Below are 55,933 nucleotides of genomic sequence, written 5' to 3'. Positions count from 1 at the left end.
CAGATAATGTTCGCTTTCCAGGCCCCCTCGCCTGATCGCCATCTGACGGTGCGCAAGCTGCCGCACATGCGGACAGCTGCAGAGCTGCACGGTGCGCATAGCTGCTGAGGCCAAGAGCAGAAGACATTCGCTTGCAACGCCGGGAAAGGCATAGGTAAACTTTGGCGGTCCTGTCAGTCCTACTGCGCGCCGAGAGATGGCGATCAGACGAGGGGGCCTGGAAAGCGAACACTTATCTGGACGCTCCGCTGGCGTGGGTGTCATCACCTCTTATCTTTATCTTACACCGTGATCCAGACCTACCTTATACCCCCGATATTTGGCGACACCCCCCTAACATTCTCCTGTGCACCCCCTGCAGGGGCCCCTTGCTATTTCAGCTCTAGACACATGCAGGTACACACTGTAAATTTAGTCAGTGATGCACGGTACACTGTAAATGTACACTGTACACACTGATACACTGTAAATTTAGCCAGTGAAGCTAGGGGATATGTTTATTTAAAAAAACAGGGAAGGTTAGTCTGCCGTATGCCGACTTGCTATTCCCTCAAGAAATAAAGAAAAGAAAGAAGAAAGAAAACACACACACAAAAGGGGCCTTAGAGGCTGGTCGAGAGCCCAGAGAGGACATGCCCTGTCGATTGTTTTGAATACTGGACATCGTTTTACATTATAAGTTGTCGCCTCAATGTTCAATCATTTTGAAGTTTACTATTCAATGTCCTTCAGAGTCTTATGTGTGGACTTCACAACGTTCCACCTGCGTTGAGTAATTGTAGAGCATGCTGGCCGGCGGGTAAGCTGCTGCAGGGTGCAGTTACATGCAACAAAGTTACTTCCCAAGATAGGGTATCCAGAATGAGGATAACGGCATTTATAATGAGGGTAAAGTGGATCACCAAAGTCACAAGCCCTCCGTATCGCACATACGTATGTCACAACACTCACTGTAAAGGCTAGGCACATTACCCATTCAGAACGAGGATACATAAACTCACCGATAACATAGTCGTACCGGGGTAGGATAATGCCTCTGTCGTAGTAGGAATCGGGCGGCGGATTTGTGAAAGTCACCGAAGCTATAAGAAACGCCAACAAGAAAAACCCGGACTTTGGAACGTAGGGAAACTCAATGTCCATCTTCTCCTCTGAAACACAAAGAAGGCGATTAACTACATTGCAACCACACTGCGCAGATTATTTTAATTTGCACTTTGCATGAGGGGCACATTAAAACTCTGCATGACACTTTGTTCCGTCAAAACAGTGATTCGCCACACAACAGAGGCCTGAGGCAACCGTCATCCTAAATTCCGTCGCCTAACTTGTTTAGAACGGGAGGTTATACGCCTTTTTCAGACAATAAATGTGCATTGGAAAGCGTCCAAGAGAGGCGGACGAACTGGACTTAATCGCTTGGACGCGTTACGAATTAACGAGGGGCGGAGCACTCGTCGAGAAGGGCACGTGATAAAACACGTGCACTCTTCGCGCGATACGTGACGGTCATGGTACACGTCACGCGTAATATGTCACGTGCCCATCTTTTTGAATTTCCCGCCACTTTTTAGCTCGTAAGGACCGCGACGACGAAGCGAAAAGGACGATGTCATTCGTCCATGGACGTCATGGCATGATGCATCATACATGATGCGTCATGCCATGGATTATGGCGTGCCCTTTCACTAGCAGCAGCACCACCACCACCACCTATGGCATGGATTCGTCAAGGCATGGACGATATCATTTGGCGGCCTGATCAAATCGAGGTCCCAAGATTACCTATGTTGTCCAAGGAAACCAACTAGGAGTGTGTTGTATGGTGTCTATGGTAAACCGGTGAGATGCCGTACGGGAAGAGATAATTGTACGTAACCAGCTACAAGTAACTCGTTACCCAGTAACCAGTTGCTTCTTTTGGTAACGAAGTAACGACTTAGTTACTTTGCCAAAAATTTTAATTAATAACGTATTTAGTTACAAAAATCGGTAACCGTTACCTATGTTACTCGTTACTTTTCTTCGAATGCGCTCGGCTTCAACACTGACGGCATTGTCGATTAGTATGTTTAAATTCCGTAGGCTTCCATCACGTGGTGACCTGATCTGGATGTTCAGCTCCTGGGAGCCTCTGGTCGCTAATCACTCTGTTGTTGGGTCCTAAGGTGACCGGCATGACAAATACAGCAATACTATTCGGTCGTGTCATTGACCATATGAAGCGTTCTTGGAAAAGACGCTAGGACATTTTAATTTATTTATTCCTGTTATCTCACAGCTTGCTACCCATTGATAAACTAGAGTCACTAAACTCGACTAAACTCGGATCCTGAGATCATATTGTCATCAAAGACCTTGTGGAGCCATTGCCGTTGTGAGGTGGTAGTCAGAAGAGTTTGGATGATATTACGGCTTAAAAGTCATGATAACCGCTGGTGCAGCGTTTAGCTCGCGTAGGCGTACAGCCGATGTCGTGTATCCTCCTAGCAGTGGTGCAAAATAAATGAATAAAAGCAGCTGTTGACTTGAATTCACAGAAAAAAAAGGGGAAAGCAGTCTCGTTATTAATCACGTGCATCCAGTCCATGCATAAAAAAATATGGCTGTATTTGACGCAGCCGTACTTTTCCACAGCAATGGTTCATTCTTGCCACGGAGGCCCTCCCAGAGAAATCAACCAAAACAACCTATGCTCATCTCGAGCACCAGCTATTCTTCAGAGCGAATTCCATGTAGATAGTCGGACCAAATAAAGCACGCACCAATTTCAATTTTGACGTTTATCCTGGCTCTGTAATACCATGGTAACGTAAGCGTAACGCGAGAGTAACTCGTTACTGTCGGGCAACGGGAACGCGTTCCTTTTGATGCTTCCGTAACAGGTAATAGTTCTTTTTTCGCGGTAATGCGCGAGTAACGGTATTTAGTTCCTTTTTTTCGGCGACGCGTACAAGTCTGGGAGAGATTATTACGAGCCTTATTTGTTACAATTTTGAAACTATGCAACAGCTGACATACTAGACTACGGACTGGTTCTGGAATTTTCCCCACGTAATCACTAACCTCCTTATCTTTCGCTATGCTTGCCAATTCTTGCCTGTTGTCCCGTTTCGTCCACGTGTTCGTGAACCTTCCATTTTTCTGTAACCGGTCTGTAGCCTAGATCACTACGTTCACATAATCCCCTCCACACTCTAACAAAGCAGCCATTCACTCCGGCCGTAAAACCCCGTACGGAACCTTTCTTCCCTCCGGGCTGTTGACCCACAATTCGCATGAACCTTTAAACACGTCACACCTAACCCTTTAAATACCATGCCAATGATGAGGACGGTGCCCAGAAGAAGAACAGTCTCTGTTCGAAATATCGGCGGCTTCTGTCCTGAGGCAACTCCTTCCTCCATACTAGACTACGGGTATTTCAGCTCAAAAGCGTTATCATTTTGACTTGAAAAATTTGGCAACGATGTGTTTTTGCTTGGGCTGTGGTGGGCGACATCTTTTTTGTGTGTGTGTCTTTTTGTACGTGTGTGTGTGTGTTCAGGGACGCTGCCGCGTGGACTTCCTATCAATTTGGTGGTTTATCATCGTGTCAGACAGAACTTTGACAGAAACTTAGTGTGTGATTTTTCCGTGACATGAACGAATGGTAGGAACTAGCTGAACGCTGAAGTTTTGAAGTAGCACTGAGGTAAGCACCGCGTTTTTTTTTTGTTTTTTTTCGCTTCTCGATGCAGGAGAACCTGCTAATTGAGAGTACGCAGCTGTATTGTTGTGTTCCTTTGTGTCCTCGTCTGCTGCGCTGGCCTTCTGAAGGCCGAGAAACAGTTCTTCGACGTAATCTCATGTACTTCAGACACCCGGGAATATTGTCACACATCCGCTAATATTTGCATGATTTCAACAAGTTGAGTTACGGTAGATAAACCGAAGACGAAGACAGTGCTGCGTTTGCAAGGGGAGTCATGTTCCTCAAGAAGTTAACGTGATTACGGACATAACCCAAGCAGCACACAATATTGGGCCCATATTGGCTGGTCATTGTGGCGATACGGGTCCAATAAGGGACCCGTTTCGCCAAAATTTTCCCCATATTGGCTGAAAATGGGCAATATCGGCCCCATATTGCCCAGTTTAAACCAATATTGGGAAAATCCTGGCAATATGGGCCCCATATTGCCCACTTTGAAACAATATTGGGAAAATCCTGGCGATATGGGCCCCATATTGCCCGCGTACACGTGCGTTTTTTTGTTTTGTTTTGTTTTTTGTAATTATGTGCAACGTGGATCAATTAGATCCGCAGAAATAAAAACGCAAAAAAAGAATTATCAATGGTGAATAATATACAGGATAATGCTTTATTATTACACGGACTCCCCATTGGTGTTACCACAGAAATATTGGCAATATTGGCGCAAAATGGGCTTGCCAATATGGGCAGCCCATATTGGTCCAACATTGGCGGCCCATATTGGGCCAATCTTGGCAATCTTTGCAACCCATATGGGTCCAATATTGGACCAATATTGGCGTGCTGCTTGGGAATACTGTAAACTTTTTCCCGAAGGACAGTAAGAAAATAGGCATAGAATTGTTGGGTGTCGTCACATAGAGCCTGATTTACGGATAGAGATTAGTGGAAGCTCGTCTCCACGCGCAAGGTGTGGCTCCCGGTTGGAGAAATGGTTGTTGTGCTAACACCAATATACTTCGAGCACCATTTCACAAAGCCTCGTAGAAATAATGAAGGAATGCATCAACGTTTGCAAAATTTCAGTTATACATAATAATTGTAAATATAAACGAAACTAAAAGTAAAAGTAAATGTATTGTCATAAATGTAAATTAGAGGAAAGCACAAATCTTACTATATAGCATACAAAGTTAAATGTGTACTTAATGCTGCCTCGATTGGATCCTCAATCCTACGTGTTGCCGCTCTTCTGCACTTCAGTCCAGTAGATGGAATGCGATGTTCGACATTCGCGTGGGTGCCGCGAAATTTTAGCCTCATTTCACATCTGTTGCTCATCACAGGTTAACGCACTCAGGTTACATGGGGCAGGCAGATGGACACTGTAACAGCAGTGGACGTGATGGTATATCTATTGGTGTCAAGTGAGCTCCACATCTGTTGATCCCCGACGTTATCTTCACCCCTGTCGAAGTAACATACAAACTCACACTTTATTGTTCAATACCTTCACGTTGGAAACCCATACGACACCTGAATATTGATGCGAATTGCACGAAAGTGTCAGAACGGCTGTTGCGCCGAAATCTCGCAACCTATCGGTAAGCATATTTTAGAATATCGAATAAAGGAACTGAGATTGAACTGCTCGTTCTCCAGAATTCCAGGCAAAACGTACAGCAAGCTCACCCTCTTTATCACCCATTGTTCATGATCACCGCTATAGTACAAACCATAGTTCATAGACCATCAGCCATAGTCCTAAGGCTCGTGCAACAAGCTTGTGCTGCAATCCAGTTGCATTCATACGCTTGTGGCATGTTGCCTGTGTCACGGGAAATTTGTACATCCAAGTGTTCTGGGTGAATATTGAGATATTCGGGGTGGAAACGTCAGATCCAATAGTAATTGAAAAACGGCAATGAAGCATCCTAAAATTTAATACAAGGTTTCGCGTTGTGGACCATGCTTGATTAGGTAAAAACAGTAAGTGTCACACTTGCTGTTTTTACCTAATGAAGCGTGGTCGCCACGCGAAAGCTTGTAATAAATTTAGCTACATTGGCATTTTTCAGTTGCCTTGTCTTCAACATGTTAAAAAGGCTTGATCTGCTGTACTGAAGCGTTGGTGTGAAGCCCACCTTCACAATATGCGCCGTGTATTCTAGCCAGTTAACCACAAATATCCCAGCGATATCCCAAAAATATCCCGGTGTGGATGTTCGGATATCCCAGGGACCTGCCCAGAGAGCTCGCAGACGTTTTTTGTACATCCATAGGACTAGCAAAAGACTATGATTCGGGAACGTCCCATAAATATCGCGACGGGATATTTGGACGTTCAGGGGATATCCCCCGATTGCATGCTTCTTGTTAATATTTTTTGAAATATTGATACCGGCTTATGCTGAAATTCACCCAAAATGCAACAAGATGTGCTGTAACATTTCTTTTATTGTACCACACACATACTTTTTTGCAGTATATCGCTTAACATTTTATAACATAGTTATGGGTACACAAACTCAAAACTTGTCACGCTCAGCTTCTCACTTCTCCGTTCGGATCGTGAATGACCCTGTTCCAGATTCACTTCCCGTTCCCGTCCACTTTTATTGCAATAAAACGTAACTATAGCAAAACTGATAAGACATTAGTGCTTCACATCAGCATTTTGAAAATATAAAAGCAGGATTGCAGGAACGTTCGTTAGGCCTAAAGTTTCGGATTACAAGCATGCCACACAAATTCCTGGCTTGTTTTACACTCAACCGCAAGAAGAACATTTACATTGTTTACTGCGGGATTCAATCTTGTTTGGCACAAACGGAGACGGATTCTTCGCAAAGCACAACCACGAGCACGATGCACATCGTAGCAACGTACATCCCGCTCCAAAGCGGGGGAGTGTATTGTGGTGGATGAGATTGCGGGTCGCGGCCGTGGTTCGTAACGGACGGTAGCTTGCGCCCCCTTGCATAATAAAGTGTTAGGTAAGGGGTGGACACCGATATTTTTTGTGTGTACTCGTATGTAAACCTCCCAACACATTTTGCGATCACGGCGAATGTGCACAGGTCCCCCGAACTCGGCCCAGGAAGCATACTACCCCGTTATCCCCCACTCCTTCCCGTTGTCCTCTCTCCATCTTTCCACGCCTGTACGCCTCTGATAGCCACACTTGCTTCGCGGCGCTAACACGGAGTTAACACAACACAGGTTTAAAAAAAACACACTTTGGGGATGGGGACTTGTCAAACTGTTCCTCAGTTTTTTTTTTTCATCTCCACATCGTAAAGATGAAATGAATTGCATTGCATTGAATTGAACTGAATTGAAGGTTATAAAACAGGTGTAATCTACTGTGTTTCCACATCCAAATCAAGTGGTTTGTTCGCTAGACGCATTCCGCGCATAGTGGTACACATTCAAATATGAAGCCTGCGTAGCCAATACAAGACTCAGTGTGCGTGAAGACGTTTTTAGGACATTTGTGATACTCGGGCATAATCTGCTGCTGAATGGGAACATGAGCGACACGAAAGCAAAACACTCCTCGATATGCTCACCACAAACATTTTAATATCATAAAGTAATAAATACATATATTTTCGCTTTCTTAAAATTTACGTTACCACGGTATGTTACGCATTTACCAGTAGGTGCAGTCGATCCTAATAGGAACCCGTTGCTTTCTTTTTTTGTAATCCACAATATCGTACTGGGGGTTCCTTCATAGACCTTAATGTTTTTACCAATGAATATGTGTGGACCCGTGCTTGAACGTGGCGCATATGTAACAGCAGATACCGCGCAATGAATAAATAAATATATAAAAACATTCAACACCTGCGAGCGTGCGTGATGTAAGCAGATGAGTCGAATCGCGAGAGAAACGCAATTAGAGTCAGCCGCAAAACAGCTGTTCACAGCAATGCAGGTCACAACCCGCAACTGCCACTGGCGCTGAGTCCCTCTCTCCGCACCTTCCAGCTTCCCACCAGCGCCGGCAAGCAACTATTTGACGTACGCAGTAGTAGACTGACGCACGAAGAAAAGCACAGACTATGGCTTCTAAATTTTGAAAACCAGGAAGACTCGCGCGCCATCTATGGATAACGCAAGGAACTAGTCAGTTTTTCAAGCATGCAGTAAGCATTTCATTGCGAAGGTTCGCGGTTTGTGTATTCCAGAACAAGAACGCAAACCATACATTCGTTTAAATGACTTGGATGGATTCGCGCAATCCGCTTCCACGAGCAGGCGCACAACCCTCGCATCACTTGTTTGTTCAAATTGAGTATGAATACTATTACTTAAAATGCAGAAAATTACTACAGATTCGTCTCACGGAAACGGGAATTTCTACGGGAGCTTCTGGGTGACAAAATATCTCGCTTTTCTTTCTCGCCTTCCGCTTACCTTGGCGCAGAGTACCACTTTTTCAGAGGCTTCCTCAAGTACGAATACAGCGCTGGCGCAAAGGTTAGTGGGAAGGTGAAAAGCAAGGAAGAGGGCAATATGGGAACAAAAAGGTAAACGTTAAGTAAATGGGTGTTTTAGGAAAACGTAGAAGTTTCACGACAACGTATCCGGAAATATGATAAGCCAATCGCCCGACTGCTTTGGAGCGGCTGACACCACGTGGCTGATATCTGATTGACTGACATCAGATACGGAGTCTGCATCGGAGCGCCGATTTCCTAAAACTCCTTAATGTTTCAAACCCTCCGAGTACTTCAGGCGGGTTTCTATGGAGGTTACGTTCAAAAACCGGTTAAGCGGGTGTATCTGTCTGTCAGAAGTGGGAAGGGTTGAATGAACCGCTATTGACATTAAGGTCATAGTGCATTGAAGGGGCACTAAAATTTAAAAAACAAGCTTGCTTCACATTACCTTACACGCTATGTTGATTTCATACTTGTTATCATAATTCAAAACTTTGATTCCGTTACGAAGCGACAGTCAAAATTATACCGGACTCTTTTTTGCTTCGGCGCTAAGCAGTGAACTATGCTTCAGCTCGTGCATCAGTGTTTTCAATCCATGCTGCGCGTGTCATAGAACTCTCATAATAACTAGAAACCAAGCCAGCGAAGAGGACCATCTCAACATGTGAGCCGGCCATCGACAACTATAAGATGGTCACGCATGCATATTGATTATGCCGGGCGAATCGAGGGAATGATGCTACTCATCGCAGTGGACAGCTTCTCACGTTGGATTGAAGCAATTCCGGTTAAGAATGCTTCGTCTGAGCAAACGGTGAAGGAACTTCGAAGTGTATTCGCACGCTTTGGAATTCCATACTGCGTAGTGTCAGACAATGGCACGCCATTCACAGGAAAAGCATTCCAGGATTTTGTGAAAGCTAATGGGATACGACATATTCGTACAGCCCCATACTACCCGCAGTCAAACGGACTAGCAGAAAGGGCGGTACGCACGGTGAAGGATGCGTTGAAGAAAATGAAGACTGGGGATTTGCGCACAAATGTGGACAGCTGGTTGCATTCTTACAGTCGATCACCAAACACTGTGTCCGGTAAATCGCCCTCGCAAATGCTACTTGGGTACAACATCAGGTCAAGATTGGACCTCATCAGCGTCCAAGAACTGCACAAAGAAGCTATCTCAAAACCTGACCGGGCACGACCAAGCCCAGAAAAAGAATAAAGTTCGGAAACAGGTGTACTTCGGCCAGGGACGCACGTGTTCGCTCGAAATTACGGGCGAAGACAAAAATGGATTCCGGGAGTGGTACAGAACCAAAAAGGATCCCACATGGCTGTGGTGAAAACGGCGGTCGGAGACATGACGCGTCACGCCGACCAACTGCGCCGACGACCTGCGTCGCGGATCGCCACAGAGGATGACACCTGGATGTCTGATGTGGAAGTTCACAACCCAAGCCTCCTGACTCCGGTTCGTCTACCTAGAAGATCAGGACGATGCAGGAGGTCACCACTACGCTACGGACAACCGGTGACATACTAAAGGGGGAGGAGTGCTGTGTGCCAGGCATGCGGTTTAAAAGACGATAGTCTCGGCACCCACGCCAATGGTGCATTCCACACGGAGAGGCCCACATTCGGGGCGCCCATAACATCGGGTCAGAGTGCACCTCCGCTGTAGGGATGGACTCTCACCTCGCAAGTCAGTCGGTTTCCTTCGAGCATCGGAGCCACTCGCTCGTACTCGACATGTAGCCTTATTGATCAGTATTAAATGTGTTATGTTGCTGTAACCCACTCGGATACACTTCATCATCCTTCTCAAAGGCGACGTTGCAGCGCAGACAACTGGCAAGAAAGCACGGAAGAATGCACTGCGGAAGAATACGCGATGCCATGTCACTCCTCACCGGTGGAGCGCGGAGCAACATAATACGCTCCAACGAAGGCACACATGTTCGGCCGGCACGCGCATTATTCAGCAAGCACACGAGTACACGGCTCAGGAGGCACACATATTATTCAGCGGGCACGAAGCCGTTTCATACCGACGTGACGGCTTTGTACCAGCTGAAATTTGCGATGGGGATCGCTGTGCTTGCTATTTCATAACTGTTGCGGCTGTTTCCAGACGGTTACGGCTGTGTACCGGCTGTACTTTCTGAGGGAACTTTTTTAGCCAGCACGTTTCCGTCACAGGATTTAGAGTGTAACATACACACGAGTGGTGTGTTTGTCCTGTCCCTCTAATGGTTACCCAAGCTCAGATTTTCCACATCAGGAAGAATGGTCGTTGTAGGGTAAAACCCTTTAATTTCGCGGCGCTCAATTCTCACGAACCGTAACAGGGTATTGTCGCCGCGATACATTCGCGGCGACTAAATGTTACGAGCTCCTCCAGCTTCTCCTTCTCTGTTTCGAACTATTCGCGTGTCCTCTCGAATTTATGAATGACTTATTATGACTCATTATTGAATCCCTCGTGCGTGTTCTCTATCCATCTTGTCTTGTAGCGAGACTCAGTCATGTTGCCTCTGTCATGTCAAAATAATGGACACGGCACGTTCGACAGTTTGCTGTAGGCGGTTTCTCGTACTGCGTACCCTAGGATCCCTCGCGCTACACCATATCCATGTGAGCAAGCGGCACTGTGTAACACTCATAGCTCTCATCGTTTGTGTGTGGATGCCTGTGTCCCAAAGTCAGCGTCGCGGGACCTTGGATACAGACTGCACTCCTTGCATTTTGCATTTATCGTGCTACAGTACGTGTCGTCTGTCGAGGTGGACGCAAGCGCAAAAGGTTAGACAAAAAAAGGGAGAAGATAACGTTGGGGATGGAGGTGACATGTGCGAAACTTTTCCTTGACACCAAATTGCCAACCGCGTTACTACTACGCTAACAGTTCTTCCACGTGTACGACCTATATGCCGCCTGAGTCTGTCAACCTGGTAACGAACACCAGATGTGAAATCGCGCATGCATTCTAACAAAATACGCTCTGTCTGTTCACAGTTCAGGACAGCGGCACATATCACGCATGGGACTCAGGACTGAATAATCTCGAAGGCAGACAACACGAACGTAAGTGGCATCATTAACGGCGTCTATCACTGAATTGACATGCATCAGGTGGTTGCCATCAGTCGACTACAGAAGTTCACGTTTCACACAATGCACGCATCCATCGCGAAGTACACTCTTCGCTTGGTAACGTCAATATCAACGGAAAAAAGGTTTGCAAAACATCGTCTTTAAGTAGAATTAAGTGTCCAGTGTAGCCTTTTGTTCCTTCTGCTTGAATTCTATAGGGTGTCACCTCCGAAGATATCCCCATGGGATAACAATTCGTAGTCACATTTCGGACTGTAGCTGCCGTGGCTTAGTGGCCACGATGATGGCATTCCACGCAAAGACTGAGGGGTGGTCCGAGTTCATATCCTTGTGCCAGCTGTGCTCTCTGGATTTTCTGTGAATTTTCCCCAGATGCTTCAAAACAAATGTCATCACAGTACCTGCGAAGTTGGCCCAGCACGCTACCACTCGAGCAACATGCCACCACGCCGCTATAGGCAGATCGCTCGGAAATAGCACACTGCCACATTTCGTGGCTTGCTTCTATGCTTCCAGTTCGTACTTGTGGCTAATTTTCGAATATTCGGTGTGAATATGAAGGCAAATTGGTGGATGTCTGTGAAGATTACAGTAATAAGAAAGTTCACTTATAAATATATGTATACGTCAGCATTTTGTAAGTCAAGTGCATATTCATTATCAGAAACGCAAACAGAAACACAAGTGTCCATCCCGTTGGTATTCTGCTACCTCTGCACTGTTAGAACACGGGAAAACGCTCTTTGGCGTGAAAATGTTCTTTTGGCTGTGGAAATGTTCGTTTTTGGCGTGAAATGGGTTTGGTTGATTGGTGAAGATGAATGTTTTGATTCTCGCGCTGGGTAGCGCTGACGTAAACCACGCGCTTGTGGACTGCGGCTGACGATGCGACTACTACATTCGATTTGGTAGCGAGGTGAAAATTTACAATGCAACGAATTTCACGACGCGATAACTCGGTGCGTTATGAACGGATAGCAACCCATGGGATAAATCAGGATAGCTTACGCGTCTAAGATTCTAGCTAACAAGGTGATTTCCGCGGTCGAAGCAATCATAGCAGAAGCATATACGCGGCATGATGCACACTACTGCATTTTTAGGAAACAGTGCTGACTTCAACGCAATCAATTAGAACCTACAAAACTTGCCCGGCTAAAGAAGCTACTTGACTCTCATATGTTGAAACCTGGGACTAAGAGTACAATGCGATGTTCCCGTGCTACGACAATAGCCCCCCTCGTGTGGCTGAATGTTTGTTGTATTTTGTAACTGGTTTCATTGCCAAAAAGTTTAAGGGTATTTTGGGGTGTACAGCTTCTGCGAGCAAAGATGTTCTCACTGTGCGTTCTAACTCAAGCGCAATAGCAGAATTAAGAATTAAGAAACGCACAGGGCAGGGGTTGGTTGACACACCCACAGGGAAGCATCCCTTGTCATCATAACTTCTCCATTTATGGTTGTTGTTGGCACACCCAAACATGAGATTGTACAATATTTTCCTAGGATAGCACCGAGTCTTTCAGTATTTACGAGGAGACAATAAGACAGGTTATTTGCAACTGTCCGTCTCCTGCAATCCGTCTCCGAGACGAGAGAGCTGCTCCTGCGGCCTGTTGGCCTGTTCATTGCCTTCAACTCCGCAATGGGTTGGAACCCATTGGGCAACCAACCTGTGCCCTGCTTCGTAGACAAGTTTGTAAGCCATTAACACATCCATAACCGGATGAGCCTCGGATGCCAGAATTTTCAATTGCTTGCAGCGCAGATGTGTCGGTGAATACGACCCAGTCCCGTGGGGACCAGGACCAGAGACCGTTCGGCGGTGTGACGTTCTTAGATATCAAGCCAGTGAGAGCCTTTCCTGTCCTCTGCACTACGCGATGGAAACCACTTTCACGACGGTATCGAATTTTCCTGAGAAGTGGGTGTCGGGGAATGTGCCCACGCAAACGTAGGAAGTGTCGAGCCGTTTCACGCTCACGAAGGGCGTCCCCCGGGAGTTCACCAGCTTCAGCTAGGACTTGCCGTATTTCAGCCATTCTTGGAACTCAAAGGCAGCGACGAAGGCTTCGGACAAACAGGATCCGAGGGGTATTTAAGGACGTCGTAGAAACCCTGTGCAAGATTGGAAAGCTGTAAAGCACAGTCGCCCTCACCAAAGCCAAGTGAACGGCTAGAAGGGAGGATGGATCACAGCCCCAGCCTGGTCCTAAGCGAGAAAGATGTTGAATTGCAGCATCGCACCACTTTGGTTTCAAGGTGCCTAAGGTGGCGAGCCCAGCGCAGGTTCGTGTCCAGGAGAACACCAAGGAAGCGATGGGAACATACAGGCTCGAGCTTCTTTGCCCCAACCCAAAGAGGAAAATTTCTCGTAGCCTTGTGAGTGAAAGGGAGCACGATGCAATTTTCGGGCGAAAGGTCTATTTCAAGTCGCGTGAGGTACAGCTGGACATTATTTAAGGCTACACTCTGAGACAAAAAGGTAGAATTTTCTATCAATTTTGGTAGAGCGATTTTGCAACCACATTTCTACTGAAACCAATTTTAACTTTTTGGGTAAAACTGCAGAGTAGAAACAAACTACAGAGTAGGAAATGTCGTTCAATCAGCTTTGGTAGGAAATTCAAGTTTTCTTTTTTTTCTTCTTTTTCCTAAAGCATACGTTTGAGGGCGGAGCAAGGGAAAGGGACGCCAGCGCTTATACTCGAGGAGGAAAAGGCGCACGTGGATTGGCCCAAAATGGTAGCCGAAAATGCTGTCGTTCTACCGGCTTGGGTAGGAATTTTTTTCTTTTTCTTTTTTTTTCTTACAGAGTAGATGTAAACGTCGCTGAATGGCTGCTCGTGACTTGCATACTGTCCAAATCGCAACGTCATCGGTATGTACTGAGAATGCTACGTTGCGAGAAACTATCTATTTTAGTCCTGCCATTACCACATTAAATAGTGACTGAGAATGCTTCCTTGTGGTACGCCTTGATGAACAGAGTGCTTGGGGCTTTGGCCGTGGGATGTGCGGACAGCCACAGTTCTGTCCGTAAGGAAATCGTGTAGCCAGCTGGGCGACCAGATACTCCAAAAAACCGCAACCCGTGGAGCACACTGATGTGCGAGACGGTATCATACGCGCGCTCAATGTCCAGGGAGACCGATACAACGATTCGCCGATGAGCACAAGCATGTTGCACTGTAGAGACTAGGTCTAGAATTGGATCCATGGACCTTCGGTGGCGACAAAATCCAGCCATTTCTTGAGGGAACGCACGTTTTTCGAGCCACCAGTCGAGGCGATGCAAAGTCATTCTCTATATCAGTTTTCCCATACAGGCTCACAGGGCGAAAGGAAAATAGGGCATTTGGGTTTACCTGGTTTTAGGATGGGAACAACTAATGCCTTCTTCCAGGTAGATGGTACGGATCCTTGTTGCCAAGACGTATAAACGTATTATAGACGCATGAAGGAGAGCTTGGAGTGACCGCTTGTCAAGGTTTCGCAGTGCGGCATAGGTGATTTTGCGGATAGGTGATCTGGTTCCGGGAAGGATCGCACATTCACAAGTTTCAACGCAGTCTTCAGCTCAATTAGAGCAATGTCGCGGTCCATAACCTTCGGTGGACGTGCCCAGTCTTGGTGAATTTCAGTCAAGCTCTGGAGAAAATTGCTGCGTGCTGTAGTCGTCGAGGCAGCCGCCGGTGTCGTTGGGACGACGGAGAAATTTGTCCCTAGCGTGATTTGGTTTACACCTTTAACGACAGGCAATGCCGCGGAGGAGTCTGATGGTCGACGACCTCTTCAAATGAAAACACTAGTCACTGCGCCTTGTCTTCATGACTATGGATTTGTAGCCAAGAAGACGCACTATATTTCAATCGGAATGTTTGTTCACTTAGCAGCATCACTTGCCTGTCTCTGGAACATTCGTGTGCCGAAATCGAAGCTGGCGGAGCTTAGGTTCCAACTGCATAAGACGTTTGTAAGGCGAGCAGACGTGTCGCCTCACCTGTAGAGTGTTCAGTTCATCACCTGTCCCTTCCACGACGTCCAATGAACAACGACGCTTCCTGCTCGGGCGCCTTGCCGGCGCCGTAACGGTGACGCCAAACAAATAGCAAAAAAGAAAGAAAAAGACGGCGAGACGACATGCCGTCAGCGGCTCGCAGCCGAGAGAGGAGTCATTTCTGCCGCGAGATTCAATGCTCTCGCGCGCGCCAGGATTGCGCGCTACGCTCAAACTTTTTGTGTGAATATGCATCGCAGCGCTCGGAATCGTAATTTCTACTTCTCCTGTCATATTTTATTCCTATCATTTCCACGCTCCTTTAAAGGTGAACACGCGGGGCTATGTTATGTCACTTTTTTTTCTTTCTGGGAAACGTACTGCCGCACATGAAAACATTTTCTGCAGTTCGGTAAAATGACACACACACACACTTTCATCAGACGTGTTAATCTGAACATTCTGTTTGAACGGCCCTTTGCACTCCCTTAACAATCAAAATAGCGTCGTTCGGACCGGCTGTCAGTAGAGGGTCCGAAATGTCCCTCAACCAACTAGTGCAAACGATACAGTCTGCGCGATTAGATTGCGCGGTCGCGGTGATTAATTTGCGGTCCTCATTGTTCCAGGGGACAAGATGGACGTCCAGTTGCCCTACACCCCAAAATCTACGACCTTCCAGTTGATGGTTTTATTAGCTACGGCGACTTTCACGAATCCACCGCCCGACACGTATTACGACAGGGGCATTATTCTACCCCGGTACGACTACATTATCGGTGAGTTTACACGTTCTCGCCAGAACGAATATGGGGAGCAGACGTCGCATTCCGCATAGGCTATACAAGTAAGTGCGCATTAAAGGAGCTATGGACTCTTCCAAGCTGGCAGGCCGACTGTGTCGGCTCCAAACGGACATGGCTATGGCACCTTTTTGTATACGTGAACTCGATATGTCCGTATCTTCACCACATATAGCACGTTCCTACACCGTTGAAATAGATGGTGGTAGTGGTGGTGGGGGATGGTGAAAGGGCTTGCCGATGTCGGTCTCTGCAGAGGTGGGCAACATCACGACTGACGCCCTGGGGGAATGTGCGTCCTGTGCCGACTTCTAAGGGAACTGTGCTGACATATGTCTGAAAACGTCTGAGGAGAACCCAGGAAAAACCCCAGACAGCACAGCCGGCACTGGGATTCGAACCCGGGTACCTCCCACAGAACTTCACCACATAGCACTCTCCTAGCCAACCACCATACCGAATGATATGATTCTGTGCATGATTCGTTCAAAACTGAGGGAGGAGCCCATCTGGGACAAGCATAATGTCCCAGATAGGTGCCTCCTCCCAGTTTCAGACAGAGAATGATATCATTCGGAATGACGATTGGCTGGGAGCGTGCTATGTGGTGAAGTACTGTCTTAACAGTGATAGCCAACCATCATCTCGAATGACAACGTCCTCGACCACGATTTTTTGATGACGAGAGGCGGAGCCTATTATGTACCGCTACAAAATAGGCTCCGCCTCCAGTTTTCAAAAAATCAGGGACGAGAACGGTTTCGTTCGGGACGGTAGTTAGCAGCAGGTAGTCTGCTAGGCGGTGAAGTTCACTTTTAAGAGTGTTGAGCAGAATGTCAGGTGTGCCTCCGCGTTGTCGGCTGATTGGGTGCTACAATTCTTCAAATGACGTTACAATGGATATAGGTATCTGGATGGCGGTACGTCTACCCGCCATCATCTGCAAAACAGTGCGCTTTGGTATTAACGCTGCACATTTCATGAAGAAGTATTGAACAATCAATTGTAAATAGATCTACAAGGCGTAGAAGGTGCATTACACCTATTACACGCGTAACTAAATACCTGCAGATGAGAATTCGTAACTCTTTTACGCCCCTCATGCCTTAAAGCGCTTGCGACAGATCATCTAATTATCTCAAATAAACGTAAAGGACGGCTGTTTCCACCGATCTCGACCTGCATTGAAAGTTTCGCTGCGAAGAGCGCAATACAAGAGGAGAAAACGGGCACCCCGAATACCGAACACCGAAACTGATGCGGCCCTGACATCACAGGCTTCGCCCCCAGTGAGGCAGCGCGTGAGAAGTCATGTGCTTACGTCTGCCAACGGCAACTCTGAGGTCTCTGACGTCTGCGCTTTCTCGGGAGTGTGTTCGACGGCTTGTATCTCGCCAAGTACGACACGCGGAAAAATAATTCTTTTTCCTCAGTATTCTGGGGTGCAATATGCAATACGTCCATGATGTTGACGAGCACAACAATAAAATCCAATTCACTTTGCGGGCACATACAACAGTAATCATACCGAAACTACCGCTGTGTGTCGCTAAGAGCGCAGTTGTCCACCCCTCTGAGGTAGTGAACTGGCCTGATTTCGCCAGCTTCCGCTTGCCGCTATAGGGTGTCGTACCGAGGAGAAAATACACCGCTCGCGTGTTCCGTAAACTTTTGTCATGACCTGTACCAACTCGGTAGCTCCACCCACAGGAAACATTATGACTATCAGAGGATGCGGGTTCGAATCCAACTGATGGAGCTTTTTTCCAACTGCCATCATTCAAACCTAAGCCAGTTTATTTCTGCAAAAGATCGTCATTATCTTCAAAAAATGCCTAAAAAAATTATTTCTCAGCTACACCTGGAGGATTTGAACCCATGCCACGTACTACGGCCCGAACAAAATCACATCAAGCCCTCGGGAGTCGTCTGGCCTGCGCTCCTCTCGCTGATTGGCCGGTGTACGAACAACTTCTGAAGCTTTCGCTCTAGGAGTGATTCTCAGTAACTCGAGTTGGTGGAGTTTGTTGGTGTTGGCCGACTGTCACAATCACCAATATTACTCATAGTTGCCGTGTGTGAACGCAGCCTTAGAGTATAGCGCATGCTGTTATAATTGGTTGTTTGTCGCTGTTCCCGGTGAATGGAATACAACTTAACCTACGTACAATAAATATATAGATCAAAAATTAATGTGGCCTTCTGCATTATTGAAAACCGGTCTTGGGAACAAACAGCTGGTTACAGTAGATATTAATCAATTTAAACTCATGCAATCTCCATTTTCGTTCAGCAATCACTCTAGTGGATTTGGTCAGCTCGCATTATCTCTCCTTGTATCATTTGTATCGCCTGTAAACTTCGTGAGTTGTGTTATGGAGATCAGGGTATCGAGTTCCCTGGGTTCCCGCGTATGTGTCTAGGCGGGGGGAGTGTAGGTTGTGGTTTCCTGTTTGAGGAGATCAGGGGCAGGTCCAGTGTTTGAATAGCTGAAATGGCCGTGTGTTGTGTTGAATTTCTCACAATTGAATTGAATTTCGTTTTTTAGAGGGCGCTGTCCTACTAGCTCAGTGAAGCTTCGCGTTGCGCTGTCATGCTCAGCTTGACCTAGTAATGGGAGAAAAGCATGGAAGTGAATCGTCTCACACATCCCTGATCAATTATTTCCCTTGTAATGTCGTTGTACACTGAGTACATCCTTTACAGTGGGAGGAGGAACTGCAGGATGTGTCCTGGCCAACAAATTATCAGAAGATCCCAACATCACAGTACTCGTAATCGAAGCTGGAAAGGCTGAAGACGCCACAACAGAGATTCCCCTGTACACCTTTTTGCATTTCAATGAGCATTTCGACTGGAAGTACAGGACAGTGCCACAGAAAAAAAGCTGTCTTTCAATCGAAGGCAAGGTGAGTGCTGATCGTGTTCCGAATCCTGAATGCTTCAGAATGATTGTAGCTTTTACGGTACTGTGCCAAATAAACTGCGGGAAGCCTTGCCAAGGTATGGCTCCTGACGCATTGGCGAAAAAAATGGCATCATTTCGTCCGTTTCTTGTATTGCATTACCCAGAATAGCGTCTGCCCGTCAGCATTATCCGTGGAACTTCTTAATATTATTTCTATCCCGGTTATCTGGATCGTTAACAAATATGCGAAAGAGGAAATCCTTAGCCAAAAAAGCCAATAAGATAAAATCTGAGTGTGCCTTTCTGCTTCTCAGCTGCGAGCGATACATAGCAAGCCGTGAATGCGCCGAGCCCGAATATAGGCGCCGCCCTGGCGACAAGTGGCGAAAACTAGGTTTGGGGATCGGTGATATCTCTCGAGGCTGCGCTGTATGCTGCATTATGTTACAATGATTTCCATCATCATCTATTTATAGCAAGGAGACGTCGCATCATCGCCTGCGGCCGAATGTGGCACAAACTCCACTCTTCCTGTTTTAGACGAACCAATTGTCTTCCCCTCTGTACCCCACGTGTCACGTAGAATCGGTCGTGTAACACATCCTCCCTCGACTACCAGCGATACGCCGCTTCAGTCTCCGGCGGCGCCTCGCTCATCTGGGCTAACCAGAGCTTTCCCCCTCGGTACTACGAGGGTTCTTCAAGGCTGACCGATATTTTTGCTCGAGAAAGAAAAAAATCAATGCGTAAATGTAATTGAATAAACCTTTCGGAGCACGAAATGCAATCCTTCCCGGTCAGCGAGACCTGCAGAAGCGCCAGGTATCATGGCAGTGAGCAGTGCGTCTGTAACAGCGATGCACAATCAAAGTTCTTGTGCAGGAGAACGTCAAACCAGCTGAGGTTCGGCAAGGATTACAGGTACAGTATGGAGGACAAGCAGTGTCGAGGGGAAAAATGTACGAACCGTGCAGATAGTTTGGTGAAGGACAGGCTATGGCGACAAATGAACCGCATGGACACGTTGGTCCGACTGCAGTCACGGTAGTGAACATTGGAGGCTGCATCGCAGGCGTTGAGCAAGCCATCGTCAAAACACGCCGAGTGACAGCTCAGTCACATTGCAGCACAGCGTAATACTAGTGTCGGCAGTGTGGAGACGACGGTTCACGAGCAGTTACGGTTTCGCTGAGTCTGTGCAAGAAGGGATCCCCGTCATGTATTCACTTGTGACTAGAAGGGAGCGCACATGGGAGTGTCTGCACTGCTGCTGAATCAGTTTCAACCCAAAGAGGACGTGCTTTTGCAATTTATCATCGCATGTGATGGAACCTGGACGCATCGTTTTACCTCGAGACAAAAAGAAGCAGCATGAAATGCCGACACAAGGCTTCCCCACCGCCAAAAAAGAAAAAAAAAGCAAGATGCAGCCCTCTGCAGGGAAGTCCATGGGAACTGCGTTCTGAGACATGTGAGGCATCGTCCACATGGACTTCTTCGAGCAAGGAAGCACGAGTAATGCGCAGGACTACTTCAGGTTGATAAAGGGTGCAGTAGGAAACGCAATTCATAAGGAAAGGCATGGGATGTTGCATGGAATTGTCATGTTTCTTCGCGAGAATGAACGGCCTCACACTGCGAATTTGACGTTAGAAACCCTAGCCGAAATGCGCCAGGATGTCTTGTTCCATGACCCTTACAGACCAGATTTAGCTCCAAGCCATTACAGTTTGTTTTGGTACCTTAAAGAGAACCTTCGAGGAAAGACGCTTCACACAGATGAAGCCCTACAGAAAGATTTATCATGCCGTAGCTAAGACAGCAACCCACGTCTACGTACGACACAGGCATCAAAAGAGCTGCCACATCTATGGTAGTGGTGTCTAGATGAGCACCGAGAATACTTTGAAAAACTGACGTAATTGAGTGCTTCCCGAATTTTCAATTGTATTTAAAGAAATAGAAGTGCCGGTCTACCTTGAACGACGCTTGTACTTAGCCCTATATGTACTGAGCGCGGTGAGGCCACAACTGTGCTGCTATGGTTCCTCCGGGGCGCTCGAAACTCATGGGCATTTTCTGATGTCTCCCTGCAGTGCCTCGCTGGACAGCGACTAGTGCAGTAGTAGTCTTCGTACATTTTAGGGATAACAAGGTTGTTGCATGGGTCCACCTGTTCCTTCTGTTTCTTTCTTTTCTTTTTTTTTTTTTTTGCCATTAACCGGCTTATGCAGTTGCCGTACCCACTGTGCATGACAGCAGCATAACACATTTTCTATGGCAGAGAAGCAACCGACTTCTGTGCACATGAGCATTCTTACGACAAAAAGGTCATTTCAAAGAATATATTTCAGAAATCTCGCTGGACTAGTGGAAAAGCTCTGGGAGGATCTAGCGTTTTGAACTTCATGATAGTCATACGTGGTAATTCCATGGACTACGATCACTGGGAGGAGCTAGGGGCAACCGGATGGGCATTCAAGGACGTGTTGCCGTACTTCAAGGATGTGGAAAACTTCATGATTCCAGAATATGTCAACAACGGTAAGTGATGACCAATGCCATCGTCCCTCCTAACTGACTCGTTAGATAATTTCAAGTTATAGAAGACACAACAATATCAGTGCTGGTAAGAACAAGACAATAAGAGTCGTTCCAGGTGCGTTCAAAAACGATGCCATAGCCGCGGTAACGAGCTTTGGGTATTTTCCACGTGGTGAGGAACAGCAATAAAGTAGAACAGTTCAAAGCCGAGAAATAAGACTTGGGTGCAAAGCTTTCTCGGCTAGACCAGGTCAACTTATGCCATTTCGATGGGTCCGAGGTGGTCCGAGTTCAGAACTATTCTCTGGTCCGGTACAAGTTGGACACTTTGCCTCGCGGTAGGTTCCAGATCTAGCTGGCCTTTTTGGTATAATGGTGTTGAAGCCGTTGGTTACTTTAGAGTGAAAAAAATGTTAAAATGTAGAATATGGCGCTCATTGAAGAAGGCCAGCGTCTGTAGTCGTTGTAATTGGAAGATGAAAGAATTATAGCTCTAGAAAAACAAGTTTCAGAGTACTGCTAGCCTTTTCCCTTGCCGCCGCGGTGGTTATTGGCCGAATCCACCCACGTGACCATGATCCGCCATATCCCTTCCATTTATTTATTCATTTAGTTAGTTCTTGTACATGTAATGCTCCCATAGATCACTGTTGATTAAAATACTACACTCTGACGTCTGCGTTTTTAAATCAAATTATTGTATAACTGATATCATATTGTCCCTACCTAGGAGGTCCTATTTCGCTTTGAAATTGGCTATGCCCGTATATCTGTACGCACAGCAGTTTATGTACCGTATAGGCCACGTCATCCTGGCTTGTGGGCAATACCACCACGAGCGTGCACTAATGGAAGTCTCTATGCAACGCATTGACAAGCGGCCGTTCAACCTAGCGAAGATCCTCGGTCCGTGGTCGAACGCTGCCCACCAGACGCAGGGCCTTTGCCTTCTGGCGGAGTACTTGTGCTCCACCGGTCTGGCGACTGATCTTTAAAAGCCCCCCATCATCATCCCTTCATCCTCTCCCAACGCGACATAGGGCAGTCTACCGCCTCAGCTGCGGTGAATCGCCCACCCCATCACCATCCAATGTATGTGTGTGTGTGTGTGTGTGTGTGTACCGTCTAGGATAGTCTGCCACAGGTAATCTCACACGAGTTTACATAGAATTGCATTTGTCGCAGAGCGTCAACACAGCTGGCCCAATTGGCGTGGAAGCAAAAGCGCGGCGTTGCCTGGTTACGTGAGGCGAAGCCAAGTCAAGCCAAGCGGTTGGCGGTACTCCGAAACTTGTTTTTCTAGTCCTCTAGAAAGAATAGGTGTAAAGGAACGGAAAATGTTGTGGATATAGGGATCCCACGGGTAAAATAGTTAGTTGGTGTTCCCCGCAAGTTGAGCGACGCTCAGCTCCTCGACTTCTTCCGCGTCAGCGGCGCCAATGAGGTGAACAGAGAGGTAGCCTATTCCCCCGAGAGCGACAGCTCCGCCAACGTCATCGTTTAATCACGTGTTGTTCTGACTTTTCAGCCTGGCCGCCTTCGGATGGAATGACGAAGGCTGAGGCGGACTTGTTGTTTCGGGATGCGCCATCAGTATATGCTGCCGTAAACGTAGAAAACTTCTCGTCTACCAGAGCATGAAAATGGGCTCGGAGGACTTGAGGGGGGACCTGATCTCTTCTTTGCAGAAGGTTTGGGAGGCGTACAAAAGTGGGCGGTACTGGTAGAGACCAGGGGGCTTCCGGCGGTATAGTGTCCTTAGTTATGAAGCCAGTGAGAGTCTGGCGTGTCCTCTGCGCTACTCGATAGAAGTCGCTTCCAGGGCGGTATCGAATTTTCCTGAGGAGCGGGTGGCGGGGAATGTGAGCACGCAAACGAAGGTAGTGCCGAGCCGTTTCCCGTTCACGGAGAACTTCAATCGGGAGCTCACCAGCTTCAGCCAGTACTTGTCGTGTTTCAGCCATTCTTGGAACTCCGAGGCATCGACGAAGGCTTCGAGCAAACAGGGACCGAAGCGTATTTAATGAAGTTGTTGATATCCTGTGCAGAATGGGAAGGCTGTAAAGCACAGTTGCCCTCACCAATGCCGCGTGAACCGCGAGCAGGGAACGCTGATCACAGCCCCATCCTGGGCCAGAAAGATGTTGGATTGCGGGGAGCCATCGCTGCACTTTAGTTTCAAGGTGTTTAATGTGCCGAGCCCAGCGCAAGTCCGAGTCGATTACCACGCCAAGGAAGCGGTGAAAGCGTACTGGTTCTAGCTTCTTTAAACCAAGCCAAAGTGGGAAATTGGCCATAGCTTTACGCGTGAAAGGGAGCTCGACACACTTTTCGGGTGAAAGGTCCATCCCGAGGTGCGTCAGGTACGTATGGATATTGTTTAAAGCGAGCTGCAGTCGGCGCTGGAGAGCCGGGCGTGATTTTCCTACTGTCCAAAGGGCGACGTCATCTGCATACACGGAGCCTGGCCGCGTGCTTCCCTGGCCGCGTGCTCCCTGCTAAGCTGCGACCTGGCTTCACTTACTATCCTGTCTCGGTGCATGTCCCCCCCCACCCCCTGGTTGAATGCTTTAACTGCCAGAAATACGGTCATTATGCCAGGGAGTGCCGAGGCTCCCAGCGATGTAAAAGTGTGTTCATGCCCGCAAGGTTTAATGCAGTGGCTGGCCCGACGAGAGCCAAGGTGCACAACTGTGGTGGACAGCATACCGCCACCTACCGTGCTTGTAGAGCTGCCAAGGCCGCACTCAGTGCGCACCGACGACGTATCCTGAATATTAACTCGAGTCCACCAACCTTACCTTCACGGCGTCCTCCCCCTGGACAAGCCCACTTCCCGTGTCTCTCGGGTAGCACCGAGCAACCGACACACCGTCTTCAGAGCTTGTTTGCCTTTGCACCTGCTGTAAAAACTCTCCAGCCAGCGGGAAAACAGGCGCCTGAAGACAGTTCCCCACGATCATCTAAACCGTCCCAAGCACGACCGGAGAAAGAGGATCACACCTTTGGCGCAGTAATCGCTATGATGTTCACTGCCCTGCGCGCCGTTGTCCAACAAATCCCTGCTTCGGGTGATCTGTCGGCTGTTCAAGCTGTCCTAGCGCTTGAGCCTCTTCTGCGCCATTTTCCCTCTCCACCCGTGGATGGCTAATCGTCTGCCGCTTCCTCCAACAGCCCTTTATCGCCACACGACAATCTTTCAATGGAATACTGGAAGTCTCGAATCGAAGACGACTGTTTTTCGCGAATTCGTATGGCGACGCAAACTCCCTTGCTCTGAGTCTCTGAATGTGGCATCAGAGATGATTTTCGGCTCTCAAACTTCCTCCCCTTCCCTTCTGAACCTCGAGTACGAACAAGTCATATCACGCTTTTTGTCCGGCCTGATATTCCGGTAATCCGCCGGACGCAGTGTATTGGTGACGATTTAGACTGCCCCGTTCGTCTGGGCTCCCTTGATCTCACGGTTGTCTCCCTTTATTTGTTCCCTGGTGTTCTTTACGACATTGCTGAATTGGGTACGCTTATCGCGAGCAGCCCGTCGCCGCTTGTGCTTTGTGGTGATTACAACGCGCATAATGCCATTTGAGGTAGCACACGCACCGATACAAGAGGACAGCGCCTTGCGAACCTCTTCGGCGACAGGACTCTAACTATCTTATACGACGGTTTCCCTTACAGTTCCTCAAGCCACAAACCTCTCCTCATGTCTTCATGTTACCAGTGTGTCAACTCAGTGGCTTGTCTCTTCACATGGGGTGTAGACGCCGACACTCTTGGAAGCGATCATTTGTCGGTTGTAATCGGCATCCTACGATCACGTCAGCCTGCTACACCGCATACCATCAAGCGAACCAACTGGCAGCTTTATCAGACCACAATAGGCCATTTGCAAAAGTTCTAGGGAGCAGCGCGCATGCCGGGAGATGCTGTGCAAAACTACAGCGACGGTGCATACACAAGTACGACGACGACGACGATAGAAGACGATTGCAAATCCCTGTCGTTTTGCACAGCATTTCCCGGCACGCCCTGCCAGAGCGCGCGCTGCTCCCTGGAACTTTTTCAAATGGCCTATTGAGTCGGCTTCGTAAAACAATGCACTGAGAAACCAGCAGGGTTTTCGCCATACTGTGGCAGCTGCTGCATAGTCTGCTATTAGCTGCTTCCGTGTCCCGGTGTGATTCTCTGCAGTCGATGCTAAGTACGAGCAGCTTCGTGCTCTTCGGCGTCGCGCGGAACGCCGTGCCCAACGCACCGGTCAAGCTACTGACAGCGTCGAAGCACGGCGGGTTCAGAAAGCTATTGGGCGCCATCTGCGTCTTCTTGAGTGGGACCGTTACTGCAGGTTCGCGTCCTCTTTATACCATCGTACGCAACTCTTCCGGATATAGGGAGTACTCCGAGGCCTCCCTTTCCCTGTACCTTAGCGGAATCCGTTCCGGTCCCTGTATCACTAAGTCACAGTCTGAGCTATACAAATTGCACAAGATTTCTGGGCAAGACTTACCACCAACACCACCACTTCAGCAACGCCTGCAGTCCCAATCCACGCGAGGTCATCCCGTCCTGGACACGCCTTTTACGCTCCCTGAACTTGAAACCGCACTTGCAGCCGCTCCTCAGCACACCTCCTCCGGCGCAGATCAAGTTACTTAGGCCCTTTGGCACCTTCACCTGCCGGGTCGCTTGCACCTCCTGCGACTTGAGAGTTGGTGCACCTGACAAGTTCCTCAGGATTGGAAGTTGGCAATGGGGGTTCCTATCGTCAAACCGGGCCAATCACCGCATTGACCCTTTCTGTCCCACTGCCCTCACCAGCTGGAAGGCACATGAACGCGTGATTTTTACACGTCTAAGTTTGCTCATTGAGACTGCTGAGTATTTCCCGGAGGCGAGGGCGGGTCTCCGCCCGGACCGCTAAGCGCTGGACTGTGTCGTTACCCTAGTCAGTCAAGCACAACAAGCCAAAAACAGAGGGATTATTGACTGCCGCTGTGCTCCTCGATATGAAGAAAGCCCACGACAGCGTTTATCATGCTGCCATCATTGACACTCTTGCCGCAGCTCAAATGGGCGGCTGCCCCTGCGAGGGATACAAGACTTTTTGTCAGGCCGCTATCTCTTCGTGCGCACCGCTGATGGTGACACCACCAAGCACCACGTGACCCGTGGGGTCGCGCATGGCAGTGCTCTTAGCCCCCTCGTCTTTAATCTTATCATAGCCGCCCTTACCTTGTTGCTCCCTGCTCATACATCCATCACGATATACGCCGACGACATCTGTATCTGGACTTCTGCAACCCGCCGAGATACGATCTAGCGCCGACTGCAACGATCTCTGCATGTGATTACCACCTACCTCGCCTCCCGTGGCCTAACAATCTCCCCGGTGAAGACTATTGCAATGGCGTTCCCGCGCAAATGCTTCCGCAGGTATCCTCTCTGCCTTGACGGCTCCCCTTTGACTTTTGCTACGTTCTGCCGATACCTAGGTCTAATACTTGATCCCGACCTAACGTGGTCCCGCCATGTGAAGATGGTCGCTACAAAGGCGGCTGCGTCAGTTCACGTCCTCAGACGTATCGCTGGCCCGTCCTGGGTATCATCTTGCTCTGATCTTCATTGCGTCCTCCAGGCCGTCATGACACTGCTTTACAGCCTCCTCGTCTTGCATGCCCTCAGCCAAACACAGGAGCGCTAGCTGCTTAACATCCATGCCCAGCACGGGAGACGCCTGTTCCCCGTCTGCTGGATACTGATACCCTTCGAGTATATACTCACTATCTCACCCGTCACTATTACCTTCGCTATATTGACGACAACTGCCTTAACTCAGCTTTCGGCAAGGCCACCGCCCGCCCGAAGGATCATCTACCTTTCCCTTCAACTGCTCCCTCTTATACGTCAGCAATGTGGACCTTTGCACGTCCTGATCTCTGCTCCTCCATCCCCGGTCTTCAGCGCAAGCCCGACACTCCCGCACCTGCAGCCCATCCAACTCACTCTCGACTCCACGTATCAGGACGATGGCTATGTATACACGGACGGCTCAGTCACGGCGGATAGCTCGGGCGCTGCATTTTATGTCCCTGTTAGTGACTTTCAGGAGGCCTTTGCCCTCCCTTACCCAATGTCCTCTATTAAAGCAGAACTCCTCGGCATTCTGTTGACTCTACTGCATTTGCTTGGTTTAGCGGCTGCACAGTGGGTTTTTCTGACTGACGGCAAGGCTTCACTGGATCTTCTGCTCTCTTTTAGCCCCAGCACAATATGCACTCTCCACGCACTCATACTGCAAGCTCTCACACAACTCGAGGCTACTGGCCATTCTGTAACGCTTCAGTGGATCCCGGGAGACGTAGACTTTCGTGGCAACGCCCGCGCACACGGAATGGCAAGACACGCAACATCTACCAGAGATCTCCCTGCTACCTCTCTACCCCTAACGATTTCTGCCTGTTCCCCGTAGATTCGCCGGGGGCGCTGTGTCCGTACCCGACAGTTCAGAGAGGACTCTACCTCATATCATCATTTCGGACGGTCTCATTGACCCCTTGCAGGACTTGCCTGCCATTGCAATAGAACTGAAGAGTCACCCCTCCATCGTCTTCAAATGAATGTTGCACGCACACCCTCACACCTGTATAAAATGCGCAGGGCGAACTCCTTCAATCGCGCAACTTCTTGCGTGGAAGTCGACATCGAGCACTACCTATTATCCTAAAACCGGTACCTCTCACAAAGACTCATCTTTTAATGTCACTTGCGACAACTGTGATACCCTAACGTCTCTTTGGTCACCGTGCTCGGCCCGGTCCTGCACAACCAGGGGGCGGTTATGACTACCCTCTTGAGCTTTCTTCGTGCCACAAGCTTCTCGTCCAGCCTCTATAAGGCCCTTTTGTGTGTGTGTGTGTGTGTGTGTGTGTGTGTGTTTTCCATGCTTTCTTTTGTTTATTTCTTAAAGGAATAGCAAGTCGGCCTACTCCTGACAAACCTTTCTTCCCTTTCTTTTCTTTTTGTTTGAATAAATATGCCTCTCCCCCCCCCCCCCCCACGCAGGACGTGGTGGCCAGTGGGAGAGGGCATTTTGTATCATTTACATATTTAAATAAAGAAATCTAGGTAAGCAGCATAGCTGTCGTTTTTGCAATGTACGGCTAGGCAGACATGCTCTGGAACGTGTCATGCAACTACAAGGTGATTAATTGAGCCTTTCTATCTTTGAAAAATCCTGACACAAGCGAGTGCCAACAAATATCTACAGTTGAATTCCTCTATGCAAATGAGCCAAACACCAAGACAAAACAGCAAGCCCCAAGGAGGCCATCACCTTCACCGACGGAAGCGTATCTGGACCTGAAAGCGGTTCGTCTGGCCAATAGATCAGCACCTACTCATCTCCGTCGCTCCAAAGCACGTGGCGCACTGACATGGAACAAGCTCTGTGCTGCCTACACTCCCTGTCTCTCGGGTTCCGGTTTCGGCTCATTTCCATATCAAAATTCGGCGATAAATGTTTCAACGCACGTTCGTGTTTCAGGATATTTTTAGGGTGAATGGCTCTCAACGAGGATTGTCTCCCATTCTGCTATCTCGCTTTTGCTTAAAATCCCCTAATTAAATGGCTAATTAACGATTTTTAGGTAATTAGTAATCTTAGTTACATAATCTATTCGAGAGGATGTCCGCATGACCGTATAACTGAACTGCAGAAACGACATATGTGCTTTTTTTCTTATAAATAACCTGTGAATGACAAACAAAAAAAAGAGAACCGACTTTGTATGAATAAACTGATATTTTTTTGTTCCTTACATTACCTTAAAGAAAAGCCAGCAGAGCAAAAAAATAGATGCTGTTTTTGCGGTCGAGTTATATGGTCATGCGAACATGCGAACATTCTCTCCCAGAGAGTATGTAACTGTAACATGACTAATTACCTAAAAATCGTTAATTAACTATTTAATTAGGGGATTTTGATCGAAAGCGAGATTACAGAGTGGGAGACAATTCCCGTTGAAAGCCATTCCATGTTTAAGAAAACCTTAAGCGCATGTATGTTGCAATAATCGTCGCTGAATTTCGCTATGCAAATGAGCCGAAAGAAGAACTACGCCCTTTTGGAGCGCAGAAAGAGTGACGGGCAATCCACGTGAGAGGGCCACGTGCTTTGGAGTGATGGAGCTGATTGGTGTAGGAGCTAATCTGTTGGCCAGATAGACCGCTTTCCGAGCCAGATAACGCGGAGGCCGCGTCATTTCTGCGCTCGAAAAGTGCGTAGTTCTTGTTTCGGCTCATTTGCATAGCGAAATTCAGCGATGGATATTTCAACACACGTGTGCGTTTAAAAGTTTTTTTAAACGTGCGATGGCTTTCAACTAGGAATATCTCCCGTTTTGTTGTATCACTTTTGCGCGAGATTCCTTACTTAAAGAATTAACTGACGAATTTTATGTAATTAGTGATCTTGCAGTTACACACTTTCATCGAGCGAATGTTCGCCTGGCCATGTAACTCAACTTCAAAAGCGACATATATTTTGCTCTGCTAGTTTCACTGAAATTCGCTCACGAAAAAAAAAAAAGCGCTCTGTATGACGTTGAAATGTTCGAAGCGACTACAGAGAAAGATCCTTCTCACGTCGTGCTCGTCAGCACATTTCTTGTAACGCATAATAAATAAACGTGGTATTGTGTGATGTTATTCCTTTATTCCCTGGACACAGCAATATCACACATGACACTACCTGCACAGTGACCTCTGCAAAAGTGGTACAGAATGTGAGCCATAGTATACCGAGAGGCCAATTGTTCAGTGAGCTACTTGACCCATTTCGCTTCATTCGCACATCCCTCCTCTACCTCCCATGTAATGTGGCAGGGAACTCCACCCCAGACGTAGAATTTACACGCGAATAGCGTTTGATCCCTTTATCTTAGAGCCCTACGTTAATTATTCTCTTTCCTTTATTTCTGAGTATTTTCGGCAGTGTATAAATTTGTTATGGAAATAACATTTACTCTCCTCCACCCTAAAAAAAAAATATTCGACGTTATCGTTATTATGCACGTTCGTTGTCGATCTGTGAAGGCATCCTGGCTGATATAGTTACCAATAGCAATGAAAACCATTGCCGTCTTTATCAAAAGTGTGCATTTCTGACGATAATTTTCCGTGCTTTATATACAGGTTATCACGGCACAAAGGGGAACGTTCCTGTGACGCTGAATTCTTACCAGTCCTTACTAAGCGAAAAGTTCTTGGAAGCCTGCGCGCAAAAAGGATATAAACGGATTGACTATAACGGACCCACTCAAGAAGGTATCACAGCACATTTTACATCTCGCAGCATAGTCTGGAGTTCAGTATACATAAGAACAAAAGAAGAAAAGAAACGATTATATTGGGTCGTCAATCGGCTCTGGGCTTATTTGCCCATAACGATTATTGTCTCTCGTGACAGAATCGCCCTTCCGCACGCTCTCTTACGTTACAGCTGCGTATTTCCACGGTTCTGTGTGATTTGTCGTGAGAGCCGGCAGCGATGCCGCCCCCTCCGGAACGCAAGCATGAGAATCCCCTCACCTGCTTGCATCATTTTACGTGACGCCCTCGCCATTTTGGTCACGTGTCAACTTCCTGTCCCACACTGTCTGCTCCCAAGTACTCGACTGCGTGAAGTAAATAAGGAAACCGGAAGGGAACGCCCTCGTGCCGTCACGATATCGTCACAGTGACGCCGTAGATACGTCTGTGTGCGCGGGAACTTCAAACAGTGTGGATTCCATTCATTTATACTTGTGGTGAAAGGCCACAGTGTTGAAGTGAGCGAAAAGTGAAGGCGGAATTTGATATAAATAGTAAGTACTGACTACGACTATCCGGAAACGCTACAAGGCTTCTGGACACGTTTAATTAGCAATTAGAGCTAATTGGGACCCCCACATTAATCAGCATCATCCAATGAGTCATCACACTAATTGGGGAGCGTCTAACTAGTGTCCAGACCACCCTGTGCGTTTCCGGATAGACGTGGTCATAAAAAAGAAAAAAATAGATAGAGATAGAGTGGAGAGAAGGAGTTTACGGCCGCTGATCGTCGCTAGGCGACGGAGCACAGAAGCAGGTTGCAAAGCATCGCAGCTATGACCACCAGTACCGGACATCCTGTGACGTCAGCTGTGACATCATCATGGCATGTCTGGGCAAGTTAGGACAGCTCTGGACATGCAAGGAGAAAAACACTCGTAATACAGAGACTGGGAAAGCAAGAGTATGCAAACCATCAATAGCTAACAAGAAAATAGAATTAGTTACACAACAAATGATCCCACCACAACAGGAGCGCAGAACGATGCGACAGCCCTATCCGACAGCCAGGCAGAAAACTGACTCGTAATGGTTTTTTTTCTCCTGTATAAAGCCCCGCAGCTGCAGCCCCTAGCGGTTACTTTCTCAACTAATCTCACAACAAAATTATTAAGAATCACGCCAGCGCTACTCCCGTTCCCAAGGCAGAAGAAGATAGAAAATGGCGGGGATGCCCAGACGACAGCAACCAGCACCCGACGTGCACTGGCACGAAAATCGCAAACAAAGCGGGAAGAAAGTTGGCAAAAGCATTAGTTACATAACAAATCAGCTCACCACAGCAGGAGCGCAGACCGATGCGACTGCTCTCCGCGACAGACAGCGAGAAACTGACTGGGACGCTGCTCCGCGGCCGCTACACATGCGCGCTCCTAGCGCCCTCTGGGGCGACCACCTCCGAGAGGCTAAGAGAGAAGAGCATTCCTGCGCCCCCTGCTGGCCGTTCTCATTGGTCGTGACGTCATCCTATTGTCTTAGGGCTACCCTGTTTTTTTCCACTAATGCTCCTCTATAGACAAGATCAATCTGCAATGAAGCCACGGTATGACGTCATCATGCACCTACGTGGCTCAAGGACGCGTGTGCTCTAGACAGGGGACCTATTATTTATTGAATCACTATCCCAAGATTATTTCCTTTATTCTTCTACAACGATTGAATAGGAAACTATTGCAGAAGAGCACCATGCATCAAAGCTGATCGTAGGAATTCCAAAGTCTTACTAAATGAGGCTTTCAAAAGAACAAAATGTCCTAACACGTAACTCCATCAACGACAAATAAGAGGACTAGGCACTCAACAAATCAACACAGAGTACGGGTAACCAGGAGCGCAGAACTCGGGGCAGCACTATCGTCAAGACAATAATGTTCCTTGTCAAAAAAGAAAAAATACAAAGCGTCAACAAAGGAAAGCATGCATATCGGGGCATGTCAGAACACGTCAGGACAAATTGCACGACTGCTGGGCAACAGAGGAAAACAAACGCTTGAACAGAGTGAAAAGACACTCACCATCATTTTTCACGTTCACAGCATTCCCCTATTGGAAATCCGCTCGTCACAAAATCGACCTGCATCGTCGAACACCATTCACCAGTCTAGTGTCATCTACTTGTCTATTTAATGGCTTTTTTCCTGCAGTATAATTCACTGGCTTGCACTGTGGCATTGAGGATTGCTCAGTCACCCTCCCAGGTGTAGATCGCTCGCTGAGTGACCCCTGGTTTGCCAATTCCGAACGATGCGCAGCTACCCAGAGCTGACGAGCCGCAAACACGGCGAAACACGTGTCCTCTGGTGCTGTCGCATCGTTCCATGAGTATCTGTTTCACTGCGTGCAGCCATAGAAGCCATCTTAATATGTAATTTTGAATAACAAACACGTCTAGTGTCATCTACTTGTTTATTTAATGGCTTTTTTCCTGCATTATATATATATAAATAGCCGATGCTCTGCGGCTGCACGTTGAGTATATGTTTACAATTTTATCGCGCACTCCCAGCCGAGGACAACTCTTTCGCTCTACTTGGATTTGGTTCAGCTGGCGTAGGATAGTGACACGATCTTGGGTCGGCGCTAACAGTGCGTGTCAGCGAGACGTCCACGGTGACGGCGCCACCTGTGGAGGCCGTGGTGCAAGCCAGCAAGTACATATACAAAAAAAAAAACAGCCGAATCTCTGCGGCTGCACGTTGAGCACATGGTTACAATTTGATCATGCACTCCCAGCCGAGGACAGCTGTTTCGCTCTACTTGGGGCTCGTGAGCCCGGCGTAGGGTAGTGACACGATCTTGGACACGATCTTGGGCACGTGTATAGGGACTGCGTCATGTAGGGAACTGCCATTTAGGAAATAGATTGTCACATTTCGAGTGTTCCATTGCGTCTTCTGCTGCATATGTGAAATACAGCTCTATATAGAGAGAGTTTGGTCATTCTCTGATGTTTTGCGACATCCTGGGTGGAGCCTGTGTTGACGTCAGAGTCGTCGTTGCGCCGCCTGAAATGCCTGAATCCAAGCAGAATCCGTTCGGGATCTGCTTATCAGCCACCGTGTGGGCGCCATTTTGATGCTGTCCACCAGCTGGCCGACTGCTTTGTCGCGGAAAATGTAACCTACCGGAGTCGCCGGCTTATGACCCACAGCCATGTGGGATACGGGGGAATTTGTTACCAAACTGGAATCATTCAAGCACTTCGAAGGAAGACGTACGCTCATTGCATCTTAAACAACGCCCTGCATTTAAGTGGCGTCAGCTGCCGGCTGACGACGAGGCAACAATAGAGCACAGCGAGGGTGGTCGTTCAGCCGTAACGTCGCATGCGCGCTTCAAGTTAGGGCCGTACCAATGGCCAAACTCTCTCTATAAACGGCACTGATGCGGACGTCACGCACCTACGTTGAAACCTGGTGGGGCGCGTCCATATGCTCGAGTTATAGGTATGCACTGTCTTGCAATGTAACGCTTTGTTGCTCCTTCAGGCTATTCCCATGCCCAAAACAACATTTTGAAAGGACGACGTGTGAGTGCAAGTACACAGTAAACTTTTTTACGCCCCTTTAAGTGTAAGATGGGTGTATGATAACTTACTCCCTTTTTAGTGTAAGCAGTTACACCCTTATAAAGGGCGCAATAAGGGTGTTCTCATTTACACCCAAAACAAGGGTGTAATAAGGGTGTTTTCTAGTATAGGAAATTAAGGGTGTAATAGAGGTGTTCCCAGGTACACCCAAAATAAGGGCGTAGCAGAAGTGTAATAGGTGTTGACTCCCTCCCGTGCCATGGAGCAGTGAGTTTGAAAGCTGCCCCTGAAAGTAACAACTGGGAGAAATGAACAAAGGGTTTATTAGTCATTTCTACAGTGCCACATTCTCTACAGAGTTTGGTTCCATATATTGAAAAATTTAACAGCCACAGGGCGGAGACGGGAGACTGGAGCTGAAAGACAAAGCCTTTCTAATATACAGGCTGTGTTATACGCTGCCTTCGGATAAATTATGTGCGAAATAGCGAAATACTCGCAGTGAAGCACTGAATAATGGAAGACAAAAAAGACAGGGCATCGTGGTCTGAGATAGAAACCTATGCTATCAGAACATGGGAGGACCAAGCGAAACGCGAAAGTGTCAGGGCCAGTTGCACACGCAAGACATAGTAAACACCACCAAAGAGGTGAAGAAGAAGATTGAAAATTTGTCAAATAAATATACTTGTGTTGGTTCGCAACAATTATATTTATGACGTTCAATCGACTTCAACTGCGAAGAAAATCTTTATGAAATGTTTCTGGACGTAAGAAAAATGATTTTACCAAGAAAGCATGGCGCACTCCCCGATGTTAGGTGGGAGTTCAAGCTCGCCCATCGTCATCACCATGACTGCTTAGTGACACTTACTTATGCCGTGTAGCAGGAGCCTAGTGAAAGTGACATTACGGGACGGAGAGCACTTCAAATAAGTGACACTAAATTAGTACGTCTGACAGGGGTATCAGCGGGCTTTGTGATGCACTGTACATAGTGATTTAACTGTGTGTCACTTCATACTGTTCTTTGAAACTTTGTACTTTATTTCTTCTTTCCTATATAACTGATGAATATTCTTTATACCACTTTTATTATCATTCTTGACAATATGCATGTGATATAAAGACTTGCACTCTTACATTCTTGATTGTTAGTCACATTTTTCTTTCACGGCACCACCACATGCAGCTTTTACATGAAACAGCATTTTTGAACTGTACATATTTGAAGTAAACAGAAGTTACTTAACCTCATCTAGAATTTTGTGTCATACAAGAATGATAAAATATCTGGTGTACTCCTAAACCGCATATGGAATGGTGGCAGTACTACAAGGAAGAGGCAGAAATAGTAATAAATGAGGGCTCCTTATTTGGGACAGGGGCCGCTGAGATCTCTTCATCTTCGCATGCCAAATAGTTTCTTTTTTTTTTTTCACAGATTTTAAAAAATTATTCTGTTTTTTTTTTCTAGTTGCATACAGCACACATACATGAATATGGTCATCCTATTTCATGATGTAACTTTCCTCACGAATCCCTGCACATCAGATCAGTTAGAGGGACCGCCATATCAACACATTTCCTGTCCCATATAAGGCAACAAGGATATTCAAATATACGTTTTATAAATGTTTGGCTTCATTATTTGTTTTAGTATACTGCTCAATCGGTGATAATTTCTATATGAAATGTTAATCAACAATGTACAACTAACCTGCATATCGTTTGAGGTTAAAAGCACAATTTATGTACCCAGTTCATAGGAATGAGTATACCTGGGTGTACTGGCAGTGTCAAGTGAGAGTATTTGCATTATACACCCCCCTTACACCGATACGGGAGCTCAAGTGCTTGACATAGGGTGTAATGTGAGTGTGACCTGGGTGTGAACGTTTATTACACCCATTCTACACTGATAGTGTTTCGTTCTTTAGCATAGGGTGTAATACAAGTGTGAACTGGGTGTAGTTTTGCAACACACCCTATTTACACCCCTACGGGTGTAAAAAAATTTAGTGTGTAAGGCGTGGGTTTTGCCTATCGTTGACGACAGACCAAACCTTCATATCACACTGCACAGCTTCGCAACAAAAGTAAGCGTTTCCAATGACGTCTCACAAAGTGCAATAGAGAATATGGCATGTGTGCGCTGTCTCCTCCGTCTCGTGGTGAAGATGATGACGACAGTGATGACGTAGGAAGCGGCGAGTATATACTGGGCATTGAGTGCCTGCTTGCCTTGTACAAGGATTGGCTTTTTTCTGTTGGTCTTTCTAGATCTGCCTCGTTGTAAATGTCTACTGTCTTCCAATAAGTGGATGATGCGTCTGTGCTGTGCGTTGTGTCGTCTTTTTGTTTGTTTCTCGGCATGGGGTTTTTTATCGCTTTTAAAGTACGAACTACCGAACAGCCCATTTTTTTACAATTTTCGAAGTGGATGGAGTAGCCAATGTTGTGGTCAGTGACGTACTCGTGTAACTCGATCTTGTAGATTATCCTCAACGGAAGGGTTGCCACTGGTGTGATGTTTGAGAAGGAAGGACGAAGTTACACCGTGAATGCTGACCAAGAGGTCATCCTGTCTGCTGGTGCAGTGAGGTCGCCACAGTTACTCATGGTGTCCGGTATCGGCCCAAGAAAACACCTGGAAAGCTTAAAGGTAAGTTGTAGTTGGGAAAAGGTTCATTGCAAAATAGCAAGGCAAGCTTCGCAAGCAGCACACAATATTGCGCCCATATTGGCGATACAGGTCCAATATGGGGCACGTTTCGCCAAGATTTCCTCCATATTGGCTGAAACAGGGATTTCTCTTCTGTAAAGTTAGTGCTTTGAAGTTGTTGCAAGCAGTGTGAGTTGCTGTAGCGTTTGTCCGTCACCGTCACGAAAGTGCTTCGCTCCTTTGTTCTGTCGGAGTGGATTAGAAATTTTGGGTTCATTGAATATTGCGATCCCAATGAAGGATTATTGAGGGATCTTTGGCTCTCCGGGAAGATCTATTCATTGATCTGTGGCATTGATAGTTCCGTGGGACTGCTCGTGTCTATCAGCAAGACAGGTGTAGCACCCATTCTTCGTTTTTGGGGCGATGCAGTTTTTTTTGTAATTGTATGCAACGTGGATCAATGAGGTCTTCAGAAGTGAAAAACAAAAAGAGACAAGTAATATCAGTGATGAATATTAAACCGGATAATGCTTCATTGTTACACGGGCCCCCGTTGGCGTTGTCACAGAAATATATGCAATATTGGTGCGAAATGGGCTTGCCAATATGGGCACCCCATATTGGTCCAATATGGAGCGTTGCTGCACTCCCCATATTGGTCCAATATTGGCAGCCCATATGGGTCGAATATTGGACCAATATTGACGTTGTGTTTGGGTTGGTTCACGTGCGAGCTGTAATCGCGGAGTAGCGCAGAACAATGCTATTTTGTACATACGAAGCAGACGACGGTAACATTTTCTAGGAGTCAAAGTTCTATGATCAGCTACAAGGTTTCATTTCAAACGTGAAACATTCCATCTGCGAACTGGTGTTCGTCTTGTCGGACACTTAAAAGTTACTTTATGTCATGTATCGCTTCCCTGCAACGCTGCAGACAGCTCCCCAGTGTTGTTGCGGTGTCGTACAAAAGAATATTGCGTTACTTTTGCCATGAAGTGCAAGCTCCGTATGTCTAGGATGCACAAGAGATTCTTGCTCTTGGTTCAATGCTAAGCGCATGAGGTTTTGTTTGTTCGGCAGCAGCTAAGATGTGGTCTGGAACCGCTGATATTATTGATGACAGAAGTTGTATTTTCACGAAAAAATGATCGCGAAAACTGAAGAACGACGTGGAACTAGTTCCCCTGGACTGACGTGAAATCAAGGTCCTCGCACTCTTTGAATTGTTATGTGGATGTAAAAATTATATTTATTGCAGAAGTGTTATAAGTAAGGTCTGGGACTTTATGCCAAACAATGTTCCAAAATGTGTATGGAAATGTGGGAAAAAAACGTCAAATATGCTTAAAATGTGATACCAGCAAGCTCTAAACATTGACAGACGTTTTCTCGTTCGTGAGCACTTGAAGACAGCGCGGCATCAAGCAGACAGTCAACGAAAGTCACTTTGCATGCAGCAACATATGGACCAGAGTGCACCTTCTACGTCCAAGTGTTCTGATTTTACGATGGACCTTTTGTATAGGGCCTTCTGTGAAGCAAGTATTCCTATTTGGGAGCTGCAAAACCCTGAGCTACGAGCTACCGTTTGTAAACAGTGGAAGCGTTTAACTGAGTTGAGTGACATGGCGTAGCGCCACATGTAGCCGCGTTGACACTGGAAACCCAAGACAACTTCCGGTTGTGACTCCTGTTAGTAAACAGAGAAAGACTGAATATCTTGAAACTCTTTGTGCTGCGAAATAATGAACAGAAACGAATCATAGAGTATCAAACACACATTTGTTTTATTGAAGGCAAATCGGTACTATACGACATCACAGCATGTAACCAAAGCCACTTTTAAGTTTATAAATTTGAAAGACATCCTGTCGTCGTACAATACAGTCTTGTATAGAAAAAAACGTGAGTTCTACATCGCAAAGCGTTGCAAACTTGAAATGAGCTAGTTCATCAGCGATGTATGCAGACAGAGCTTCGGAGTCTTGTTCTTTGCCTTCAAGAATGGGCCCATGGACTGCACCAGGTCTTTGTTTTTTGTCAAGCACGGCTTCATGCTTTGGTTTAACATCAGGTGCACATAAACCTCGAGCCCTTTGTAAGGAACCCTGCACGTCGCAAACGATGTCCGAAGCCTCGACGAGAGTCAAGTTTTGTAGACTCCAACGTTGTGATACAGGCGGGAAGGAATGAGAAATTAGCTTCAACAGCTGCTTAGTCAATTTTCACGCTAACATCTTAAAAGAGCGGGTTGTAGCGGGGTAGTTGGTTGTAGAACATGTTTGATTACAAATGCAGCAAGAGACACGGACAGGTAGGTTAAACAATGACGACAGAAGACCTGCAGTAATGGAAGTAGAACATTATATACAGAAAAAAAAATCTTAAAAGAGCCACTGCGCTGAACGAATGCTTGCGGCGTCTTCTTTTTTGAGCTTGCAGACCACTTGAAGCGCTATTTCGAAATTTACGACATAATAGCTTCAACTTTGATCCACGTGCCCTATCTGGTCAGCACAGGCTGAGGAGGCAAAACCACACCTGGCACCAAATCCTCAAAGAGCTGCACGCCTACATGGGTCTCTCTGCAAACACTTTCTCCATGTTCGATATGAAGTCATCAACATTTTAGAAACAGCCATGAACATCCTTTGCAACTCTGCTGGTGAGATGCACATGTGAAGTGAAATTTTTTTGAGTATACGGCAAGAGAGGCACCAGCCTTCACCATGTAAGGAGCTGCGTCCAGCACGTCATTTGCATCCACACACCTGTTGACACTGTCTACGAAGAGCAGTGCCACTGTCGAATGATTAACATGCGTTTGTCACGTGTGCAGTCCAAGTGGTCCGACAATAACAGAGGCTATGCAGCATCCTGAAGTGCCTGTTGTTTCGTCTATGGATATCCACACTTTCAATTACTTCAGGTTCTCAAGGATGTTTTGTAGGATAGCCTGATAGCAACGATGCAAGTAGCCTTTTCGTATTGTCGTGTCGTGAGGGATTTGCTGTCCTGAACTTCTCAAGAAATACACGTAGCTCAGAGTTTTCCAAAGTTTTCTCTACACAAAATGTTCATCGTAAAGCCAGAACATTTGGATGTAGAATGTGCACTCTGGTTCATAAGTTGCTGCATGCAACCTGACTCGTTGACTGGCCATTTGGTGCTGCGTTGTCTTCAAGTGTTGATGAACGAGAAAACGTCTGTCAACGTTTAGAGCCTTCTCACATGCCAGGCAAAACAAGACGGTTTCGACCGTCTTCAATGTGCCTTTGAACCCAGTTGCCAACTGCCTCCGACGTGAAGTGGAGCCGTTGTCTTCGGCATTCCCGCACCTTACACAGGTGGCAAAAATCAAGAGAAGAGAACTCTTCCATACCTTACGTGTGTGCAATCAACCAACATCTGTGGAATGAACCAGAAAGTGTGGATGGCAAAAGGACACTTGCTGCAGCGTCCAACTGCCGGAGTACTGTCCTAATGTCGCCTGCCATTGCGCAATTCAGCGTAGCAGCACAGAAGCAAGCTGCGAGATGCAGTTAAAGAAAGCGTAAGTAGTAAGCGTTGACCACAGGCTGCCCATAACGCCCCCAGGGGGTCTGGACACCATTAATTTAGCAATTAGAGCTAATTACCCTCCACAGTAATTGGGACCATCCACGGAGTTACCACACTAATTCGGGAGCATCTAACTCAAGTCCACACCACCCTCTGTGTTGCCGATAACCAGTGGTCATAAAAAAAGAAAAAAGAGAAATAGACTGGAGAGAAACAATTTATTCAAAAATCAACAATGCCATGTGAAAGAGAGTGAAAGAACGTGAAAGAAATTGCTCCAGAGTGCGCGATGTTGCTTGTTGATGGCCGGTAGTTGCACAGATCGACGACATGGGGCCACCTTAGAGCACTGCACGGGCCCAGGCTTATCGGAAAGCCCGATCCCGGCTCGGCCGTGCCATGCCGGGCTTTGTGTCTTTTATGCGGGCCGGGCTCGGGTTTCAGCCGCCGGGCCAGGGCTGGGTAAGGCTTGACAACGCCGACCATTGTCGGGCATCTGCACGAAGATATTTGGCGAGACTGGACAGCTGAGTTTAAATATCACTTTTTTTTTATTGGGTATGGTGTATCATGGTATTCTCATCTGAGAACTACCACTTTTTTATATAAAGAGCGGCAAGAAAGCAGGCGAGATGGTGATAATTGATCTTCATAACGAACCCTGAGACTGGAGAAAAACCTGGGGACTTGTTTAGTGTGTTTTTCCACCAGTCTCAGGGTTCGTTATGAAGATCACTTTTTTATATGTGATCATGCTTACTTCGTGCAAGGGGTCTGGATTTCACACGTGCACTCGCACACATTTGGGGACGTTTGGTGTGGCGGGCCCGCTGAGCAAGTCTGGTACGAGGGTCAGTTAGGTTAGGTGTCCTGACATATTTCGTTCACGTGAGAATTCAAGAACAGGAAATAACACCGGTGCATGCACAATAGAGCGGAAATGAGTCTCTCATGATCCACAAGGTACATACCTATCGCCCATGCGCCACTGCGCGCTGCCTTCCCAAGCACAAAGCACACAACGGCCTGCAGGCAGAGAAACACAGCCTGTAAAACATAGAGCGTACCTCCTCACTCTGTACCAATTAGCTGTGTCCTTTTCCTCGCTGGCTTTCAATACGCGAATTGAAGGGAGACCAGAACACAGACCAGAGCATAGCGCTCATCAAAAGAACCCCAGGTGGTCCAAATTATCTGCATTCCTACCCCTGCGGCATGTGCAAAACCTTGATGAGATGGTGCATGACAGACCATACTTGTAACATCATGGTACCACAGTATACCATTTGTGCTCTTTAGTAAATCTAAATATGCCTCCGAGCCTCGAGAGCGCATAGAGCAGAGGCGAGCTGAGACTGGGCCTGTGCTTAAAAACAGTCGGGTACGGGCTGCCCTCTGGCGGCTTTAGTGGCGGCACACTTGATGAGATAGTGCAGATAGCGTGGCTCGCCACATCACCCCCCTCTTACAGAGACATAAGATCGTCTGAAAGCCCCAGCACGACGTCATCCTCCAGGGCCGATGAGGGTGCGACGTGCGGAGGAGGTCTAGTCTCCACCAAGAGTTCAGGTTGGAAACGCCCTAGTGTCGAGGTGGCCGCGTTGATAGCGTGGCTCGCCACATCCCCTTGGCGCCCGATTCGCCTTGAGGAAGGCACCGAGGCGCCTTCTCAACTTCTGGCAGCAGCACAGGTGGCACGAGACGTATCTTCGTCTTGGGGCACGGTCGTGAGCTGAGAGCAGCTCCTAGACGCTGCTCTCTGAGACGTAAACGACGTAAACGCGACCATCTCGACACTAAGGCATCTCCAACCCCAACTCCTGGCCGAGACTTGACCTCCTCCGCCCGCCGCACCCTCATCGGCCCTGGACGATGACGTCGTGCTGGAGCTTTCAGACGATCTTATGCCTGTGTAAGAGGGGGGATGAGGCTAGCCACGCTATCTACGCAATCTTATCAAGTGGGCCGCAACTAAAGCCACCAGAGGACAGCGATCACTGGGGGGGGTGAGGGGGCGCTCGTCTACATAAGAGGCCACAGGCCTCGTTGGGAACGCTCTTTCCCGCTGGGAACTGTATGCTGCACAGATGTGAATAAACCCCTTGTATGTTTGATAGAAGTTGCTGTGTTGCTTGTTCCTTCGCGCACGGAGGGGATGGGCTGAAGCCCCGGGGTTGTGGGATCTAAGGTTTCCACAACGGAAACCAACACTAAGGGAGCAATGTTGGCTGAAGGATTAATTGTCGACCGCGTTCCATATGATGTTACATTTCAGAAAAATATAAGTTATTTTTTTTAAAGTTTCACTTCACGTGGAAAAACAATACTTTGGGAAAAACAGACAGTAAGACACGCAGATTGCAACAGCACAAATTCTGAAGACAAGAGATGACGTCTCCTGTCCACAGTTTCTTATGACGCTAAAAAGTGTGTACATACAGAATATTGATCAACCAACATCCCAGGTGCACACTGCGCCCCCTCTTCCGAGAGGCGGAGTAGTCTGCATACACTCAAAGTGGCGCCCGACTTTCCTAACACCTTTCGGGGCCCCTGCTGTCCGGACAGGCATCTGCAGCATGCGACACACCATGGCTCAATGTGTGTCCGTTCGTTTAAATTCTACAGAATTTTTTGAATGAATTGCACAGTAGCGGAACAGATACATGATCGAAGTAGGAGAGTGCAAACTGGCTGGTATGCACGTGAGGTGCATCTGCTGGTGCTGAGGTACATGCGGTGCTGGCACGTTATTTGGTCAGGTTTGAGCAGATACCGAAGGACAGGGACAGAATCAAGTGGAAAGCATGCAGTCAAAGCCAGCGATGAACGCTTGTTTCATTCGTTCTATGAGAATACCAGTGCTTCAGCCCTTTTGTCAACTGCCATTCTCTAAACACAATATACAACTTTATTTTTATTAATATACAACTTACTTTATATTACTTTATATTTATTAAACACAATACCAACGTTTATTGAGTCTTCTCGGCTGTGTCTTCTGTGTTTCATTGCCTCAGCTATGCTACCACGTTCTTTGAGGAAATATACCTTTATACACGAATTGCAACCTTACCTGACAATCAATTTGACTGAGAATGCGATAAAAAGAACAGCAAAGGAAAACAGGCGCAAGCGGGAAGCACAATGGACAAGCACAAGGAAAACAAGATGATGATGATGATGATGATCCTGGAGGCTACCTCCTTTGTATCGGGTGAACTGCGTATCATGTACTACGCGTCCTAGCCAGATTCTAATACGAGTTCTAACCAGAGTTCGAGGTAACTCTTTACGAGTAACTCATTACTCTAACTATATAAGGTCCTTTTTTTGGTAACCTGTAACTTAACACGGTACTTTTCCGCCACGGTAACTTTCAGAGGAACTCGTTCCTTTTTCAGGTAACTTTGCCCAAGTAACTTAAGTTAAGTTCCAAGTAACTCTGACTCGCTTTTCATTCACGTCCACGTATTTTCTTGCTTTCTCTCTTGTTCCTTCATTGCATTATTTTGCCATAAAACCTGATATTCAATCAATGACAGTATTCGATTCAGTAAGTAAGAACCGCTGCCATTGAAATGAAGCTGAGCCATTGTGCGCCCACAGGAAGCAAGATGCAAAGCGTTTCAATAGGCCTGTACCAGAGAAACGTCATCATTACGTTCGTAGACAGACTGAAACCAAGACAAATCAGAAGGAGAGGGCTGGGGTTCACGCACGGGCACTTGTTCGCTGCCTCCAACTGAAAGAAAACTAGGACTGAGGATCGCGTCCCTTTAAGGGCCCATATCGCAATCCCCTCAAGACCGTGGCTTTCGGGCGTGACCTTGTTCACCTCTAGCTTCGAGCGCACTTCAATTTTACCAAATTTTGGTGCTGTCGAACACTATGACGTCATTTGTTCACAAACAGGGCGAGGCCTATCGCTGGGCATAAACGAAAACGATCTAAGCGTGTTGCACTCCTCCGCAGGCAACTCAAGGTCTAACTCAACTGCTCACGCGCGCTGCACCTGCGTAATGCTATTTTGTGCCCGAAGTAAATTGGAAGTAACTCAGTAACTGCGAGTTACATTTCAGGCTGAAGAACTTGGTTATTAACTTTGTTACATTTTGCACACATTAACTTAACTTGCAACGAGTTATTTTGACAGGTAACTTCTCAATCTATAGTTCGAACAGCTAACGCATTCCATCTTGCTCACTATTCTTCCACCAAAATTCTAGTCTCTTTTTCGTTCTGACTATGTATTCGTTGTTCCCAAAACCGAGAGCTTCAGAGAGGGAGTCTGTCGCCGCTTCAGGGGAGATTTGGCGGCACCACTAGACAATATGCTCAATTGTTTTAGTGGTCACACCACAGATGGCGCAAACTGTCGTTGTCGACTTCCTGGGTTGGCCTCTGAGCTCTTATTCTCTGTCACCACTCCCTGGTACGCAGTACTCCAGATCGAGCCTCGAAAAGGAGGGAACTCCCCATTGAGTTATCATAGAATTTCTCTTGCCTGATTTCATTTTTCCTCCTGTATAGGTCTATAGGAAGTGATTGGACCGTGCAATGCTGAGCCACCACGTTTTCCCAGCCTATATCCATGTCACGGACCCCTCTTACATGATATCGGTCAACGTCATCCAATGTTTTTTTCCCGGCAGGCCGATTTCACCTTTCCATTTAGAATATTTTTTCTCCACCTCGTGCGGATATCATTATATATCATGCTTTTATAGAGCTTTTTAACCATCCATGACCCTGGCAGTGTCCTGGCTCTATCTTCAAACGTAATCATCGCAGTAGCTTCGTGGGCACCAAAACTTCACCACCCAAGATCTTCCGCCACCATCCGCTGCCCATTGTTGTCTAACGCGTAGTTCTCTGTGCAAATCAGAGGTATATCAGACGAGGGACTACTTTTCCTGCTTCTTTAAAATAAAATTTCTGCTGTACTCTGGTTCATACGGAAGATGGAAAATCGTGTTTCTCCTCAATGCCATAGATTCCCGTCATAGCTGAACTACCAGTCGGCGACAACCTTATGGATCACGTTACTGTTGGAGGAATCATAGCCAGGATGGAGGCTGATGCTGATATACCTGCCAAAGGTGTCGCCGCCCTCATGGAGTACATCATCAACAGTACTGGTGAGATGTCTTTCCACGTCTAACCCGGTCTCGCATTTTTTGTCGACACTTTGTCACCACGATGTACATTTGGCGTGCCACAATCCCAGTCACGACGATGGTCGAGTCGACGAACCGTGGTGTCGAAGTACAATTGGTAAAGTACCGTCGTACTGAACGGGTCCAACTTTTTCAGTCTTCTTTTTTTAACCCCTTTCTCAGTTTCATCCCGTCACCCTGTATCAACTGTGCAGAAGAAAGCTGTCTCCTTGGGACAGTAAACGGCGAAAACCAAGGATTTATTCAATTTCTTACGATGGTTGTATGCATAATCCAACCGACAGGACTGAGTGCTCTATTCTTGCAAGGCTTTCTCTTCTGAAAAGAGCTTACTACTAAGAGCTTACATACTAAATAAACGAGTTTTAAAGATTTGCACTCCCTCTGCACCCAAGGCAGCCCCAGCGAGGTAACATCAGCATGACTTAGGCCAGGCGCACCAATGGGGGAGCACTGTGCTTGCAATTGTTTCCGAGCTCAGCTGCTTCGCGATCGCGTCACAATGTTGCGCTAAAAAAGTTATGTGCTAATGCATCGATTTTTGCATATATATCGGTGTGAGTTCTGAAGAGATCAAGTTCCCTGGAAGAGGGTGTTGCCCTCCTGGCGGTGTAACAGCGCCAGAAGCGACATGCCGGCATTCCATAAAAGTCGATCAGAGTTCTCCGCGACTTGCAGACGTCCATCCGCACGCCAGTCGCAAAGGGCGCTTCCTAAATCGCCTTGTCCATGTCATGTTTTCTCCCATTTCCACAGTGTGAATTCTGCCATTTCATTTCATTTTTATTTCATAGGGAGTGATGGCCAGGTACAAATACAAAACGTCATTCATGATGTTGGTAGACAGACTGAAACCGAAACAAATCCGGAGGGGAGGGCTGGGTTCCACGAATGGGCACTTGTTCACTGCCTCCTATTGAAAGAAAAGTATGACCGAAGGTCGCGTCTCTTTCACGACCCAAGTACCCTGCGTGGTGTGAGCATGCCACCTTCAGGAAGCGTCAAGTGCAATCTTTATTTGGAGAGCCGCACTTCTCCCCAGAGAATTTGTTTGCAAGATCACGCACGGGGGCGGAAATGACGCGTTATGACGTCAGATCAGAGGAGCATTTTAATTCGCACCGAAGGAAGCAAGGCGGCAGGTCGTCTGCTCAGCTACAGACGCAGGACGGCCAGCGGGAAAAAGAAAATTAAGATAGGAGAAGGGTTGTGCTTCGTAGTCCTACAAGGGAAGGAAAGAGTTTTAATGCGAAGCATTCTTTAGCTACTAACACCCAAATAGTGCTACACGTTCTGGCCTCGTAACAAAACTAGGTAGTACAGTGAACCCTGGTTAATATGACCCCCGTTAATCTGACGTACTCGCTTTATGACCGTTTTTCTCGGGAACCGTTCCGCGGGCATGTAAATCCCCCTCTTTAATATGACAATCCGTTTATCGGACAATGACCAGGATTTTTGTCGCAAGTAGGATCAAACAGAGGCATTATCTTCTCGTTATTATGACCGCGTCATATGACCTTTAGATTAGCCCCTGGGAGACGCTACCACGTACCTTGCTCAGAGAGCGACATGCGTTAAAGTAGGGCATCAAGGATTTGGGATGACCCCTGAAATCGTTGACCACCGTATTTATACTCATATCGCTTTTCGAACAAAGCGGAACAAAGCGGAAGAGGTCTGATTTAACAGCCGGAATGAAGAGCGGCGTTACTCCAAGGAGGCAAGCGAAGCCCTACAGGTTTCCCTCATTTTCATTATTTTTTTTATTTTTTGGAATAACAAGCCGACCTCTGGCTGACCTTTCCTTTTTCTTTGATAAACCTTTATATCTCCCCTACAGGTTGCCTAGTTATTTTTTGAGCAAAGAACGGACATTGATAACGTGTTCATGATTGATGGTGGTATTGTCCATCTAGAAATATTAGTTACTGAAAATTGTTGGAAGCAGACATTGCTAACACATTTTTCAGAAAATTAATCATTCTTACGTAGGCTTTTGTTGTGCGTAGCGGTCTGTCCGGTCCGCGGAAGGAGCGTTTCTCGTTAAAATGACAATTCGCTTTATGACCAAAATCCGCGGGAACGTTTATAATAACGAGGGTTCACTGCATACACGTGCTGCGTGTAAACGGAGTGGCAGCACGCACTCCTTCACAATCGCACCCGACTGCAGCGGCGCAAAGAGCTACACCCGCGCCGCGGGTGCACGGAGCGGTTGTACGCACTCGTTCACATTCGCACCCACACTAATTCAGAACCGTGATTTCTACGTGGCACGCTGCGGTGACGCTGGCATCGATGATTGCATCGTAAACCCTTTATAAAACCCGACCTTGAGGCACTGGTTGTGTCAGATAAGATGGGGACTAACAAGCAGCCACCACCCACAGAAAAAGAGCTCCTTGACCAGAAACGGCATACGGCGACGGGGCCAAGTCTGTGTCGCTTCAGTGCACCGTTCTGGTCTTGAGAGAAAGGGTATCCTCAACTCAACAGTGAAACACGACGGTAGCAAGGCCGGCAATAATGCAAAAACGTTCAAGAGCGTCGCATCTACATGGTGCCGGCGTAATTCTGTCCTTGTATTCATAGTGAGCCGCGTCGTGAGTTCGGATTTGTCTATCTCGCATCGTAACAAAATCTGGACTCTTCTTGTACGTGACGTCGTGAGGCTTCATACGCGATGCTTCGCATATCGTAGAGGGCCAGCGAAGTCGTTTCTGCAAATTGTTTTCTGAACCGCGAATTTGATAGCCTTCTTTGACGCGTCAGGATTGCGCGCCGCACTCGTAGGTTCTCTGCGAATATGTTTCATGGTGCTTCGAATCCTAATTTCTGCGTTTCTTGATATGCAGGGTGTTCAAAATTAAGCTTTCACTGGCACTTTATAAATACGCGAACAAAACCAAAACTGGTGCTATTTCTCTGTTCCTTGAGTAAGAAACAGGTGCTACATAATTAGCAGCACCTGTTTCTTACACAACTAGCGTAATGTTATCTTCAGGTTTTCTGCCATCGCTGTGTTTGCGTAGCGCTAGTGAAAGCTTAATTTTGAACACCCTGTACGTTGTAGCTGATTTCCATGCCCCTTTAGTGCTCACCGGCTTCATCTTTTTATATTAATCTGACACTGACATCGGTTGCATGCAGGTCCATACAGTGTCGCAGCAGGAGTGGAATCCCTGCTCTTTCCACGAACGAAATATGGCCCTACTCCTGGCCATGCGGATGCGGAAATAGCCATGATTTCCGTCCGACCAACCATACCAGAGATGAAAAGGCTGTACACGGACGTTGGAGTTCGAGGAGAGGTACACTGCACACTTCTGAGGGGAACGATGGACGATCGAACATTGTAGCATCCAGAACGGGAACCAGAGGGACAACAGGGGCGTCGTATGGTGGAGCAAGGCAGACGCGTATATTAAAATGGAGTCTGGTCACTGGGAGGAGTCACAGAATGAGGCTCGAGCTCTCAATCAGAGTTTCGCTCCTCTAATTAGTTTGCTTTTTACCAAGGGGGCCGCCATGGCACCTTAATGCCACACAAAAATGGCGACGAAAACAAACATCAGCGGGGATTTTGTGACAAAAAAAATCACAGACTGCTATGATTTTATGCAACAAAGGTACACTCTCATATATGTCTCTCAGAAATCTGTTCTAAATGATGCTGATCCATCGATATCTAACTGAAAATAATACATTTTGTCGCTGCTCTTAGGCCTAGTGAACACGGGGATCGCGGCGATCACAACCAAATCATGACAAAAACGGCACTGTGCTGCACAATGTTATATTTAATTGCTGGATTTCACGGATATAAACATCCTTGCCTTTTATATTCCAACTACTCATATAGATTTGTTTAAAAATCGTACCGACGAGAGAATGTGTTCCAGAAAGTGGTTCTGCCTGAGCATAGTGGTTAGAGCGACCGCTTTCCATGCCGAGACTGGGAGGCGACACGCATTCGAATCCTGTCACCGGCTGTGCTGTCTGAGGTTTTCCGTGGGTTTTCCGAAGACTTAGGTATCCATTCCAATCCCATTCAATCCACTTGCCACCCAAAATGGCGGTGCCCATTTGGATACGGGGACAAATATAGTGAGGATAGGTTGATTGATAAGGCCCCATATTTCAAGCCCCCATTGGCCACAAAGCTGAAAAAGTGGGCGGAGCTTCAGGTATCGGCATGACCCATTAAGGGCTAGACTCCCTTTTAATATGCAATTATTATTATTTAATATAATTTAATATAGGGGCAGCCCATGCCACACGGCGAACTATGGTTGTGTGTTAGCCTCATGTCTCCCTTCCCTAAACAGAGATAATGCATGAGGATGAATCTTATTTTTGTTGGCGCCACGAAGCACCTGTAGCCCATTGCTGGAGGTGATGCGGGGAATGAAATAATGAGCCTTTTCACAATCAGGATCGAAGCCCAGTGGTGTCCAGAAAGTGAAGAGAGCCTTGAGGGCACAGCGTTGGGGATGTGGCCAGGAACCAAGCAATTTTGTGAGAGAGGGGGGGGGGGGCAGTCTAGCTCGTTGAGGGATGCGAAGAGTACGGTATGGTAGATTGTAGGATTCGACACTCCCACCTCCCAATCTCCATCATGACCTTACCATCAAGGCGCCGGACACCCGATTCCGCTCGGCAATGGTGAATATCTGTTACTGACATAGAAAAAGGGCATTCAGTTCATAATTTACCTCTTCTTCCTATTACGCCACCTTATTGCGCATAGGAAGCTCTTACTGCACCATTGCTCCCAAACTCAGCTCGCCCCGTTGTGCTGATGAACTTCTGACCCCTCTCACGTTGAAGCTGTGATGACAGTGGAACAAGGTTACTTATGGCAAATACCATTGGCAGAGCCGGGTCAAAGTTTTGCCGAGGAAGGGGTAAAGACTGCTCCATTGGTAGAATCGGGGCATGCGTTGAATGTTCCATTGGTGGAGCTTGGGTAAAAAAAAAAAAAAAAAAAAGAGAGAAGAACTTCAAGAAGCAATCACCTCAGCGGAACCCTATTTTGCTGAACCCTACCTGGTCCGAGAAACCACACGAGTCACGTGCTATGCACAGGGCGCGCATCGTACCTTTAATGCTAGCATACTAGAATCGTATACGAAGACGGGAGTCACGTCCTGTAGATCACATAAACAAAATACAGAAACCGACACTGAAGATTTTTGTTTAAGTTTAATTTGTACAAGCTTTCGCTCCACGCTTCCTCAGGTACGACGAAGCGTGGACCTCCACGCGAAAGCTTGTACAAATTAAACTTAAACAAAAATCTTCAGTGTCGGTTTCTGTATTTTGTTTATGCTAGCATACTACTGACAAAGCAAACCCGTGCGACCTAGCCGGGAGCATGCACGAAACCCCACTCAGCGCGAGGCCAAAACTGCTCTCCCAAAAGAATTCGCCATTACCAAGAACTTCGAATCTGTTCCAATCCTTGTCACAACTTGATGGGGCTCGTGCGAAGTGATACCCATAAGTAGGGTTCTTCGTTTTCATGTTTATATAGTGAGTTATATAGTGTTTTATATATGATTTTTCAAATTCGCGAGGGAAACATCGGGTACTATTTACACACGAGAATTCGGGGAGAAATCGATCGCTATGATCTCTGTTTGATATGTCACCGGGGAATCTTCGCGTGAAACGAAAGGCGTATGAAACAAGCCTCTGCTGTGACACTGGGATGGAAAACAAGAATCTTTATATTTCGGCTCGGAACTGGGGCAGTGAATGACCGCGGTGTTCAAACACTTGCCGCAGCTCAACAAAAGCCCGTCTTTGGCTCCTGCAGGAGGGATTATAAGAGGAGGGCAAATAGGCTGCCACAAATAGCTCTCTTTGCTGACATTACGATTCACGTTTCCGACAGTTTACCGGGAGCGAGAAGTTGAAAGACCGCAAGGATTTCTGGTAGATATCGGATTTCACCCCAATTTTTGACAACTTGTTTAGGGGGATCTATCGTGAAAAACCGGGTTGAAACGATGAACCCTATACCCATAAGACAGGCAGTCGAGGCCGTATATGCGCAGCTCCCCAAACATTTCGTTGGATAAAAGGGTTACGTTCATTTTTCTTGAGAGACTCCATTTCTTCGTACAGGACTACGACGCCTTTATCGGTCCGCACCAAGGGAAACCGGGCTTCCAGTTGTTTCCATTTATATTCAAACCAAAATCCAGGGGAATTATAAGGCTGGCTAGCCCGGACCTCCACGACTTCCCACTCATAGACCCACGGTACTACACTCATCCCGAAGACATCAAAGTCTGCGTTGCAGGTACGTCAACACGGCCTTACCTATACTTTGCCTTACCTCACTTTACCTTAAGGCGGACTCACTGCTTAAGATGTCAATGAGGAAATTTTGTTCGCAGGGTATTCCTAAATCTCGCTAAAACCCTCCACGGGACAGGTAAAGACGTGTTCCCCTCGAGTTTACCTAAGGAATTACATATTTGTGAAGGCCTGACGCGATCTACTAATTTTTTGCGAATTAAAGTTTGTCAGTTTTTTAATACATGGGAGTCAATGGGAGATGCAACAAAATCGCTTCTCTCCAACCCGCGATATTTAGGCCAAAATGATGTCATTCCCTACAGTAATGGTCGAGGAATTGATTGCAATCAACAAATTCGACAAGCTTGCTGCAGTTTTCCTGAGCCCTGCGAATGAAAATAATGGCTTTGTCGATTGCTTTCATATTCTGCACGCCGGGGCCTATTACATTACTTCCTTAAATCGTGGGAGAAAAGCAAAGCGAAGAAAACAAAATTTGCTACGGTGCAGCCAACTCCCTCTGGGAGCGAACGTTAACTAGACCGCATGAAAGTTAACTAGTCCGCCTTAAAGCATATCTCGAGTTTCAAAGTGTATCCGGTGACAGGCAGTTCTTAGCCTGACGGATACAAGCTACGGGGACGCAATCGAAACGACGAATCAACAAGCACACGTAGCTCCAGTATCATCAGTTTATTGCCAAGCGCACACCTACGGTACATACATGTCAGCACATCATCAAGGACACATGAGCCTTCTTTCATAGGTAAACCTGTCTGCACTTGATCCCTGATATGTGTTTGTCGACCCTACCTTTCGACTGTGTTCCTGTGGCTTCGAAACGTTACGCTATGATTACATCGAAAAACCACGCGCCCACATATATATTTCCATAGTCGCTGGTACAAGGACGTTACAGGAACAACGAAATCACAGTGTGACCCGGTTTCACCAAAGCTGGATATCTTTGAGCCGAGATGAAGGCAGTGTTATACCCGTTACCGAAATATGGTATCGCGATACCGATACTCGTTACTTGAGTAAAAAGTACCGAGATACCGATATCGATCCTTCTTTTTGAAAGTAACGGATTGCCGCTACCGTTACTTAAAAAAGTAACGCGATACTTTGGGCGATACTTGTGCTTGAAATAAGGAGATGACGCAACATAGAGATATGGCCTTACGTGAACAGTTTTGCAGTGAAAAGACGTGATGCAGTAAAAGACGTCGGAAACGTTATGCTTGGCTATTATCAATAGCTGGTTCTTGAAATCGTCTTCTGCCACCCTAGGTCTTCTGTCTCTCTGACCTTTTTATTTTGGGGCTTCTGATTCTGGCAGCTGACAGATGCCAGTGTGACAATTACGTTTGTGTCAGGCCCACACGCACCGTGGAGTCCAATGACCAAGGAATCCTATCCAAAGTTAACAATACCACAATATATATGAGGGTGACTCAGTGCAACACGGCACCTTAGCAGTGAAATCCAGAGCGCACTGTCAAAGTCTTGACCTCTGTTCGTTGACCTCGACTCTTTTGCTGAACACCGCGTGGTTATTTCCTTCAGTTTCAAAGAAAAATGGTGGACACGTGTTTGGTATAATTCTACAATTCCGGTTACGGAGCATGTAGGCGTGTCCACAAGCTTCTTGTCGAGGGCTAGGCAGGCCATTGACAATGAATAAGAGTGAGAAATATGGTCGGTGAAGAAAGGGTAGGGCACTAAAACGTATTGGTATCGGTAACGATACAGAGATCGCGTTACCATAAATTTGTAACGGAAAAATTTTTCCGATACCAACTGAAGTATCGCGATACGCACTCCGATACCGAAGAAGTATCGATTACTGTAACGGCGTTACTTGTAACGGCAATACGTACAACACTGGATCAAGGGTTGTTAAAACTTGTACAGAACACTCTTTTTTTTTTTTTTTACGAAAGTTAGTTGGTGACCTGATGAATGTTTCAGTGACAATAACTCGCTTTGGTAAAGCAGGGTTAAGCGCTAAATTTAAATCAAGGGACCATTGACCTCGACCCAAATGTTGATCGACGTTGGTGAAGCCTGGCCTTTGTAGTGTTCGAAATCCGGGTTCGTCCCTCAAGCAGTCTGTCAAAATATTTCGCTGAACTTTTTCTTGTCTTTAAATTTACAGTCAATTTTACAATACAGTCATTTTTAAAAACGTCCTCAAAAGCCAGCCGTGAGTTGTGCGGCGTGGCCTTGGAGAGCCGGGTTATCTCTGGAGGTAACGTAGGCTGAGGCATACAAAGCACACTGCAAAGTCTCACCCACAGGGAAAGAGATAGCCTTCTTGACGTCACATTTCCCACCGAAAACTCGTCTGCTAGGGGGCACGTCACTACTAGAAGTGTACTCATGTCTGAGTCTGAATTGAAGCCTTCAGGTCAGAGCTCACCTCCAGATCGCCAGAAAGCCCTGGAATCAGAGTAGCGCGCGTAGATGCGCTCACCTCGTGTCACTTGGCGCACTTTCGGATTTCGGTAGCATTATTATTTTTTTTTTCTTACAAGAAAAAAAAAATAATTATTTTAGCTTTTGAGTTGAGATGAGTCAATGAATGTATTCCTGTGTCTGAGAACTTGCGTGTGTCGTCTTCGGTGTCCCTGCCTCTCGGTCGTCTTCGTGGCTTTGTGATTGAGAGAGAATAGTACAATCGCGTTATATCACCTACGAGGAACTTTAATTAGCGAATTTTAGGGATCTAGATGTGTCCACGAGAACGGTTTCGAAAACGTGATAAGCCAATCGCCTGATTCCTTTTAAGTGGCTAACACCACGTTGCTCTTTCTTTCTATTTGTTTTTATTTGACTTCTTTCTGTCCAGTATGGTTTTCGTTAAGGAGTTACAATCAATACTACAGCTCCCCATTATCCTGGCATTCTAGGTATGTTTGCCCTGATCCGTATATGAAATTTTAATTTCTCCCGCTATTTTCCAGCCGTGAAAGCTGCCGTCGACCTGGTGACGGCGAAAGCGTTGAGGGAAGATCTTGGAGCCAAAATATGGGACATTCCTTTCCCTTCTTGCAAGCAACACAAGCTATGGTCTGACTGCTATATGGCGTGTCTGTGCACCCACTTCACGGTCAGCGTGTGGCATCCTTCGGGCACCTGTCGCATGGGGAACGGAACGGAGGCTGTTGTAACGCCGCGTCTCAGGTACAGTACATATTCTTTATCTGTTGCGAGGAGCGGTTCAAGAAAATATTATATGGCTCCTGATTAGCCCTGAATACAATACAGATACAATTGCAGGGACCAGACATAAAGGCAACATTTTTTTCTTGTGCCACCGTGCAATAAAGAAAATCAGTCAGCAGTTTTTGGACAGTTTTAGCTGATGACTAAGAACGAGAAAATATCCAAACACTGGCTTGACGCAACAAAAGTAACAATTTACTACAGACACTGAGGATGTCTCCCGTATGGGAAGCGAACCGTCTGTAATACATTGTTCCTCTTTGTTGTGTCTAGATTTTTCCAGTGTTCCGGTTTTTTCTCGTTCTTAGTCACGTGCTCCCCTGGCTTTTGGAACACTTTTGTTTTAGCTGATGGCGAATTCGACTTTCGAAAATGGAGCGAGCAACCCAATTCGCTATTGTCCATCAAAATCCGGCAGATTCAGCGAGTTGTCCCAACGCGCCCAGTCGTGCGACCGGCAAACGTCCGGAAGGGGCGTAAGTAATTTAATGAGGTCGCGGCTGAATCCGGAGCCACCTGGATAGAACGAGAAGGAGTGCTCCGACGTGGAG

At 47.0% G+C, this 55,933-nt stretch overlaps 2 protein-coding genes across 2 annotated transcripts; both read left to right on the top strand.

Moving 5' to 3' along the window:
- Nucleotides 1-8,887: 8,887 nt before the first annotated feature.
- LOC135400532 (uncharacterized protein K02A2.6-like) lies at nt 8,888-9,376 on the top strand. The gene has a single exon (XM_064632363.1). The coding sequence runs from the start codon at nt 8,888-8,890 to the stop codon at nt 9,374-9,376; it is 489 nt and encodes a 162-aa protein (XP_064488433.1).
- Nucleotides 9,377-9,484: 108 nt separating this feature from the next.
- Nucleotides 9,485-55,245, top strand: LOC135400531 (uncharacterized GMC-type oxidoreductase Mb1310-like; the record flags this gene model as incomplete). Its single annotated transcript, XM_064632362.1, has 11 exons — nt 9,485-9,625; nt 13,531-13,705; nt 15,898-16,047; nt 18,778-18,980; nt 21,334-21,523; nt 24,184-24,536; nt 36,925-37,092; nt 45,656-45,800; nt 48,993-49,153; nt 51,975-52,152; nt 55,121-55,245. Coding segments are annotated over exons 1-11 (1,989 nt in total), but the record flags the coding sequence as incomplete, so codon positions are not given.
- Nucleotides 55,246-55,933: the final 688 nt, after the last annotated feature.

Source organism: Ornithodoros turicata, chromosome 7 (genome assembly GCF_037126465.1).
Source record: "Ornithodoros turicata isolate Travis chromosome 7, ASM3712646v1, whole genome shotgun sequence".
Taxonomy (NCBI): domain Eukaryota; kingdom Metazoa; phylum Arthropoda; class Arachnida; order Ixodida; family Argasidae; genus Ornithodoros; species Ornithodoros turicata.
The sequence above is the reverse complement of the archived record's forward strand: the minus strand, read 5'-3'. Positions and strand labels throughout refer to the sequence as shown.

Coding starts and splice junctions, on each gene's coding strand:
- LOC135400532 (XM_064632363.1), top strand. CDS start 8,888: ATGCTACTCATCGCAGTGGACAGCTTCTCACGTTGGATTGAAGCAATT.